The sequence below is a fragment of the Urocitellus parryii genome, chromosome 6 (genome assembly GCF_045843805.1).
Source record: "Urocitellus parryii isolate mUroPar1 chromosome 6, mUroPar1.hap1, whole genome shotgun sequence".
In the NCBI taxonomy this organism is placed as follows: Eukaryota; Metazoa; Chordata; class Mammalia; order Rodentia; family Sciuridae; genus Urocitellus; species Urocitellus parryii.
Window position 1 is genome coordinate 120,829,594 of NC_135536.1, and position 60,948 is coordinate 120,890,541.

General features: G+C 44.3%; 2 protein-coding genes across 3 annotated transcripts; one reads left to right on the plus strand and one right to left on the minus strand.

The window, feature by feature from the left end:
- The first annotated feature begins 23,351 nt into the window (after positions 1-23,351).
- Skic8 (SKI8 subunit of superkiller complex) lies at positions 23,352-43,138 on the plus strand. 2 transcript variants are annotated; one of them, XM_026400503.2, is made up of 11 exons: positions 23,352-23,395; positions 26,513-26,563; positions 27,231-27,258; positions 29,384-29,489; positions 29,987-30,159; positions 35,478-35,626; positions 35,858-35,951; positions 36,994-37,087; positions 39,666-39,758; positions 40,477-40,555; positions 42,456-43,138. In XM_026400503.2, the coding sequence occupies exons 2-11, from the start codon at positions 26,552-26,554 to the stop codon at positions 42,543-42,545; spliced, it is 918 nt and encodes a 305-aa protein (XP_026256288.1). In that variant the 5' UTR covers positions 23,352-23,395; positions 26,513-26,551; the 3' UTR covers positions 42,546-43,138. The 2 variants fall into 2 exon arrangements, with proteins under 2 accessions (XP_026256288.1, XP_026256287.1); XM_026400502.2 differs by having other exon boundaries at positions 23,379-23,465.
- A 1,260-nt stretch (positions 43,139-44,398) lies between these two features.
- On the minus strand, positions 44,399-60,625 carry Dnaja4 (DnaJ heat shock protein family (Hsp40) member A4). Its single transcript, XM_026400484.2, has 8 exons — positions 60,362-60,625; positions 59,869-60,007; positions 54,050-54,230; positions 52,014-52,118; positions 50,913-51,140; positions 49,637-49,867; positions 46,437-46,537; positions 44,399-46,340 (listed from the first exon to the last, which is right to left on the minus strand). The coding sequence occupies exons 1-8, from the start codon at positions 60,442-60,444 to the stop codon at positions 46,125-46,127; spliced, it is 1,284 nt and encodes a 427-aa protein (XP_026256269.1). The 5' UTR covers positions 60,445-60,625; the 3' UTR covers positions 44,399-46,124.
- Between the last annotated feature and the right edge of the window lie 323 nt (positions 60,626-60,948).

Genomic DNA, 60,948 nt, shown 5'->3' on the forward strand with positions numbered 1-60,948 from the left:
GCTGCTGGCCTGGCCCCACGCCCTTAGGCAGGCCCAATTCATGCTAGAAGAATGGAGGTCAGAGTTCAGTCCCTGAAAGCTGGGGCTCTGAAGAGGGTCCCAGTGGGGGTCTTCAGGGTAGCTTTCTGTAGTGGGGGCTGGGACCACTGTGCCCTGCCAGGGACACTCTGGGAATCAGCAAAACAAGACAAGGAAAAGCTAGATTCCTAGGCAAGAGTGGCGTGCAGGCTGCGCTTGCCCTGCTTGGTGGGTTTCTTCTAGGTTAATGGAGTGGAAGAAGCACTGGACTGGGAGTCAGAGGGCAGTCAGCATCAGGACTGAAGCAATCTTGGGGACTGTGAAGTCCCTTAGTAGAATAAATACAAGTAGATAACACTTTTTGAGCTTTTGCTATGGGCTATGCACTATAGCGAGTGCTTCCTAAATAGTCATTCATTTATTCTTTATCACTGACCTATGAGATGGACATCTATTTGCAGGTGAGGAAACTAAGGTACAAGAGATAAGTACATGACCAAGAGCATTCAATTAGTAAGATACAGAGCTGGGAGGTGAACCCAGCTGGTCGAGCCCCAGATTCATGCTCTGACCAACCCACTCTTCTGGTTTATTATACAAAAGGGGACCTGGAGGCCTGGTCCCAGATAACAGTAGAGCAAGGGCAAGTCCTTGTCCCTTACTGCCAGCCTCAGAGATCTTGAGTTCATGGGAGACTTTTGGAGCCTGGGATATCTGGCCACCTGAATGCTAATGAGGACAATTCTCTTAAACCAGAGCCAGGAGAAAGGGATGGGGCAGACCTGTTTTCTGACCAGCTGGGCTTTAGTCCTGGGTCACCACTGAGTGACCTTACATCTTGAAGCAAGTCATAATCACTGTGAACCTCAGTTTTCTCCTATAAAATGGGAGTGAAAATACCAACCACACCTCTTTGAAAAGGTAAAAGGAAGCCAGTCATGATGGCCCATAATCTCAACTACTGGGGAGACTGAGGCAGGAGGATCATAAGTTTGAGGCCAGCATAGGCAATTAAGCCATACCCTATCTCAAAACAAAATAATATTTGGCTGGGTATAGTGGCACATGCCTGTAATCCTAGTGACCAGGAAACTGAGGCAGGATGATCATAAGTTCAAAGTCAGCCTCAGCAATTTAGTGAGGCACTCTTCAACTTAGTGAGACACTGTCTCAAAATAAAAAATAAAATAAAAAAGGGCTTGGGATGTCGCTCAGTGGTAAAGTGCCCCCTGGATTCAATTGAAAAAAAGAAAAATAAATAAACAATAATTTTTTAAAAAGACTGGGGAGGTAGCTTAGTGGTAGAGTGCTTGCCTAGCATGTGCAAGGCCCTGGGTTTGATCCCCAGACTGGAAAATAAAAAGGCAAAATGAATAAGTGTGAAAACAAAGGATTGTATAGTTATGGCATTAGACTCTATGCTCAACTTATTCCTGGCTTGTCCACCAGCTCAAATGAGAGTTCTGTTTTCTTCTTTTATTTCACTTATTCACCAACCTTTTTTTTTTTATGTCTACCATGCTCCAGCCTTTACAATCCTCAAATACTGTATCCATTTTATAGATTTAGAAACTAAGGGTTGGAGGTAAAATGACCAGCTCAAGGTCACAGAGGAGTAATAGGCAGAGCCAAGATTCAAATCCGTGATTGTCTCAATCCAGGATCCAAGCTTCCTGAGAGTTGATAAGTAAGGCTGTTTTCCAATTCTGTGGGTGGAGGACCAGGGAGAAGGCAGAGCAGTAAGCAAGCCCTAATTATTGTCTTTTAGCAGGTACAGTGACTGAAGAGTGATCTAAGAGGTTTAGGAGCTGGAAGGAATGACTGTGCTGGGATAGACCAGGAAGAACTGGGAACTTGTCAACAGAATCCCTAGTTCCAGCCCAACCTGCTGAATCAAAATCTGCATTTTAGCAAGCCCCTCAGGTGACCTGTATCATATTTAAGTTTGAGAAGCACTGGTTCATAAACTTGGCTGCACAATGAAATCACTTGGGGATGCCAAGTGACTATCGATAGCTGCTGGGTGCCACCCCCATAGACCCTGATGCATTTACTCTAAAGTGTGGCTTGGACAATACAATTGAGAAAAGCCTCCCAAGTATTTGTAATACACAGCCTCTGCTGGTCTATTGTAGGTATTTATACTAACTCCCCTTCCCATCAGAAAACTTTATTAGCAAAGGGAAAACTAGAGCTGGTGGTTCCAGGTGGAACCCCTCCACCCACCACAACTCAGGCTGTCTATAGAGGGGACCTGTGCAAATGATCTCTGACAAATTAAAGGCAAGGTCAGAGCCCTGATTGGCTGAGTTAACAATGGTTCTAGTCCTTGGATTGTGGCATTGGAGTGCTGGAAGGGACTTGGAAATTGAACCCAATGCCCGAAGATATTGAATCATGGCCTGATTAACTTTCATGACTAACATGAAATAATGTGTGTGAAAATATACTATTAAGGGCAGTACCTATATTAGACAGATGTTCCTGCTCTGTATACTGTTAAGAGCAATACCTATATTGTATTAACAAATCCCACCATTATGTACAGGTATAATACACCAATAAATAAATGTGAGAAAAAAGAATGAAACTAGATAAAGAATAAATGGCTTCATGTTAGTTCTGGTGTGGTTTTGTCTCCTAATGGAAGGAAAGGTTTCATTTTCAGAATGGCATTTTGGAGTTACAGAAAAGGGACTCCAGACGTGTGTCACAGTAGCTCTACTGTATTGAGCATACTACTGTCCTATGTGCCCTGCGTGATGCCAAGGTGCCTCTCATGCTCTTGTTCATGAAGCTCCTCCACTGTCCAGTGAGGATGAAGGTGGTGCTGGCTTCATGGGAGCGGGGTGTGGAGGGGGTGCTCTGCAATGGACTTGGCTGTGGTCAGTTACATTAGTCAACGGAGGGGGGCTGGAGATGCTGCCCTTTCTAGGACATCCTGGCTATGGGACTCCAACCAGTGTGCCCTATGGCCCTGCCACTGTCTGCTCACTCCTATCTCTCCACTGCCCTGAAGTTTTTTCATATCAGGAATTGGACCCAGGGATGCTTAACCACTGAGCCACATCCCCAGCTCTTTTTAATATTTTATTTAGAGATAGGGTCTCGCTGAGCTGCTTAGGGCCTCGCTAAGTTGCTGAGGCTGGCTTGAACTCACTATCCTCTTGCCTCATCCTCCCAAGCCACTGGGATTACAGACATGGGCTACTGCGCCTGGCACCCCAAGTATTTTAAACATCTAAACCAAGACTGCAGCCATTAACCTGCTGATTCAATAGGCTGCTGCTGTTCATCCTCAGACCTTTGTTTGAATGGCTTGGCTTGAAGTTTGGTATTTTGCTCCATGGATATGTGTGTGTGTGTGTGTGTGCGCGCGCATGCGTGTATTTGTATCCCTAGGTGTGTGTGTTTGTGAGTTTGGTCTCCGGGGTGGGGTGCACAGGGTGTGCCTTGCTTCTGTCTGCTCCGTGTGTGGGACTTGGTGTGTCTCCCACATGTGTCTATGCCTCTGTGTGTGCAGAGGCCTGTGTGTTAGTGCTCTGTGGACTCTGATTTAGGGTGACCAAAGGTCACAGTTTGCCAGGGACTGAGGGGGAGTTCCCAGGACGTGGGGCTTACGGTGGTAAATGAGAAACCTAGTCCCAGTTTACCTAGTCCCTGGGTAAACTGGGACTAGCTGGTTGCCCTACTTCCAGTGTAGGGTGACTATCTGGGTATAATGCTCTGTGACTCTCTACATATACCCTTCCTCTGTGTTTTCTTGTGCATGTCTGCAAGTTGTGGGTGAGTGCTCTGCATGTGGTTACTCAGAGAATGTCTCTGTGTGTCAGACTTGTACATCTGTCCCGTGCTTCTCCTGTGTGTGTATTTGACAGCGCAAGGGTCCTCTGCGTGTCTACATACACAGGTGTGTCTCGGTCTCTGTGTGTTTGAGTCTGCGTGCTCTGGAATGATCTGTGTGGGCCTCTGCACAGCACGGCAACCTCTCTGTATTCTTCAGAGCAGACCCAGGGCTTCTCTGGGTGGCCCTGTCTGGCTCACTGTGTGTCCTTGCTGTGGTTAAGCTGGCGGTCCTGAGCCTCAGCCAGGTTCCCATTGATACCTCTTTCTGAATCCAGGCCCTCTCCACCTTCAAGCCCGATCCCCATCCAGAGTCATTACAATAGATTATTCACAGTCCAAATCCATCCTCTGTGTAGTTGGTACAACCTCCAAAACTCCTCTATGACCCTGTCTGTATTCATCTCAGACCTGGGGCTTCTCCTCACTTCCCAGCTCTTCCCTCCCAACACCCTCCATCCTTCAAGAGTTCTTTCTCAGTCTCTTTGTCTTTCCCCTCCACCCTCACTATTCCCCTAAACCCTATCCTTGAATTCTTCAATATCTGCTCTGTGAAAACGCACCCCTACCCCCATGCAGAATGGAGCATTTCCATCTCCCTGCCTCCATAGCCCTAGGTTGCTTATCACCACAGGTGACAGAAAGCCAGGGAGAAAGGGACCACTTCATTTATTGAACCCTTCAGGTGCTAGTCATTGGGCTGTGTTGCCATTAAATTTTTACAACCATCCAGTGAGGTAGGTGTCCTCATTGCAGCTTTTCAGTTGTGGGACTAAAGCCCAGAGAGGCTGAGGCACTGGCCAAAAACACACAGCTAGGAGGTGATGGAGCTGGTCCAGAGTCTGGACTCCTTCCACCAGGCCACCTCTTTGCTCCCTTTTGTGGGAGCATGCCTGGTGTGTATATCTGCCTACCTCACTCACCTGTGGGCCTTTTGCCGGCTGAGACTGCATATGATTTGTCTTTACATCCCCAGCGCTCAATGCAGGCTTGGATACCTAGTGGGCACTCCATAAAGGCTTCCTAAATGAATGCCTGCTCTCAAAAATGACAACTTCAGCTTTCATTAGTCTGATTTATATAAGTGCTGGGATCCTCCTGGCTGCAAACCTGGGGAATGGGTGGCTATAATTTATCAGAAAACTGTTCCAGCTTCCCTTTCAGTGCAAAAAGAGAAGGTAAATTGATGGCCAACAGCCCCGCACCAGCAAGGGCCTGCAATGTTGGATAACCCTGATCCTTGCTAACAGTGCAAAGCACGTGACAGGGAGGCCCTCCAAGTGTCTCCCACGTGGGCTTTGACCACAACTGCCCATCCACCTGCTGCCTGGAGGTGGCCACAGGGGGGTCAGCTGCCTCTCATCGATCGCCCTACTCAGGATGCCAAATGGTGCCTTTGAAAGTCCATAAAGAAAGAGACACTCATTCATCCCTGATCAATCACCTCTTACCGCCCCTTATGCGGCACGTGCGGCCGCAGCACAATGCCGGCTCGTCACGGGTGCTCAATCACCATTGCAGGATTAATGGCTTTTCAGATGAGCGTCATGCCCACCTCCTTTCCCCTCATCTCTCAGCCAAGCATCTCCCGGACAATGCTGCAGTAGCTGGAGGAGCCCCAAGCTCCCTGCAGCCCTCCTTAATCGAGATTGACGGATGTGGGACGAGTGGTCTATAGAAGCCCCTGGGCTCCTGCAGAACGCTGAGCCTGCTTCTCCTGGGGGTGGTGAGCTGGACAGCTGCCTCAGCCTTCCCAGATGTCCAGGGGAATCCATTCTCATCTGCCGATCAATGAGGCAGCTGACTGAGCCCTGAGAGCCCCACCTGAGGGGTCTCAAGCCTCAGGCCTCCACCAAGCCAGGTCATCAGAACAAATGGCCCCAGCTCAGGAAGGCCTTGGAGCATTGGAGGCTGGGGACACAGGGGCTTGCTACTCCTTGTCCCCCAGCATAAGCTCAGTGCCCCCCTTCTTCCTGAGGCTGCCCCCAGCCTGGGCTGTGAGTGATGAAGAGGGTTTTTCTGGTTTATGATGATGATTGTATTAGGGTTGATAACTCAAAAATTAATCATCATAATAAGACCTGCCGGGCTGCTGATCGAGACCAATGACTGCCCCACATTTCGGAGGCACCGCGCTTCCTGCTGGGCTGCGATCATGTCCTCATCTTCACAGCTCCCCAAGGCTCTGCAGGATGTGAATATTTAATTAATGTCCCTCTCCTGCTCGCTGGAGTGTTTGTAAATATGATTCATGGGCCATATTTTACCTCAGTTGAGGGCTCCCCGCCCCCTTCCGCCAGCCAGCAGCTCGTGGGCAAATAGCCTCCTCTCACGTCGCCCTTCCAGGATTCAGCATCATTCCAGGTGGCTTTGGACCTGGAGACAGCCCACCTTCCCTTCTACAGTACCCAGGCAGAAATCAGAGGCCACAGTTCCACCTTGTCTTTGGAGCACAGATCCAGCAGTTAGTTAATGGACCTTTGAGAGGGACCCCCCAGGACAGACACCTAACTCACGCCAGTTGTTCACAGGGAGTAAGGAATGTCCCCAAGGGAAGAAGCACCTCCCCCGACCACACACACACCTCTGAAACAAATATACATGAGAAAACTGGACAATTACAGTGAGGAGGCACATGCCAAGGCTCTGAAGGAACGGCTTTGGACTGGGGAGCAGGAGCCCCACGTTCTCATCCAGGCCCTGCCACCAGTGTGCTTGGGTCATCTGGCCTCACTTTAAGCATCTGCATTGTGAATACCATAACACCCATTCTGTAAGGTTCACATCCAGATGCTGGTGAACCATAAAGTTCTACACCCACTGGAGAAATGGAGCACAGAGCCGGGAGAGCAGAGTTCTCTCACCGTACAGTGGGGAAACAGGCCCTGAGAGGGAAAAGAACTTGCCTGGAAGCAGTCAGAGCTGGGACTGAGGGTGAGTCTGCTGCCTTCCACCTAGGGACTTTTTCTGCCGTAGAATTTGGAAATGCATTATTTTATTCTCTCATCTTGATTCTGCATTTGCTTTTTGTCACTGTAGGGAGAGCATTCCTCCCCAAGAGGCAGTAGGCTGGGAATATTAGTGGGTTCTCCTGGGGTGCTGCACCTACAGTTGTGACAAAAGGCTACTGGGCTGTCTGAGAACATCCTCAGTCTTGGAGACCTACCTGGAAGACTCTCAAGCTGCTTGGTACCTCCCTTACAACCCAGGCAGGGCTGATCTTACATACATGAATAGGACCTAGGGACGCTGCTGGGAATGGACCTCTCCTGGGGTCTCTCAGTCTCCAAGTTACGCAGCTCAGACACTTGACTGTGGCCTCCCCTGCCTAAAGTCCTGGCTGTAGTGCCCCCAGCTTCAGAATCGAGCCCTCTCCCGGGTGTCAAAGGCCTTTATGATCTGGGTTGCTGGGTTGCTGCTTTCCACCATGCCTCTTCCCTGCATGGACAACCCCTAAAAACCGCAAGCCTTTGTACATTCCTCTTGCTTTGTTCTGCTCTCCCCTCTGCCTGACAAAACTCCCTCCTCACAATTCAAAATTCAGCTCACATGACCCCAACTCTGGAAACTTCTCTGATCCTCCAGGACCACACCCCTGCCCTTCATCCCAGATCCCTGCCATACCACCTCCACAGTGCTCACTGTAGGTATTTATACACCTGTCTTCCCCCCAGTCTCAGAGCAGCACCTGGTCAGGTACCAAGTCTGGCTTATCTCCGTGTTCAGAGCCCAGCCAAGGGCATGGCCCAGAGTGGGCATGGGTGAAGTCGGTGGGAGTGACACAGAGCAGCTGGTGTAAGCTGTGTTCTTCCTTCTCTCCCCAGGCCTTTGTCTGCCTACTCCTCAGGGTTAGGAGATAAGGGGCTCTGGCAGATAGAGAGGATGGGGACTAGGGAGGGGAAGGGAGAGATGGAGGCAGAAAGCACGGTACATCTTGAGCCTGGTCCCAATCAATATGGCTAATCAGTCAGGGGTCCTGAGAGTTCCTGAGATTTGACCAGTTTAGCAGGCTCCCCTGGGGGGTAGAGCAGGGACTTTGTATGAGGTCTTTGATCATCCTGTGTGTCCTACTTTCCCATGATGGAGAGGAGCAAAAATAAGATGCAAGGAAGTTCGGTGGGGAAGCAGCTGGTATTCCCTCCTTTACCCAAATGGAAGGTTCTTCTGTGCCCAGGTGACCTCATACCCAGACTGAGGAGGCCTTTACCTGTCTCCTGCCCTCTGCCTGCTTTGAAATGCTACTCTTATTGCTCCTGCCTTTGGCTCCTTCCTGATGAAGCTCTGATGCCTCTGTGCCTACCTGGCATGGAGGCCTCAGAGATGGGAAGAGAGGGTTTTCTAATGGGAGTGGAGGTTTCCCGGCCAAAGTCATTTCGTAGGGCTGGTGGGGGGCACAAATGAAGGATAGCAGTGGTTTGGCTGCCTGTCTTCAGGGAGATCAGGCCCAGTGGTCATTAGAGCCACCCGCCCCCAGCCCATGAGGGGGGTCAGAGTCCCTAACTCATTAACCATTAGCCATCCATCTTGTCTCTCTGCACTGACACATCCATTGCCCCTGACAGCTGACACAGCTCTCCTGGAGGAGGCATTACCCTCCAGGAGAGGTAATGGGTGGGGGAAGGGGAATAGGGGGGGAAGGGGAATAGGGGGGGCAGGGGGGCGGGGGGGCAGGAAACATCTTTTGGGAAATTTCTTTATTGTTTCAACCACAGAATGCTGTGGGGTGGGTTTGATGTGGGCTGCTTCACTCCCCTGCTGAGGTCTTCAGGCTCAGGTAGGTGCAACTCAGGAGGCTGAGGCAGGAGGATCACAAGTTCAGGCCAGCTTCTGCAACTTAGAGAGACCCTAACTAAAAAAAAAAAAAAAAAAAAAAAAATTTAAATGATGGAGGATATAATTCAGTGGTAGAGCATCCCTGGGTTCAATTCCCATTACCACCACCACCACCACCAACAACAACAACAACAACAAAAACAAAACAAAACAGGCTGGGCTAGCCTGACCGGGCAGCTTAACGTCCTAGGCCATGAGTTCTTGTATGTCTTTGATGAAGAGTCCTTGGAAACCAAATTAAGGCATTGCCAACATTCTGGAGGGCAACCGAAGAGATCAGTAGTGCATGAGCTGTTTCCTACTACCCAGACATCTGGTTCTGCCATCTGGATGGGGCTTTGTCTTGTTTTCTGAGTTTACATGTGCTGGATCTCTTCTCCCCAGCCCACACCAGCCCTCAACAGTGCTCACTAGGTACCCCTAATGAGCAAGTTCCACTCCCTGGTCATATGTCATGTGGACACAGGGCAGTTTCTCAGGCCAGTGTCTGGAGTCTAAGAGCCACAGATTCCCAGGCTGGACTAGACTTGGGCACCTAGGGGAGACCCTCTGATCACATGTGCACTTTCACGCATATTCCGTGCAGCTGGAGCCACTGAAGGCCTGTGAGGGAGCCCTTCCTCAGCCATCTTGCCCTGCTCACTCTGCCTTTGGGGTCCTGTGGCCTGGGCCCACAGCTCCCATACAGAAATTGTCAGAGAGAAGTTGAGTGGCCTGTGTTGCCTCCACACTGAGTTTCCTGTTCCCCAACCTTTCTTGATGGAACATATTTGAGTTATTTCTTCATGCTGGTCTCCCTTTGAGAATATGTTCTGATTTTTTTTAATGTCCCTCTTCTTAAAAATGAGTGGTGTGTGTGTGTGTGTGTGTGTGTGTGTGTGTGGTGTGTGTGTGGTGCTGGGGGTTGAACCGAGGATCTTGTGCATGCAAGGCAAGCACTCTACCAACTGAGCTATATCCCCAGTCCAAAATGAGTATTTTTTTTAAGTAAAAGTAATTTGTAGAAAAATTAGGAAAATGGAACAAAGAGAAAAAATCCAGTGTTTGCATGTCTATATTTCCTTCTAGTTTCCTCCTCCACATCTGTTCAGGGGTAATCACATGGTAACACAATTATGAACCACATTTTTTCCTCTTAGTTTTATAGCATAAGCAGTTTCCATGTGGCTATATGATATTCACTCTACTTTTTTAAAATTAATTTTCAAAAATAATACATTGGGATGAGTCACTATTGTAAAACTTCATTCCCTCTCCCCAAATACTCTATAAATTCAATTCAAGCCCAATCAAAATGTAACAAGATTTTTTTCATATTTGGCAGATTGGCACTAAAATTTTTATTGGCAAATAAATATATGGGAATGACTAAGGCAATTATGAAAAGGATAAAGAGAGGAAATTATCTCATCAGATATAAAAAATTATCATAATGTTTTAGTATTTTAAAGCCATAGAAATTGTGGCTGGGGATGTAGCTTATTGGTAGAACACTCGCTTAGCAGACACAAGGCCCCTAGCACCACAAAAACAAACAACAACAACAACAACACACACACACACACACACACACAAAAAAAAAAAAAAAAAAAAAAAAAAAAAAACAACCCAGGAATTGGTTTAGGAGTAAACAAAGAGATCAATAGAACAGAAATGACAGTTCAGAAAAGTATCATCCATGTATACGTAGAAATGGCTCTTCAAACCTAATGCACTTATAAAATGGTCAAACATTCCAAAATTACATGTCTCCTCTTCCCCTTCCCTATTAGCTTCAGGGCCTTCATTGTGGACAATCCCATCATAGGGATGTATACACATTTGCTTAACACAGTCCCCTTTTTTAGACATTTAGGATTTCCCAGTTTCTTAACATGATTAGAAACACTACAATAAGCATCTATGTCTCTGAAGTTTTTTTCCCCTCCTGTTTTTGGATTATTTCCTTAAGGAACTGCCTTAGGAGTGTGATTGCTGGGGAGGGGCCATGGGAGGGCTCTTGGCAACTATGTCCAAAATGTTTTCCCAAAGAGTAGAGCCTGTAGGCCCTTCCTTCCTCCCTTCCTTCCTTCCTTCCTTCCTTCCTTCCTTCCTTCCTTCCTTCCTTCCTTCCTTCCTTCCTTCCTTCCTTCCTTCCCTGAGTTACTCGGCTGGGCTATGTGTCAGGACTGGGGCCCTAGGTAAGGCACATAACATACAATTCATCAGAGAAGAGACCTGGAAATGAGGATCTTTAAAATCAGGCAGAAGGCTTGGGTGGTAGTGCACTTGCCTGGCATGTGTGAGGCATGGGTTTGATTCTCAGCACCACATATAAATAAATTAAAAAATAAAGATCCATTTATGACTAAACATATATTTTTTAATAAAAGGGCCATCTTAAAAAAAAAAAAAAAAACACCAGGCAGAGTACAATTACCAGTATGGTAGCACTAGGAACAGCATACATCGAGAGTCCTGAGGAAAACTTCCCAGGGCCAGTGATGTTTAGACTGCACTTCCTTTTACAAATGGGGTGGGGTGGGAAGTGCACAGAGGCAGATCACAGAAGGCTCCAGATGCCAGGCCAAGGAATTAGGATTGTGTGCTGTGGCCATGGGGAGCCACAGAAGGTTGATGAGCTGGAGAGTAATGTGTTAACTGGTGTTGAGGAAGCTTACCACGGGGGTCACCTGGGAGCAGCTCCTCCAAATTTGGGTCCTCCACTTCACATCTGTAATGTGCCCCTGACTCTGCCTGATGCTCTGAAATAAGATAGCCTCTCACACATCCAGAATGGGTCAGAGCCCTCAGGAACCTGCACCTTGTCTTAGAGTCATCAGAGATATGTTTAACTGGATCTGTGCTAAATGGGGGTAGGGGTGTCTGTGGGAGTTTTCCATATCAGTTCTCATCCTGGCCCTGCTACTAAGTCTGGAAGGGATCTTGGGGATGTCCCTGGCTTTCTTGGGCCTTGGGTTCCTTACCAAAGAGTGAGGTGTTTGAATCTGCTAGTCTGGGAACCATCAGCCTGCATTTATGACGATGCAAATGGACCCCACAAGACCAAGCATCAGTTTTAATGTGGGTGGAGGGGCCACTGGCTTCGGTGAAGCAGAAACCCCACCTGACTCACATGGCTTTCTGGGATTCCTCCTCACTATTGCCTCCTCTCAGCTGTCTCTGGTTAGGCCTGTTTGCTCTGTCTGCAGAGGCAGGCACAGGCTGCTTTCTACCCCACAAACACCCAGCCCAAGGTCTGTTCCAGGCCCCTTATGTCCCCCAGGCAGCAGAGGCCTAGCGACAGGCCTCATTCATCTTTCCCACTGAGGCCAGAGACAAAAGGCCTAATGTATGTGCAGATGGGCCTGCCCCTCCATCATTGCTTACAACCAGTGGCTGATAATGTGCCTCCAATGAGTCCCCCGTGGCCACTCGCTGACCAGGGGGTGGCCGGGCAATGATGCATGCAAACACTGGGACCGGATGACAAAGCAGGCCTCAAGGGGAGGTGGAGTGGAGGGGAGAAGAATGATCACAGCCCCGTGGCGAATCCCATAACTCATTTCTGACGTGGATACATTATGCCTCTCAAAGACCACTTGCCCCTGGACACTGAGCTGCCAAATTAATTGACAAGGTGCCCCAGAGCAGGAACTCCCATCCCCAGGGACCTGGTCTAAGGGAAGACAGAATTGTGCCCTGCCAGGCCAGACTTCAGTGCCCTTCTGGGCTGAGACCCTGGCCACGCAGGGTGTCCCAAGTATGTGTGATCAAGGACACCGGATCCCAGGGGAGCTGTGATGTGATAATCACACAAAACAAATAGGTGGTGGGGCTGAGGCCAATTTAGAACCCAACTTTGTTCTGCACAATTCTGTCTTCCCAGAAAATGATAGCTCCTTGGGTCAGGCCTCTGGGGAGGGAGGTTCCTGCTCTGGGGTCCCCATCAACCAATCTGGCAGCTCTGGCTTAGGAATAAGGATAGAAGGGACCAGAGAGCAGGGAAGAAGAGAATTCCAGAATTTCAGGGAGGGTAGGTCAAGGTGGATTACAGAGTAGGATGCCATTATCCATCAGGCTGGAGAGGAACGATGAAGAAAAGGGTGTGGCTTCATCATTCTTAGCTGTCTAGCCCACCTCCTAGCAGATCTTGCTGAAGACCCTCTATCCCTTTCCCACAGCCAGGACTTCTTGACCCTTTACAGAGTAGTCCTCCCAAGCAGCCTCAGCCTGTTATCATGGGAATTTTAACCCCCTAGACTCAAAACAGCCTTCTTTGGCCCTGCTCCCCATGCCCCTGGATGCTTTTCTAGTTACATGTCCTGGAGCCATGTCACAGGGCTAGTTCACCTCCTTTAGGTACAGCTCTTCAGCACCCTGAGGCCCTGCTGGGTTATCAACTAAGTGCATCCACTCCTGATGCTGTCTCCTTCCTCCTTTCAAAAGGAGTCTCTGTGGAGGCTAAGACACTGAGGGCTGGGGCTTCAGAGAAGGATGCCTCGTATGGCACTGAATGACCATCTGGATTTGGAGACCCATAAGTGTGGGGGCATGGGAGGGCAGAGCTTGAGGAAACCAGATTATGAGGTGTGTAGGGAGGGCTTCACTCCAGATCACAGCCTTTGAATCCCACGAGGATCTTGCCTGATCTTTCTTGCTGTGCATAGCAGAATCCCCCAAGATCTGGTTGCTGAGAGGGAGAGGTGCTGGGGGAGAGCCTATTGTGGGCTGGGTGAACATTGGAAGTTGAAGGAGTTCAGTACTTAGAGCCTGCTGTGGTTCTAAGACTCCTGCCAACTTTTACGGCGCCCCTGAAAACAGCTTGGCAATGAGGAATGATCTTGAAATGATAGCAGGGTGGTGGTGAGAAGTGGCTGGAAGTCCACCCTGGGGCCTGGAGTCTCATCAGCCAGTCCTACATTTGGCCATTCAACTGCAGCTTATATAGCCACCCTGGACAGGAGGTTTACACCTCTAAGGCAGCCCCTGCCCTGAGGAGTAGAGTTCTGCCTATGAAAAAGTGCCTTCTCCCTGTGGGTCCAGGCACTTCTCTGTGGCCAGTCACTAGGTTATGGCCTGGCTTGAGATCAGAGCCCATATGTGTCCCCTCCAAACCAGCTTCGCCCTGCAGAGGTCTGCCAGTGAGCTTCCCACCCCCACCGCCCAGGTCTCTGTAGGCTGAGATGTTATTGGGTTTTGGCCATTCCCTGAGGCACAACTTCCTCACTTCATCCCAAATACTGCCTTTTTGAGAGACCTCAGTCAAGAATGAGTGTTCAGAGAAGATGTCTGCAGTGTAGGGGCCTCTTTTACTTGATTCCTTGCTCCTCTTGATTCTGCAGGGAGCTGGAATTGGAAGTCAGTGAGGACCTGGGTCAGTTTGCATCCAGCTTTGTTCAGGATAACTCAGCTCTGCAGGCTCAGGATGAAAGCAAGGGAAAACCTGAGTAAACCCTCTGGCCTCAACCTGCTTCTTCACCTGCTTTTAGTTACTTGCTTTTCTGGACTTAACCTCTTTTATTTGCTTTTGGTTTGAGTTTAAAAATCACCTGTTTTAGAGCTATAAAAATATGGTAACAGCTGATGAAATTTGATTATACATGCAGACCACAGATTACTTACTAACCTCTAATCACCTATCTCCACGCCTCAGCCCATATATATCCCCAAACCCTATCCTCAGAGAGGTGGATTTGAGACTTGCTCTTTTGTTTCCACACTTGGCCACCTTGTGAATAAATTTTGTTTTGAAAAACTCGTTTTTCAATGAGTAGCATGCTGCATGGTGGCAAAACTGACCTGGCTTAGTAACAAGAACACCTTCAATAGCAACCAACTTCCTACACCAAAGTGCCGAGTTTCCACAGACATCCCACCAGCAGAGGCTCCTCACTGATCTCCAGCCTCCATACAGATACCCTGGTTCCTGGCCTTCCAATACTCCTCCTTAGGGTAGAAAAAGGCCCTTCAGAGTGTTCCCATCCCACCAAGCCTTCCTACCACTCGAGAAATCATCTTCAAATACAAAAGAGCTGGAACTTAATTAGAATTAATCAGCCCACTTTATCAAGAGTAGATTATTTACAGTCATGGTCACTTGGAAACTCTCTTAGCCTGGACTTCCTCCAAAACAGAGCCCATGACAAATATCCAAGCAGGGAGCTTATTTAGGGACATGATCCCAGGGAGTAGGAGTGAGGGTTAGGGGAAAAGAAGAAGAGCAAGCCAAATCAAGGATGCATTGTTGAGGTGGCCACCAGTGCTGTACAGTCTTGTATCAGGCATCTCAAGGAGACAAAAGGTGAAACACTTGCCCATTGGGTAGATCCCCCATTGTTCAAGGCTGCCCCACTGGCAATAAATCCCCTATCCTTTGGGTGAATGTGGACTGGTTCCTAGGCTGGGAAGTTAGAGGTACAGATTGGTGGTGGTGGTGATAGTGGGGTGCCCTCAGTTTACATTTGGGCAGAGCTGGTGGAAAACTGTGTAGAATAGATCCCAGGGTAATGGCCTGACTAAAGCAGAGAGGACTCAAAGGCACAAAAAGCATCCTATACACTACTTGCCAGTGACACAGGCAGCTCACTGCCAAGGTAACAAGTCAGTGGAAAAACATTGCCAGTTGAGGACAGCTGAGGCACATCAGAGAAAAGCTGGAAGGGAATCCAGAGCCAATCCAGAGCCAATGGCCTCATGATCAGACAGCTGAGAAGCTGAGGCTCAGAGAGGGATCAGAAAGACTCCTTCTCAAAGCCAGGGATAGCTTAATGCGGCAGCGTAGGTAATATGCCCAGCTTCGTGCCTAGCACACAGTGCTCAGAAGTGGGAATGATAACAACAGGACCATCGTGATAATGGCTCCCAGTGTGAGGTTCTAAGTGTTGTGCTGCTATGCCACATAGCCTCCTAGGCACTTTGGGTATCACTGCACAGCAAGGTCTCCACAGGCTCCAATTCTTCTGCTCTCCACGTTAGCACAGCAGCAGTTAAGGAGTAAAGGACACAAGCTTGGTCGCCAGTTGGGGGTGGGGGAGCTTTGCAGTGAGGCTGTTCTAAAGCCACCTTTGGCTTCTTGAATTCCCTTTGTCCTTCAGAAATCCACTCAATACAGGGTCCCTGGAGCTTTCCCAGCCTTTCTGGCTTGGCCTTGGCACCTGTTCTTCCTGGCAGGAGTCTCTACATATGCTGCTACCGGAAGGGGCTTCCAGGTTCCACTGGGAGCCTCAAAGCAGAGAATTCTCCTCCCCGAGCTTGTTTTGCCCCAGCTTCTGGAGTGCAGGCCCTGTGCTGCCCTTAGCCCCCTGACTGCCCCTAACTTTGTAAGTTAAGAGTCTCTACATTTTCAGCTCTCTCAACTCCAACTCTGTTATCACTGCACCAAGCTCTCCATGAGGACACTACCTGCTGGCAGGCTCCATAGTGGACGCAGCAGAGTATGTGTGCCCATGAACTCTGGGTCAGTGTGACACCGTCAGCAATGTCAAGACTACTCAGGTGTGCTGGAGCTCGCGCAGGCAGCTTACAAAAGCTGGCTGCACACATCAGTCAGCACCATCAGGTATTAGTTGCTTGAATCACCCACCGGAGCTGTATTTATACCAAGGAAATTGGCAAATGCTATTGGCAAACCAGGTTTTGTACCCCCACCCCTCAAGAGCCTTTTATTAAACATTTACCAGCACACTATAGGAATCCCTGTGCCTCTTCCCTTTGCTTCTTTGAGACGCTCACCATGCATATAGAAGCTGAGGCTCAGAGAGGAATCAGGAAGAGGCAGGCTTCTTCATCAGACTGACCCACCAACCTCTCCTACTTCATCAATTGTAGGCTGTAGCACCTCAACCCACCCTCACCCACCACTGCCATTCCTGCCACCGTTTGGGGCTGGCAGGCCCATCACTCTGGCCTCCTTGGCCACTTTCCTACTCTCAATTTTTTTGGTAGCCTGTTTTTGCAGCCTGACTTTGCTGCTTCCTAAGGAAAAAGGTAAAGGCCAACAAGGTTCAGAATGTTCTGGTGTGGGCCCCAGTTACAGCAGAATATCGTACACTGCTAGGCTTGCCAAGTGCCCCCAAATCCCCAGCACGAGGCCTGGTTCCTCTAGCTGTACTTTGGTTCCTGGCTGCTGCCCATATTTGAAGGGTGTAGCCCCTGAAGGCTATGGAGAAGGGTCCAGCCCCTGATCACCCATGGTACCTCTTTGGGTCACGCTCACTGAATGCTCAGGAGCAGAAAGGCAAGCTGCGTGGCGACTCAAGAGGCCTGGGTTCTAGTTTCTATTCTGCCACAGTTTTATCAGGTGCTTGGGATTAACCATGTGCAGTCTTTGGGCCACCTTTTCTACAACAATGAGAATACATAATTCTTAGACCTCTGACAGGGGGAGAATCAGATGGATGAGGGCTTTTCTAACCAGAAAGTCCATTCTTGTTGAAGGTGGCTTCAGTCCTGGTGAGATAGAGTCACTGTGAACTCGTTGGGGGCAGGGATTCCATCTGATTCCATTGATATTCCCAGTTTATACTCGCATAGGCCTATTTGGTGAACAATAGCAAAGTAGCCATGCACAGAAAGTGACTGCCAACCTCTGGCCAGCAGCTGGTGAATCAAATAACTGAACCACACCCTGACCTGTTGCTGGGTACTAAGAACATCAGGCCCCTTGCCATGCCCATGAGTGGCAGCCCTTTAGTCAAGTGTGTGCTAGGCATGGGGGGCTTCAGCTGCCCCTCCAAGAGCTCTCTATCCTCTGTCCTTACCTTCTCCATAACTTCTTTGGGGGACCTCACTGCCAGGATCTGCAGGAATCACAGGTGGGAATCTCCACAACTCAGGGGATGTGGGGTTCACTATCTCCTCACTCCAGGCTTTATGGGCACCATCACCTGAGCTTAGCAACCTGAGCTCACCCTGGCGGTACCTGGCTTCCTCCTCCTCATTTAGTGGGACAGTGGTCATCCTCACACATCAGCCTGCACCATCGATTCAGAGGAATGTTAAACTCAGATTGTTGGGCCCATTCTTAGCTTTTCTTGTTGGGTAGTTTTGGGATAGAGTCTGAAAGTTTTGTATTTTGAATAAATTTTCAGGTGATGCTGATACTGCTGGACTGCGAACCACACTTAGAAAACAACCAGGGGTTAAAGCTATAGTGTTAGGACTATGAGACCCTTGCTTATGGTTCCATAATGACTCCACAGGAGACATTCACTGCTTCTGAGGATCTAGAAAGGCTAGGAGGGCAGGTACTCCCATTCCTCCAGCAGGCACAGGCCCTGCAGGGGGACATGCACAGGCAGTGACTGCCACCCTCTGGACAGTGGTGGCAAAGCCCCTGGCTGATGGCTCTGCGTCTGTAGCCCGTTTCCCTTCAGATACAAGCCTGCTGCTGCTGCCCAGAGACCCAGGCTACAAGGTAAAAGGCCAGTCCCAGGAGGTTCTCTGGTTCAGTCCGCCTGGACCGGCTACAGAAAGGAGCCATGTGTCCCTGTGGTTTTGAACTAAGATTGCTACCTCTGGCCCTATAACAACACTGCCCTCACCCTCAGTCACCTCTTCCCTTGCTGGAACCTCCTGTTCCCCACCATCCTCTCCCCTAACACTGTGGAATTAGAAATGAAAAGAGAAATAGCCACCTGCAAATGCAGCTTGGGTTTCCATTCTCACTCTGTCTTTCTGGTTCAGTAACCGTTGGCCTTCCTTAAGGTCAGTTTACTCTTTTGTATAAAATAACAGTTAATCTCCATCCCACAATATTAGCTCCAGTATTCTGTGTCATTTTTTATTCTGTGTACAAAGTTCAGTCCATTCATTCACCACTGCAGCTCTGCTAAGTTTTCCAACCAAAACAAAAATTTGGAGACATTAGGGTCTCTAAAGTATGTTTTCTGCATCCCAGGTGGTGAGCAAGATCACTCACTGGGGTGTGGGAAGACAATATCAGGCCTTTTGATTATATATATTTTAATCTCAAAAGTTCCATTTTTGTATTTGTTTTATAATGTACCTAAATATATTAGTAGAATAGTTCATATATATGATTTAAAAATAATATACACATATAAAAATGGATGATAATTTTTAAATCAGTATGTGAGTCACTGCTTTTGGAGGGACATAATTTTCTATAAAGGTCCTTGTGAAATACCCAGAGTGCATCATTGCTTGAGCTGTAAGTTTCAGAGAAGCACTTACACTAAACTGTCCAGCAAGCTGGTGAGGGAAAAAGAACTTGGGGCTTTCAGGGTTTTCCCTAAAGCTGGGCTGAATGTTTGTAGCTTCCTAGGCTAACAACTGTTAGGAGCAATAAGTTGGCATTTGAGTGTTTTCTTTGTGCCAGGTACTATTCTAAGCATCTTACATATGCTAACTCTTTTAATCCTCATATCAGCTCTGAAAAGGAAGTTACACTGTTATCCCCATTTTAGGGATGTTCCTGTGAGGTTACCTGTGGATGGGTTAAGTTACCCATCCAAGATTGAACCCAGGCATTGTGGTTAGAGCCTAAGCTGTATAGCCCTATGTGCTCAACCTAGAAACAATAAAAAGGGTCTGGGTTTGGTCTGTGTGGGCATGCATGAGAGAAGAAGGTGCTACTAGGTCAAAGAAAAGGGAGACACAGGGGACAGAGTGGCATCCACAGGAGAGAGACACTATGGGAGACACTGAAGTCTGCAGAAAGGGAGGGAGAAGACAGGAAGGAGAGTAGGGTGTCATCTGTGGGGGTCAGGGAGAGCACCTGGGATCAACTTCAGAAAGATGAAGGGGTCCCTAAAGAGGATCACAGAAAAGTTCGTGTTAGAAGACCTTGAGAGCACCATATAGGGCAGATGTCACCCAGGGAGCTCCCCTCCCTCCACCTGTGCTGAGCAGAAATCAGGACCAATGGGAGTTACCCATCTTGGATGGGTAAATTACATAACCTCACAGGGACATCTCCAAAATGTTAATAGTAACAGAACTTTTATTTTAGACTGATACCAGAATTAAAAGTACTTGTCAACTCTGACAGGAAAATAATTATGTCTTTATTTTCCTTAACTCCTAACTGGAATTCAATATTTTATCTAATTATAAATATATGCAATAAGCCCAGGAGTATTATCAATAACTGACTTTATCACTAATACAAATCACAGATATTTTCCTATAATATTACAGTTGTTATAGAAAATTCAAAATATTGTGGGCTGGGGCTGGGGCTCAGTAGTAGAGTGCTTGCCTAGCACGTGTGAGGCACTAGGTTCTATTCTCAGCATTGCATATAAATAAAGGAATAAAATAAAGGTTCATCAACATCTAAAAAATTTTTTTAAAAGAAAATTCAAAATATTGCTTATGCTTATTGCTACTTTGAAATTACAGGTTTAAATCTGCTACATTAACATAAAAGTACATATATTACAATTTCACAAATATTTTGATAACTTTTTTTGTGGGGGGTATCGGGGATTGAACTCAGGGCACTCGACCATTGAGCCACATCCCCAGTCCTATTTTGTATTTTATTTAGAGACAGGGTCTCACTGAGTTGCTTAGTGCCTTGCTTTTGCTGAGGCTGGCTTTGAACTCATGATCCTCCTGCCTCAGCCTCCTGAGCTGCCAGGATTACAGGTGTACACCACCATGCCCAGCTTTGATAATTTTTGATATAACTGTTTTCCTTTGAAATCCTATGAGTTTTGTTTTTATGCACTTAAAAACATTATTCTGAGACAGGATTTATACAAAAGACATCTATGGCTCAAAAAAGGCCAATTATCCCTGCTTCATGATCCCAGTGCTAAAAGCCTGCCAGTAAACCCCAGGTGCTTGGTGCTCTGGGGGCATATGTGTGAAAGTAGATGCTTACACAACTGTTTTAAAGGAAGATTTGGAGTTCTTATCAAAATTATAAAATTATACACTTGGAAAAATATTTTTAAATATTTTTTTAGTTGTTGATAGACATTTATTATTTTTCTACTTATTTTTATGTAGTGCTGAGAATCGAACCCAGTGCCTCACACATGCCAGGTACTACTTACTGCTGAGCCCCAGCCCCAGCCCCCATCTAGGAAATCTTTAGAAAGCTTTTTTTTTTTTTTTTTTTTGGTGTATTGGGGATAGAACCCAGGGCCTTGCACTTGCACATACTAGGCAAGTGCTCTACAACTGAGCTACATCCGTAGTTCTAAATAGCCTTTATGGCAATCATTTTTAAACCTTTTAGCCAGAAGCAGATTTTCCTTTGTGACCCAAGACCTGTATAAATGAAACAGTTTTTACAAAACATGACACAAATTTATTATACATGATGCACTCTTAACAACTTTACAACTTTTATTTTTCTCAATTTGGTTTAGTTTGTTTTTTAAGATGATTAACTTAATTTTTATCCAAAACAACTTGATTCATTTGGAAATTAACAGTAGCCAATTTGAAAGCAAGTACACCAAAGGGGAACATCATGGTATATGAATAATAGATAAAAGTCATGAGTCATAAAAATGATCAGAATGCATTTAGAATAATCTGGAAGTGGGGTATTTACAATTAATAGCAGAAAAGTAAAAACACACAAATCTAAATCATACATTAAAATTTAGTTGTACTATTAATAGGTAGCCAAAATTTCACCATTCTTGAAGTACAAATCTTTCAAAATTGCTTCTTAAATTCAAAATCTAAAACTTAAGAATAGCCCAATTATTTTGGCCTGGGAGAGGTCACATAATAATTGGTCTATTTACAAAACCCAGAGGAACCCAAACATTTCACCAACAAAAATAACAGGCAGATTAGACTGGCAAAATTAAGGCAACCAGTTACACAGGAAGGCAGTGGATTACTAACTGCTAAAAGCTATTACTTTGGAGGACTTAAATTCTTTCTGTACTGGGCCCAGCCATTGCAGGATGAGTGTGTGTATTTAGCTCCCTGGAACGTGTCTGAAAACACAAGAGTTCATTCAGCCTTTAGGTCAATGTTAAGGGGAATTACCTCTAGTTTGAAGGTGAACTCCCTGTCCTCACAATGTAATTCGTACATCCTTCCTTAAATTCAGGAGCAAATACCCTCTGGGTCAGATTCGTTCAAAATGGTTACAAGGATGTCTTTTAGGAGGCACCACATAAGAATTTAGACAATTCAGACTGCTCATCCTAACTCACTTTGTAAGTCATTGATATGCCAGTGATGTTCTGGGGCTGGATGAAGTTTCCATGGACAGTGTTGTCACCCAGAGAATTACTGAGGACCAGATAATGTGCCCTAGAAGATTTTAGAGTATATTTAGTAAATTCCTGAATATGAACAAATGAACAAGAAAAAAACAAAGAAAATCTCCTAAAAATAAGATAAATTTTATTTAGTTGTAAGTGGTCTAAACAGTTTTCTGAAATCATCATTGACCTCAAGATGGTCCTAATAAACTGGGTCCTGTAAAGAATTATCTAGAGAGAGATACTTAAGGGTATGCATTTACTGAGACCTTACTTTTTTTTTTTTTTAGTTGTTGATGGACACAATGACTATTTATTTTTTTAATGTGGTACTGAGAATCGAACCCAGTACCTCACACTGTGCTAGGCAAATGCTCTACCACTGAGCCACAACCCCAGCCTGAGACCTTATTTTTTTTTTTCTAAATCATTTTTAAACAAGAGAAGCTGTACTCTCTCCCCTGACTAGCTGAAACAGGGACCCTTCAGGGACTTCCCCAGACTTTCCACTCCCCAAAAACATCTTTTCCTTCCCGCTCAGGGCAGAGACCAGCAAGCAGGAGCCGCGGGGCAGCTTCTTCAGGATGGGGAACGGGTCTCCTCCCTTCCATGTCATTGTTTAAAAATACTGGCCACAGAGCTGAGGCTGTAGGTCAGAGGTAGTGTTAAGTTGGAATTCAGGACACCAAGATGGTTTAGGCAGGTATAAGAAGGATGCCTCTGAGAGGAATCATGTCTCTGTTTAGGACAACTCCTGACAACCCCCGCTACAGGTTCGGTAGTTTAAAGTAACCAATGGGGGAAAGTTGGACAGATATTCTCATCGGGTATCATAAGGAAACCAATGGGGGCAGATGGGGTAAGTCTTCACCTCACAGCTCGGCATATGAAACACTAATTTCCAGACATCAGGCCTTGAGCCTCTCTCTCTTGCTCGGCAAGCTCTGTTCTACCTCTGTTCTTCCACTTTCGCCTTCAATAAAATCTGTACTTTGCCTGTTACTTGTGTGTGTCTTGCTTAATTCTTTGCTCGGGACACCAAGGACCTGGATACCAACTGGACACCCCACCAATAACAGCGGAGCACTTGCCTAGCATGTGTGAGGCCCTGGGTTCTATCCCCGGTATGCAAAACAAAATTTAAAAATAAAAATGCTAGTCTCGACCTAGTAAATTGATACCTGACCCACTAATAAGTTGTGACTTGCAGTTCGAAAAACAGAACCCTAGAACAGATCAGGAAATTGCCAGAAACTAAGAACCTACGCTCCCAGGAGCAGCTTCCCAGCCTCCACGGCTCTGGGGAACTGCGGGTCTCGGCTACTCCTCTCCCCGCCCACCCTCTTCCGCGTTCCCCCAGAGGCGCCGCCCCGCGACTGCAGAGGGCGCTGCGGTGTGCACGCGAGCCCTGGGGCGGGGTGGGCAAGATGCCCGGCTCCTCCCCTTCATTAGCTCATCTCGGTGCGCCGCGGTCACGCCAAGCCTGACGTCAAACGTGCAGCCGGGCCGAGCTGCCGGTGAGTTGGTCCTCGAGGCTGTGGGGGCTGGTGGCTGTTGGGGCCGGAGACAGCTGGAACCGTAGGACCGGTGAGCGAGAGCGGGCAAGAGGCTGCCCTTAACCTGGTTTGTTCAGAGATGCTCCACGGAGTGGGACCCGTGGATAGCTCCCGTGACTCCATTTACCCCGGTAACCTGCGGTGTACGGGGATCAAGGAGAGAGAGAAGGCCCTCAAGTGGCCTCATCTTGCATCCTGAGAATGTTCTGTGCAGCCCGGACATTAGGACCAGCTTCGCTGAGGGGGAAGTAATTTTTCCTTAGATGGAAGAACTGTCTTATTTGAAGTTTTGTAGTATTGGGCCACGCTCTTAGGGATTGGACAGCTACAAGCAGAGGCTGGATTTATTCTTTACATATCGTATTGTATGGTGGATAATTGACGTGTCTGAATACCTTAATAGAGGCACGTGTAATGCTTTTGGAGCAATGAATATCCGCATGGGAAAATTAGGGGAAACTTTCCTGAAGAGATCGTGGCAAAAACCGCAATCTCCAACCCTGAAACGATCTGTCATGAGATAAGATACTGGAGTTAAAAAAAAAAAAAGTGTTGTATCTTGGTAGCTTCTTCTGTATAGCTTGATTCTGCCTTTTGGTGTAGGAAAACTTCCTTAACCTCTGTAAGCCTCACTTTTCTTATCAGGAAAATAGAGCTGATAATAAGAATGCCCACTAAATGGGTTTATGAGGGTTCAGTGAGATGATCCCTTGTGTAGAACTTAAAACAGGGATCTGATTCATAGTATATCCTCAAATGTACATTCATTGACAGAATCACACCTTATCTTGGCCAGGCTGGCATTTTGGAAGTTGGCTTTCTGCAAGACTTCCTACCTTTCTTGTTAATGTTTCTCTTTTGTTTCATGTGAGGCTTGGACAGCAGGGAAGACAACAAGCTTGTGTTTCACTGGGCCTAGGGCTGGTGCTCAAGCAGAGGTTGCATGCTTTTTGTTTTAGCAAGATTTATTTGGGTTCTTTCTTTCTACCCAACAAGAGCCTTTCCTTGGGTCACAATTGAATAAAAAGCTGCCCACCTGATTAAGATCTCTGTTGGCAGGGATTATTTTTAAATCACTTATTTGATTTTTTTTTTTTTGGTGGTTATTCTTGGAAAGCCTTTGGTAGCCTTTTTTGAGTTTTCAAATTTAAAGCAAGTAAACTGAACTTTATATTTTAGCTGTGTGGTCTCTTAAACTGTCTGTGGATAAAATTGAGGGGGCCATAAATTTGAATGAGAAGAAAAATTGCACACTTCATTCCTTAACCTCTGACTGAAATTTGGCATTTTCTTCCATTACAGATGTAGGCAACAAACCATAGTATTCTCAGTGTGACCTTTTTTGTGAATAGAAATTACATATACTTTCTTATCAAGCTATTGCTAAAGTTCATCACACTTTGAAATTATGGTAGTTATTAGACTTGCCGCTAGATCTCGTTATGTAATGTGTTAATAAAAAAGCATATATGTTATGCTATCTTATATTTAGTTTTTTATTTTTATTAAATTATATTTCAACATGCTGTCATGCCTGGGTTCTGTACTTGTGATTTGTCTGCTTGCTAAAATTTATTTGTAACCCTAAAGGAAATTCTTGCAAGGCTTTTGTAGTCTTTGGAGGACATTGTGCAAAGTGGTAAAAAATTTGAGTCATCTGATGGACAGGTCTCAACTGACACTTTGCCTTTTTGTTTCAGCTGTCATGCTGTAAACAAGTGTCCTTTTTGCAGTCTTTGTTGCCATACTTTTCACATTTTTGTGTTTTTTTGTTGTTGGTGGTGGTGGTGATCCCATATCTAAAGTAGCCTGGAGCATTGTACTGAAATGACCAAGTTCCTAAGTGCAAAAGGGTTATGATGTGTTTAATGTAAAAATAATGTTTGTTAAATAAGCTTTGTTTGGGCATGAGGTCAAGATTAAAGAATTCTAATATATATTCAATAAGGTGCCTTTAAACAGAACTACACATTAAAAACATAATTACATGTTGATCAGTTGACAAAGATGTGTCCAGAGGCTTCTAGAAAGGTAACCCTTGTGCTTTCTTAAGGAGCAGTAGTTTACTGTTAGCTAATTTAGTGTTTGCAATGACTTTATAGAACATAACTGCTGTGATTATTGAATATGCACCATATTTGTTTTCCTTTCATTTTTCATTTTCTGAAGTGCCATTTAGACTCAGGGCCTTAAGCATGTTATGCAAGTGCTCTACTGAGCTACAAGTATATTTGTTCTTGGCTGCCTCTGTCAATTCCTTTGTTTTTTCATGTATTTAAAAACATCCAGAGAAGCAGTATATAGGCTTTACAAGACTGCTAGGGGATCTTTAGTGCACAAAGATATTAAGAACCCTTAAAGTACCCTGTGAAATTAAATTTACTTAAAGTAAGTTAGGTCTGTGTTTAGCCAAGCTAAGTCCTTGAAGAGTTGGATGAGTTTGAGGAGACATAATATATTTCCCTTCAACTCTGTTCATAGTTATATGCCTATAGGCTTTTTTTTTTTTTTTTTGGCAGAGGGGATTGAACTCAGGGACACTTAATCATTGAGGCACATCCCCAGCTCCCCTTCCCCCTTTTTTTGTATTTTATTTAGAGACAAGGTCTCACTGAGGCTTAGGACCTTGTTAAGTTGCTGAGGCAGGCTTTGAACTTGTGATCCTCTTGCCTTAGCTTCCTGAGCTGCTAGTTGCCTATAGGCTCTTATAGGCATTTTTTTTATTGAGACCTGCCTGGACTGTAAGAACTTTACTATCTTTGGACTCCTTCATGTTTGCTTGCTGAGTTGGATAAAGTTTAAAATTTATTTTGGTTTTGTTTCTCAAAAGGGTAGCTAGGGACACAGACTGGTCACCCTCTACAGTCAGACTTAGGGAAAAGAATCTATAGGATGGGGGTAGGTGTTAGTTGAGTCCCTGGGAGAAGGAAGGGATCTCCAGGGATCCAAAGAAAGGTGTCAGGAACTCCATAGCAAAGGGTTACTTTATTGCCTTGGTGAAAAGGAACCTCCTGTAACCCTTTTTTTCCTGATGATTCCCTACTTCACCTTACTAAAACCCTGGTGTTGTTTCCACAGAGCTGTCTGGCCTTTGGCCCTTCATCCCTGGTTAAGGAAATGACCAACCAGGTAAGGCCTATGTTGAGGGAAAGAATATCAGTTAGTCTACTCAGCAAGTTCAAGCCCAATAGGTTGGTAGTCAGGAAACTAGCATCTAATTCTTGACCTGTTCCTAAAGACCTGGGTGACCCTGAGCACCTAGTCACCATAGAATTAGGCAGCACTAGTAAAATGCATACTAGTAAGAGCAGAATTGGTTTATTTAAGCATTTACTGTAGTTTAAAGAGGCATTGAAGAAACTTAAAAGATTTCATACATAGAAACATCAAAACAGAAGATGAAACAGAAGAAACTTTAAGATTATGGACAAAGGTAACAGGTTATGCAGGTTCTATGGTCTTATTCAACTGCAAAAATTAAGTTACAAATCAGACTGAGCTTCCTGGTGATCAGAGCAGAAAATGAAAACATAATTTATTGGTCACCTGTTATTGGGGGGTGGCAGTAAGGGAGGGAAGAATATCAGTTCCTTTGGGTTCATTTTTTTTCTCATATGACTATACAAATATTGCATGAGCAAGAATCAGGAAGATTGAAAGTGGTCAGGGCCACAGCAGAAGGAGTAGCTGGCACTAGTCACTGCATCTGCTTTCGGGAGGTAGGGGGGAATAGGGAGGGAATGCGGGATATCTGAAATCTGACCATCCATTTAATGTGGCCTCTGTTCTTTTTTAGTACAGTATTCTCTTCAAACAAGAACAAGGTAAGCAATTCAGTGAGAGCCTGCTTGTTTAAGCAAATTCATTTGTGAAAAATGTGTTCTCCCTGGTTTAAGATTCTGTCATGCCAACCAGCCATGCAGTTCCCAGGTGTATTCACATTGCAAAGGAATTGACAGAGGCAGCCAAGAACAAATATACTTAGAAACAAACAAAGCTGAATAATTACATTTTTTTTTTTAATATTTATTTTTTAGTTCTCGGCAGACACAACATCTTTGTTTGTATGTGGTGCTGAGGATCGAACCCAGGCCGCATGCATGCCAGGCGAGCGCACTACCGCTCGAGCCATATCCCCAGGCCCCCCCCCTTTTTTTTAATATTTATTTATAATAATTACATTTTTTAAAAAGCAGCAGGAGTCTAGTGATAGACTGGAGAATTCTAGGCTGAGGAAAGCGCTCCCACTTGAGGAGAATGGAACTCTGAACTTCCCAACTGCAAGGGTGGGAGAAAGAATTACCAGGAGCCTCAGAACTCTGTTAGTGCCCACTCAGCTTCAGAGGTGGATTTGAAACCTGACCCTGAACTCAGAATTTGCCTTGGGGTCTCTGTACAGGGTTCTCCACTTAGAAGTGCAGACTCAAGCAGTGAGATGAATTTCTGTCAAGGTCCCTGGAGTGTATGGGGAAGGTTGGGGCTATGCTGCTGTGGCAGGGATGGGAATGGGAGCGGGAGGCAGGTCATAAGTACATTCTGGGACCCTAGCTCCCATACAGGTCTTATTCCTGAAAAGGGAACAATGTTTATTCATGAACTAGTCACATGTCTCTTTTCTCATAGCTTAGATGAGTTAGGGAAAGGCTCAGGGATTTGTGGGATGCCAAATAAAAGCTCTTTTCTCTTAAAGTAGGTGATATTAATTATTTTGAAGTTTGAGCCAAAAGCTTTCTTCCTAGCTAGTTTAGGTAATTAGTTGTTTGTTGGGCATTTTCAAGTCAGCCACTTTGTATGGAGCTAATGCCATCCAGGTGGCAAGCTAACTGGTGAGGGTCAAGTGGGGGACTATAAAGTCCTGACTCTGTGTAACTCAAATACCTGTTTCAGTTTAATGCCCTTGTAGTCATGTTTTGGGAAGATGACCCTGGGGAATTGCTACCAGACATGGATAAAGCGTCCATCCGCACTTGTCACATTTATGTACCCATACCCTGTCTGCAAGCCCAACAATGTGGCCCATTAGATGTGCAGCTTACAGACTTAGATTTAAGGTGAACTTCAGTTAATAGATTGGGTTTGAGTCTTAGCTGTGCCCCTTTTTAGCTTTATGACTTTGGATGAGCTCCTAGGCTTCTCTAAGCCTCTAATTGCTTGTGTCTATAGAGAGGATGGTTTTAAAAGTACTTATTTCATAGGGCTGTTGTGAGTGAGACAACATTTATAAAAGGATTAATGTAATAACTGGGTTATTAAGCATGACAGAGACATTCATGGTAAAAGACAGCTCATCTGTTTTTAGACCTATAATGTTTACAGTTGAACTGCTCACTAGTTTCTGAGGATCATTAATATGTATCTCAGAAGCCAGGCACAGTGGCACACACCTGTGATCCCAGTAATTTGGTTGACTGAAGCAGGAGGATTGCAAGTTTCAGGCCAGCCTCAGGAACTTAGCAAGAGCCTTGTCTCAAAAAAATAAAAATGGCTGGGGATGTAGCTTAGTGGTAAGCACCCCCGAGTTAAATCCTCCAGTACTGAAAGTTGGGGGAGTACCTCATATCAAGTTTAGGCCTTTTTTTAAGGAGTGGGGATGCTCCTCACTGTCTTTACTTATTTAAATAACTGTAAGCCATTCCAGTTGCTGTATGCAGGACAGCATGCTAATGAAAAGGATGTTTAATTTGGAGTCTGAAGACCTGGATTGTTCTGGTTCTGCCTTCACACCTGGTAAACTTGTAGTTCAGGGCAAGTGATCCTTCAGAACCTTCAGCTTTCATATGTGTCCCTACAACTCCAAAAAAAGTTTTATGGGAAAGTGCCTTATGAAACAGTAAAGCAGATAGAAGTGGATATAATCTCAGAACTACAGTATTGTAGCTCCCTTTTATCACATTAAATTTAGAAGTTGCATGCATGGAAACTTTTTAAACAAAGCACTTTCTATTCTAGCCCATGATGATGCCATTTGGTCAGTTGCTTGGGGGACAAATAAAAAGGAAAACTCTGAAACAGTGGTCACAGGATCTCTGGATGACCTGGTAAAGGTCTGGAAATGGTAAGTACTCTTCCCCTAACATATAGCCTTAGAAAATTAGAGGCAAAACAAATTATATTGTTATATTGCTTGCATGTATGAATATGCAAATCCCACCATTATGTACAATTAAAATGCACTGATTAAATGTGAAAAAAAACATAGGGGTAAAGCTTTTGCTTCTAGGCTCCCAATTTGCAATCAGGGAAGTGTTAGCTTTTTTCTAGGCAAGAAAGCAATAGCAACATGGTAGCATAAAACAGCTACCATAAAACAGCATAAAACAGAAAAAATAAGCTTATTTTTTCCTACTTATTTTCCTATTTGGTACTAAAGCCCTATTAAACAAACAAACAAATAAACAAAAACCCCAAACTTAAAACCTGACTGCATTTGGTATTCTGTGGTTCTGTATTTCATTGACCATTGATAATGCATAGTCATAGGGATCCAGAATTTCAGATGCCAGGTACCATGTCTTGTGTGTGAAGAAATCCATTTCTCTGTCCCCACTGAAGGCGTGATGAGAGGCTGGACCTACAGTGGAGCCTGGAGGGACATCAGCTGGGGGTGGTGTCTGTGGACATCAGCCACACCCTGCCCATTGCTGCATCCAGCTCTCTTGATGCTCATATTCGTCTCTGGGACTTGGAAAATGGCAAACAGATAAAGTCCATAGATGCAGGACCTGGTAAGAATTTTACATTTAGGGGAAATAACAGAGGTCCACAGTCCCTTTTCATTATCCCTATCCTTTAGGGATAGATGTACTTAAAATTCAGAATTTTTCACATTTGAGAGGGCTATGGGTTATGAACTGTACATTATGTAATGCCCTCAGTGGGGTGGAAAGGGCTCTCAAACATGAATATCACTGCAACTAAATGTGAGTATTTATACTGAGAAAAACAGGCTTTACTGCCAAATAAATTTTGGTACTAAGGAAAGAAAGTCATAGTTTTCAGAATGTTTTGGGTTTCAGAATTGCTGGTTTATGATTCTAGACTCATATTTGGATGGTCCGGTGTTTCTCTATTTGCCATATTCTGCCTTGTAGAAGCCTAGAAACACAGAGCGCTGTGTCCTCATTAGTTTATATAATGGTGTACCTGGTTTCCAGTATGTGATAGAAATGAAACTTTTTAAGAAGCAGATTTGTCGATACATTTTTTTTTAAATACTGTGGGACAGCATAACAACCTTGATAAACATTATCAAAGTTGATGATAATAGATGGTTTCAGCAGGCTGGATCACTGTAGAATAAGCATTATGACATTTCAGGATTCCCTTTAGCTTCTGCCTCCTATTAACTCATAAATGTCTGCCTGGCATTCACCAGCATAGCCTGTTCTGCTTTCAGTGGCTGGTGACTGCTGGAGGTGCAGATAGCTTGCCATGTCACTGGCACTCCCCTTTATGGGTTGATTATAGAAGAACTGCTTAGGTTTCAATGGCATGATTCCCCAGTGGGTTTGCTAAGTAGCTACTGTAGGCTGCTTCTATATTGGAAAGAATGAAGATCCCAGAGTTTGTAAGGAGATGATTTGAAAATTGAGTGTGTTTTCCTTCAGAAGCAATATTTCTTGTCTCTGATTCTTACTGTTGGTGTTTTGCATGCCCAGTCCCTGTTTTGGGTCCACTGAATTAGTTTTCAGAGTGTGTGGACTGAAATATATATTTAGAAAAAGCAACCCAAAGTCTCTGACTTCCCAGATGGTTGTCTTGTCTTTGTGTGGGCCCTTACCCTACTTAATGTTACTTAGAGACCTTGGATTCCCAGATCATCCTGCAGAGTCTATTTGGACTGAATATAAGAAGCATCTTAAGAGAGGATGATGCCTTTTCATTGTGAGCACCTGTGCTTTCCACGAGACATGACACCGGTCACTGCATGGTGGTTGTGACCATGTTCATATTGCAGCTGAAGAAATGAGTGCTACCTTGCTTCCAAGTAAAAGGATGGCATATGTATCCAGCTTGCCCTCCCTGACAAACAGTACAAATGTTTTCCAAGGGCTGCAAGGTTCTAAATATTGCTGTTATAAGCCTGATTGCAGTGGCACACACCTGTAATCCCAGTGGCTTGGGAGGCTAAGACAGGCTTGTGAGTTCAAGGCCAGCTTCAGCAACTCAGTGAGGCCCTAAGCAACTTAATGAGACCCTATCTCAAAAAGCAAAAGGTCTGGGGATATAGCTCAGTGGTAAAGTGCCCCTGGGTTAAATCCCCAGTACCAAATAAATAATAATAATAAAAAATAAAGGTTACTGTTATGAAGATGCTGAAAAGAATAAAGGGTTTGGTTTGCTTTCTTTTTAAATAGGAATCTGAATAAAACTATACCAAGGCATTTAACAACAAATATTTATCTGGCCAAGTAACAAAAGCTGGTATTGCTGTTGACTAAAAAGCAGCTGAATTCATTTGAAGGACCAACTCCTTTGATAAGTCTTGGTCCAGTGAGTGTAGGGAAAAGGGACACTTAGGATATATCTGTTTTGAAAATATGCATGAACAATGTGAACCCCCACAAAAAGAACAAAAAAAGAGAAGAGATAAAATTCATTATCCTGAAGAACATAATGAGGAAGTAGAAAAAGCAAAGCTGAAGGGGAAGACCCTGCATTTGGTATTCCACCAAGCCATAGCTGTCTAGCCACTGACCTTGAGGAAGAACAGAGGCCCGTCAACATCAGACATTCACAATTCCCACTACTGGTGAAGAAAAGCAACTCTTTGAGTGAGGAGGTAGAAATAAACATTGATTGAAATAAACATTGATTCTAAACATATTAAAGTTCAATCTTTTATCAATTAAAAGTTCAATAAAATCAAATAAATCAATTAAAGTTCAATACAAGGTTTGATTGAGGAATAAAAATTGTTCCTTCTATTTTGAAGACATTTGGTAGTAAGATTTGTGTATTGCAAAATAGTGAATAGGGGAATGTAAAAATAGTTTAGAAGAATCATTTTATTAAGCTTTGAGAGACAAAAATTAGGTTTTCTATTAGCCTTCTTTCCTATAAGCAGCTAATTATAATAAGAATAAGAAAACACAGTCTGAAATGAGCTTGACTATTAATGTTATACAGGAGCTGGCAAAGACTTGATGACACAAAGGTCTCTCAAGCCTTTTTTTTTGCATCAGATTACCTCCACATGTGGAAAGAAAAAGAAAGCATAGTCTTTTTAGATTAAATGCCACTGTCACTTAGGAATAAAAATACGTAGTAAAAAGCAGCCTATTTAGGCTGGGGATGAGGCACAGTGGTAGAGCACTCACCTAGCAAGGCCCTGCGTCTGATTCCCAGCACCACACACACACACACACACACACACCAAACACCACACTACAAAAGGGTGGGGGTTGGGGGGGAGTTGGTGCAGGAAGGAAGCTCTTTGAGAGGTTGATTACAAAAGTTTTTTCAGGTCTTGGCTAATTGAGTACTTTTGAAGTAAATTTTGTTTTTGAATGAAACATAAGTAATCAAGTCAAATGAATGATTTTTTATTACTTTGGATGTATACATGGAAAATTTCAAGGAATTTTATTTAAAAAACACTCTAGAATGTGGCCACCCATCTGGTCTAAAAGCCTTTGTCTACCAAGAGACAAGCTCCCAGAGGCCTTTCCTCCTTTGCTGGCCTATGAGTTAAGTAAAGGGTAAGGGAGCTTACCTCACCCCACATGTGAGGAAGGTGGCTTGAGAAGGAACCATTTCCTTTATAAGTATTCTTCCTGGGAAGGGACCCAACTTCAGGGGTGGGTGTTCCCATGGGAAAAGTGACCCAGGCAGGCAGTGGAAACTAGACTGTTTCTTGGCCTGTAGGCCTTGACCCAGTTCCCAAAGCTCTTTAGGATGATTGCCTTTGAAGGGCAGAGATGCCCATGTAGTTGGAAAAATAAATGCTAAAATGCCAGCAGTGGTCCAGATGGAAACACACAGCACTTGTGCTTATCCAGGCTCCACATGAGTCTGGAGACCTCCCACATTGCTGTGGCTCAGTAATGCTTGAACCAAATTATTATTTTTTTAAATTAGAGCATTTAGTTCTACATAGTGGTTGGGTTCATTTTGACAAAATCATACATGTATGGAATTTGATTTTAATTTGATTTTAATCCTTGCCCCCTCCCATTCTCCTTCCTCTATCTACTGATCTTCCTTTTGCTCATTTATTTATTTTTATTTTTGTTTGGTTCATTCTACTTATACATAAAGATGAAATTACCTGTGGTACGTTTATATGTGCACATAATATGATTTTGTTAAATTCATTCATTTTTTTCCTCCCCTTTCTCAACTCTTTCCTCCCTTTCCATCTCTCTTTTTCTCTCCATCAGCCTTCCCTATATCTTTGTGATATCCAGTCTTCCCCTCCTCCTTTCCTTTTGTTGCTGTAACTTCCACATATCAGAGAAAATATTCGATTGATTTTTCTGAGACTGGCTTGTGATGTTCTCCATTCATTTATCAGCAAATGCTATAATTTCATTCTTCTTTATGGCTAAGTAAAATTCCATTGGGTAATATCCCACATTTTCTTAATCCATTCTTCTGTTGATGGGCATCTGGGCTGGTTTCATAATTTGGCAATTGTGAATTATGCTGCTATAAACATTCAGGTGGCTGTATAGCACACTGATTTTTTCTTGGATTAAATGGGATAACTGGGTCATATGACCGTGCCATTTCTAGTTTTTTGAGGAATCTCCTTACTGCTTTCCATGTGGTTGTACTAATCTGCAGTCCCACCAAATGTGTACAAGTGTATCTTTTCCCTACACCTCTCCAGCATTTATTATTTGGATTGAATTCTTAAGGTTTAACTGAGATGTGTAGTGTAACTTCAAAACTAATTGATTTCTTTAATGGTTCTTCAGTCTCTGTTAATTTGTGGTAACTATTTCATCATATTGCATTCTGGTATGTCTTCATTTTTTCACAGCTTAATTTAGGTAAAATTTCACCTGTGTAATTGCATCCACGAAATTCACCACTTTAAATGTGTAGTTCACAGAGTGGATTTCTGTAGTTGTGCAGTTTTAGAACCTTGGTGCCCAAAAAAGATCCTTTATGTCCACTTACAGTCAGTCCATGCTTCTACCCTCAGCTTTAGGTAACTACCAATTTGCTTTCTGTTTCCATGGTTTTAACTTTTTCAAAAATTTCATTTAAGTATAATGTTATTCTTATATATCTTCACTGTTTCTTTAGCATAAAGTTTTTGAAGTTCATCCATGGTGTAGCATGGATGTGTTCCTTTTTATTGCCAAGACATGTTCCATTATAAAGATGTACCACATTTTGTTTATCCATTCACCAGTTGATAGACATTTGGATTGTTTCCAGTTTGTGCTATTAAGAATAATGATGCTGTGAACATGAGTGTACAAGTCTTGGTGTGGACATGTGCTTTCATTTCTCTTGAGTAGCTGCCTACAAGTAGAAATGCTGAGTATTATGTTAAGTGTTTGTTTTCAGTTACGAAACTGTCAAACTGGATTTCAAAGTGGCTGTCATTTTACCTTCCCACCATTGTATAAGAATTCTGGTTTCTCCTCATCCGCTGATTTTGTCCTATTGATTTTTATTAAAAATTTAAGAAGCCTTTAAACTAAATTTAAACTTGGTAAAGAATTAGCATCTTTACAACATAGTTTTATGCTGGACACAGTAGCACATGCCTGTAATCCTAGCACTCAGGAGGCTAAGAAGGGAGGATCACAAGTTCAAGGCCAGCCTTAGCAACATAGCAAAAACCCTAGCATCTTAGACCCTATCTCAAAGTAAAAAATAAAAAGAGCTGGGCATGTAACTTGATGGTGAAGTCCCCCTGGGTTCAATCCCTTGTATCCCCCCCTCTAAAAAAAAAAAACAAACAAACATAGTTTTCTGAATCGGGACACTGTTTCTCTAATTTAATTTGATCACCCCTTAGTTTTTCAAGTTAAAGTCAAATCTTTTCTCATTTTTTTTTTTTTGTCTTCCTTTTTCTCTTCAGTGGATGCCTGGACTTTGGCCTTTTCTCCTGATTCCCAGTATCTGGCCACAGGAACTCATGTGGGAAAAGTGAACATTTTTGGTGTGGAAAGTGGGAAAAAAGAATATTCTTTGGACACGAGAGGAAAATTCATTCTTAGTATTGCATATGTAAGGAAACATTGCTCTTTTTTCTCTTTCTGGTTCTTTAAGTTTACACTCTTCCAGCTTGTCGTCCTTGGCACAGATTCTATACTGCTCTTGTCAGGCAGCTATATCTTGCTGGTGTGGTTTGCCAGCCAGTTAGACATGTAGCCAGCAAGAGATTTGCTTGTGTTCAGAAGGGTAGATTAACAACATGGAATCTTACAGTGCTCCTTTCTCTGTATGTACTCTGAACAGAGTCCTGATGGGAAATATCTGGCTAGTGGAGCTATTGACGGAATCATCAATATTTTTGATATTGCAACTGGAAAACTTCTGCATACGCTGGAAGGTATAGCTCATCATCTTATTTTGTGCAGACTGGATTATCAGATCACAAAGGAAATATTGTTCTTTCATTAAAATGCTGTTAAATGGGGCTGGGGTTATGGCTCAGCAGTGGAGTGCTCTCCTAGCACGTGCGAGGCCCTGGGTTCAATCCTCAGCACCACATAAAAATAAATAAATAAAGTAAAGGTATTGTGTCCATCTACAACTAATTAACTAACTAAATAAGTAAATAAATATTTTTTAAAGATGCTGTTAAATGGCAAATGGGCATTAGATTTATAAAATATTTAAAACTCAGTTGGAAAACTCAAAGTTTTAGACTTGTCATTATAGTTTTAACCTAGACATTTTAGTTCTTGTGACAGTGATAAGTGCTTGTTCTGATGAATTAGCTTACTTTTAATTTATGTGTTGATATACCCCAGCCATATGAATGTCTTGTTTCTGACATTTTGGGTTCTAAAGAACTTTGTGATTGGAAGATAACTTCTTTTTGTTGATAATTTGATAGTAGATAAAAGTATTATGCCCACTCTTCACATTGGTAGACTCTGGGGAATACGACTGGGTAGCCAAAGAATGGGGTGGGGTAGGAGGGAGATTTTATGAAATGTTCTTTTGTATTATTTTGAATTTTAAGCAAGTGGGTATATTATCTCCTCAATTTATCCTTTGCCCTACAACAAAAGATTTGGTAGGAAAATAACATGTTATTTGTTCAACCTTAAAAATCAGAAGCAATGCATATTTCCATGTTTGGCCATATTTTTAGGCTGAGGAGTTTTTTAAAGCAGTGTAATGTTGAGGCCCAATTGGTCAGAGAAAGAAACTAAGGAGAAATGTCTCCAGGGGAGAGGCTAGAGATGTGGATGTTTCAAGAACTTGGGGAGGAAGGGCCCAGTCAGTACCTTTCTTTCTCTAATCAAAGCACCAGGGCAATTCCAGTTCTGTTACTAGTGGTCACTGAAAGGGGCATAGCCAGTGGGAAGCTATATGAGGCGGCACTGCTTCACCAGATTGACAAGGGCCTTTGTGAATTTCAGGCCATGCTATGCCCATCCGCTCCTTGACCTTTTCCCCGGACTCTCAGCTCCTTGTCACTGCTTCAGATGATGGCTATATCAAGATATACGATGTGTAAGTTATCATGTCAAGACTAAAGGTGTCTCACTTAACACCAGTGTCTGCTTAGGGGGGAGCCCCCTGAGAGTGTGCTGCTCCCTCTCCTGGTCCTAGTAGGGACGTGCTCAGGTCATATTAGATTCCTGGTCTTCCCAGTCTTTGAGCTTAGCATACATATGTCCTCAAGGGCTACACGGAGGAAAATGTGCATAGGAAACCTGGTAAGATTAGATTGCTACTTTTTCTCATACAGCCAGGATTTTTTTTTTTTTTTTTTTTTTTTTTGTGGTGCTGGGGTTTGAACCCAGGGTCTTGTGCATGCTAGGCAAGCACTCTACCAACTGAGCTATATCCCCAGCCCAGATTTTTTTGTTTTTTGAGAAGGGTTTTTGTTTTTTGGCTCACAGGTGGTTTTTTTTTGTTTTGTTTGTTTTAGTATATTTTTTTAGTTGTGGATGGACACAATACCTTTGTTTTGTTTGTTTTAATGTGGTGCTGAGGATCAAACCCCGGTGCTTTATGCATGTTAGGCAAGTGCTCTACCAGTGAGCTACAACTTCAGCCCCTTGGCTCACAGATTTAAATTCTTTTGAGTAGATTAGTATGCATTTGAGACAAAGAAGCCCTGGGCTTTAGCTGGTCTAATGTGACAGTACAAAATTATAGCACATCAGTTCTCCAGCTGCAGACATTTTGGTGTCCTAGTTAAGGAGCTGGCGGTTTATAAACCATCACACTGATGGTCTAAGTGGGAGACTTTTCGTCTTGACTGCCAGTATAGAAGTGAGTTAAACTTTCTCTTCAGTTCATGGCTCTGACACTGTGAGACTGATGTTTTCTTCCATCATCCTCAGTCCCCACTGACATATATACTATACTGCAATATGTTCACTGTGTGTCCTTATTACTGTGACTAGGTATTATGATCAGCTCTCCCTCTGTGCTTCTGGTTCCCTGCTCCCCAAATGTGACTTTGCAATCCACTGCAAACATCTATTGCACCTGCAGGCACCATATCCCTGATCATCCGTGTGCATGTTCTGTATTGGGCCTGTGAGAGGTTTTCAAGTGTTTAACTTGAGGGTAGTGACACTGTTCCTTCTAGCCTACATCTGGCAAAAAAAAAAAAAAAAAAAAAAAAAAAAGAAGAAGAAGAAAATTGTTGAATGGGAATACAGCTTTTGGTATTAGAACTTACTGAGGGTGCTAGTGTCCAGAGAAGAGGTCTCTCTAAAGTTATGTTTGGTTCTTAGCAGAGCCAGCATAAATAGCAATTCCTTTAGCTTCTGACTTTATGACTTTTAGTGCTGCTGTTGTATTGATCCTCCCAACAACTGGTGTGGTAGTAGCTCAGCCTTGTGCCCCTATTTTGTTGAGGAATCCAGGCTGAGGTGGTGATTTGCCAAGACAGTGATACTGAATGAAGACCCAGAAGTTTTTTTTTGTTTTTGTTTTTTAAAGAAACCCAGATCATGTAGGATTTTTTTTTTAATATCTTTATTTTTATGTGGTGCTGAGGATCGAACCCAGTGCCTCACATTGCAAGGTAGGCGCTTTGCCACTGCCACTAAGCCACAACCACAGCCTGACCCAGAAGTTTTTACCCTCTATGGTCCCATTGCATGCCCTGAGGTTGCTTTTGCTGATAGCCAACTAAGGTCTCTTTCCAGGGGTGAAACTGCTGACCTCAGGCCTTAGAGTTGTTCTCCTGACATAGGTGATTTGGTTTCATGTTTTTCATCTTTTTGTTGATACTGGGGATTGAAACCTGGGCTTTACATGTACTAGGTTAAGTGGTCTACCACTGAGCTATATTCCCAGCCCACCCCTACTCGGCCTTTTTTTCAAAACAGGGTCTTGTGAATTTGGCTGGACTGTCTTCAAATTTGTGATCTTCCTGCCTTAGCCTCCCAAATTGGTGAAATTACAGGCATGTACTAGCATGCCTGGTACTTGGGTTTTTTTTGTTTTTTGTTTTTTTTTCCTGTCCTGGGATTGAACCCAGGGCCTTGCACATGGCGGGCAAGCATTCTACCAGAGTTACACCCCCAATTCTTGGTTTCATTTTTAAAAGTAAAAATGGCTGTAGTATTAGATCTGTCTTGTTAGGTTAAAAATGGTCTGCTCAGCCACATTTGTTATAAAGAGTACATCTTGATACCTGGGTGGCCTCTTGTGGAAAGGGTCTTGGTATAGGCAGGAAGGGGCCAGCCCTGCCACTGTCCTACGGTAGCTTACTCACCTCTTTCCTCAGCTTGGAGTTGGCTTGCAGAGCCTCTGTAGGGTGGTTTTTAACTCAGTGGTGCATGATGCCACTTCATTGAAAAGGGATTTTGAGTGTGTGTGTGGTTTTGGGGACTGAACCTGAGGGTACTTTACCATCCCAGACCTTGCACTTGCCTTCCTCCTGCTTTACCCTCCTTAGTCACTGAGATTATAGGCACGCACCATCTCATTCAGCTTAAAAAAGGAAATTTTGATGTAGTAATATGGTCATTCCAATTCAATGAGCAGAATTAATATATTTTCCACTTCAGTGATTATATCCTAAAAATTAACATCTGCACTTTTTTAAAAATTTTTCCCATTTCAGACAACATGCCAACTTGGCTGGCACACTGAGTGGCCATGCTTCCTGGGTGTTGAACGTCGCATTTTGTCCTGATGACACTCACTTTGTTTCCAGGTACTTATGATTCTTAGCAATTTCTAAAATGCTAGGAAGGTGAAGACCATCTTTCTTCACAGGTTGCCATAAAATTTGAAGACTGTATGATCCTCTTGTTTTTCAAGTTGCCTTTATTTTCTGCAGTTTTTAAAGTTTTTTTTTAAGTAATGAAGGTAGTTGTCCTTAGCCGGAACAAATAATTGAATAATTAAACTTAGATTTTTCTTGTAAATCTAGGGTCTCACCTACTCTGAGGTGTATCTGTGTTCAAACGGTAACTTAAAATATATAAATTTGTTTGTAAAATATTGTGCTTATAGACTCCAGTGGTGTTCACACTCAGGGTGACCAGGATGGTTGAAAAGTGTGAGGTGGGCAGCTTAAAGGGATTGCACAGCTTTAAGGCATTTGCAGAGGTATCCAGGACACCCTCCTTTGGAAGCTTTAACAGGCCTCCCTCACATCCAGAAATAGGTGGATATGCCTGAGATTCCTGATGACAGCACTTGATAGGAAGGCCAGGCAGATCAGAATTTTGAGAGAATGGATTGCCCTGTGAGGAGAGCCACCCCACCCAGTGATGCTGAGACCCTGTCCATGTCCTGCATTGAGGGGGGTGGCTTCTGAAAATAGAAGAGTATGAGTCAGTGAAGGAATGTGGGATTTTGGGTCAAGTTCCTTTCAACTTCAAACATGTCTGAAACTGCTAATACTGATGTTCATTTTTTAAAAATAGTTCATCTGACAAAAGCGTAAAAGTTTGGGATGTTGGAACGAGGACTTGTGTTCATACCTTCTTCGATCACCAGGATCAAGTATGTATAATTAGCATCTCAATTCCTTTGTCTTTAGATGACTGGTATTATTTGACCCCTGGGCCAAAGTTTTCTTTTTCTAACCCTACTGAGTTGAGAATGTTAGGTTCTAGCACCCATCTAGCCATGTCCCTGTCATGTCAGTTGGGGGCGGAGGCATCCTCTGCATAACCAGAATACAGGAGTCTGGCTACATGACCTTCTTTGAAATTGCAGTGGCAAGTGCCTGTGGCGAGCATGGAGTTTTCTTTTGGGTATCTCCTGGCCATGACCGACTAGCTCACGAAAGACCTTCTTCAGGAGCTTCCATTACTTAAACATAGTCATCATCTGTTGTTTCTGCAACTGTTCTAGATGTGATTTTATTTATTTTTATGTAGTAGAAACTGGAAATTCTTAGTTGTTTTCCTTTAGTCAGAGTGCTTTTGTTTCAATCTTTAAAAATAGAGTGTCCATCTTTATTTTTGCCAAGGTGAATATAAAATGCCAAAGGTAGGGGCTGGAAATGTGGCTCAAGTGGTAGCGTGCTCTCATCTGGCATGTGTGGGGCACTGGGTTCAATCCTCAGCACCACATAAAAATAAAAGATATTGTGTCCACCTAAAACTAAATAAAAAAAAAATATATATATATATATATTTTAAAGGTATTCTAGTGCAATACTTTTTTTTTTTTTTGAGACAGGGTCTCACTGTGTTGCCTAGCCTGGTCTTAAACTTTGGATCCTCCTGCCTTAATCACCCAAGTAACTAGGATTATAAGCATGCACCACTGGGCCCAGCCACTGCTCTATCTTAATTGTGCACATGAATACCCTAGGCATCTGCTTAAAATACAGATTTAATTCAGCAGGTCTGGCATGGGCCTGAGACTCTGCATTTCTAACAAGATCCTAGGTGAGGCCAAAGCTGCTGTCCCAACCACTTAGTAGAATGGTCTAGGGGAACCAGTTAGCATAAAAAAATGTGTTCGTAGGAATATAAAGATGGTTTTTAATATATTTATTTAATATACTTTGAATGTTTTTGAATGTTTTAGATGATCCTTCTAGATTTCTCCTTTTAGAATACAACTTAACATAATTGTACATGTAATTTTATACTTAAAATTGTTTCCAAAGTTGAGTAGATTGAATCTTGATAATCCAGTCCTGGATTTGAACATTTTACTTAAAGAGTAAATCTACCTTGTGTTCCCTTGTGTGTGTGTGGGTTGGTGTGGTACTATTGCAGAGGAAAGTGTTTGGAGTGGGAGTGAGGCAATCATGTGGCCAGTCTCCACACTAAAATCAGGGCTAGACACCCAACACAAGGCTAGGGTGACAGCCTGACCATCCAGAATTGCCATTAGAAAGTTATTCCTGATGAGAGAAACTCTAGCCACATCAATTCTGTCTGGGGAGGAGGTGTGAAGCCGTTAATTCAACACATAGTAAATAAAATCAATGGTGTACAATGTCATGTTGTCCAGTTCCTGGGTCTCTAATAACAAGTGAGAATTAGTGTCCCAGGGGGGTTTGGAGCACAGGAGGTAGGGGAGAAGCAGTTTACAGTTTTCCCTGTAGGCAGTAATTTTGGGGAGGTTGTGGGGCCTTTTACTTCTAGAACATAAATGTCTGTTGCTATGGGTTCCATTTTTGTGGCATTAGATTACCCCTGGATTCTGAATCATTGAAAGGACTGTAGGTTATTTTGGTTAGTATTTATAAATAAAATTTTCTGATATAGGAGAGGGGAGAGGAATGATAATTAAATTGCAGCCAGATGATGGTGCCTAAAGAAAAGGCTCCATTCTCTGGACTCAGAATAGTGGAAAGTAAGTAAAGATATGCACTCCTTAACATTCTTCAGAAAGAATAAAAGCATTAGAACTTTCTTTTTTCTTTTTTTGTAACTTACAGGTCTGGGGAGTGAAATACAATGGAAATGGCTCAAAAATTGTGTCTGTTGGAGATGACCAGGAAATTCACATCTATGATTGTCCAATTTAAACCCCAACGTCTACAGGACTAATGCTGCAAAGAGAATGTACAGATTGATCATGACATTCCTTTTTAGGCACATTTGAAAGAAATATAGCATATATTATAGCAAAGACTTAAATTTTATAGATACAGTATAAAATTTTCCTGTTTTATTGGAAATATTGTTCATACTTTAACATAAATAAAGCATTCTTAATGCAAAACACCCATGTTTGTGAACATCTTTTTTCATTTACCTTGTCACCAGAGAACAGTGAGCAGAACTAGCATTGTTAAATGCAAGTGAATACCTGTGTCTGGAGAGGTACGGGCACTTACTGCATTAACAGCCTAGAAGTGCAGGCCTCTCTTCCAGGGGGATCCACTGATGTGGAGAGGTACATAGCAGTGCGCTCCCGCGTGATGTCCTAAAGAAGCTGCTCTATTTTAAGTGGGGTCTGAAAGACACAGGTTGTCTGACTGGATGGGAATAGTCTATGGTTTTACCTACTTGGGGATCCTTCTGTTTGGTATATTCAAAATGCCAAAGGGAGTGAGAAGGGAAATTGCATGGAAATGGAAGGCGATCCTCAGGGTTATACAAAATGTCATATAAGAGGAAAGGAGGGTTGGGGATGTGGCTCAAGCGGTAGCGCGCTCGCCTGGCATGCGTGCGACCCGGGTTCGATCCTCAGCACCACATACCAACAAAGATGTTGTGTCCGCCGAGAACTAAAAAAAATAAATATTAAAAAAAAAAAATTCTCTCTCTCTCTCTCCTCTCTCACTCTCTCTTTAAAAAAAAAAAAAAAAAAAAAAAAAAAAAAAAAAAAAAAAAAGAGGAAAGGAGGGGTAAGACAAGTTAATACAAATGGAAGAAATGATTTACAGTAGAAGGGGTAGAGAGAGAAAAGGGGAGGGGAGGGGAGGGGAGGGGGGATAGTAGACAATAGGACGGACAGCAGAATACATCAGACACTAGAAAGGCAATATGTCAATCAATGGAAGGGAAACTGATGTGATACAGCAATCTGTATACGGGGTGAAAGCGGGAGCTCATAATCCACTTGAATCAAACCGTGTAATATGATGTATTAAGAACTATGTAATGTTATGAACGACCAATAAAAAATAAAAAAAAATAAAAAAAAATGCCCCTTGCCTCCCCCCCCCCCCCGCTGCCTTCTTATTAATTTCAGAGAAGTCTATAGCTTGCCAGTAGGTGTAAGACAAGCTGTGTTCTTGTAGTGTTTGCAGTGCCTAGGCTCCAGACTGTACCCATATACCTGAACTCTCTTGCTGCCTCAGGGCTCGCCTCCGAGTACCAGGCTTTTCTCTTCAGCAGTCTGCTTGAGACTTGCTCTGCATGTTAATGGGGAAAGTTTAAGTAGCTAACATGCTGATGCCTGTTACTTTTTATTGATCATATCTTCATGTGCCTGTGAAGCCATGCACTTTTCCTCCACTCCTCCCTACTCCCTATTTTCGAAATGAAACTGTGCTCTTTATTCATGGGCCCCTGCTCGCTCTCCTGCCTCTACCATGCTCACCCTCCCATAATCACATTGTCTTTGCCATTTCTTCTGCCTACATGTCCTCCCCAGGGCCTTCAGAGGTCTGCTCCCTCACTGGTTGGGGGCTGCTCAGATGTCGGCTCCCCAGAAAGGTCTCTTCCCTTTTTCTCATTACTCTAGCTCTTCACCAAAGCTATCACTACTCTACATCTGTACTCACCCTTACCCCCGAAACATAAGCCCCATGAAGTAGAAAACCTTGTTCCTTAAATCAGCAACACAACGTAAGCTGGCACTTAATCCACCATTCATTTGGGTGCTCAAGAAAAAAGAAAAAGCAAAACCACTTGTCTCATACCAGCTCAATTTTAATTTTAAAGTGACAAATGTACAGGTGGAATAAAATTTTAAGCAACACCCTCCAGATTCCACTTATATAACAAGGAGGAGCTGATTGTAATTTTGCTCCATCACCAACTAAACAGTAGTTTTCTAGCAATAATTTATTAGGAAGTCACAGCGCAGAAACAACACCCTGAAGTCATGGTCCATTTATAAACTGATTTTCACACAGGCTTAGTTGAAAGAATGATTTTAAGTCTGTCCTGGCCAATGGTCAAAGTGGGCATAGGGGGGGCTCTTTTTGTACTTTGAGCAAATTATGCCTCATTAGCCAGCAATGTTCTTTGGGAGCCTGGTCCATCCAAGCTGGCTTGCCCTGCCTGCCTTGGGTCTGATCAGGCCTTTGACCCTCATAGGGGAGGTCCCTGCTCTGAGACAAACTCTCAAGTACCATATAACCATATAAGGGTGGATCTGAGCCCAGCAGCTTAGAAGGTAGCAATTTTTATTCATGACTTGTAGAAAAGAAATGAATAGTAATGGCTAAAAGTTGAGGTAACTCCAATTCAAAGTGTAGTTTACCTGCCAGGAATAAAGTAATGACTACTGTTCCTCTAAACAGGCTATCATTTACAGTGGTAGTCCATTCAGACTAGTTCTTAATAGAACTTAGTGCAGTTCTCAGCAAATGTCACTTGAGCAGGAAGCCCTTTGTAGTATGGCTGTGCAATGAAAGGAATGATCCTTTGGAAAGGAGCTGAATCTGGGAAATGAGGTGGAAAATACTGAGACATTCTATGCCTTTCCAGACCCTCAGGTCATCTAGGGTCACCAGACAGGAGAATGTGTTGTGCCACAGGGCCAAATGACCAGCATTCTCCCTTGGCTTCTGCTGCACTGAGGCTGCTGGGCACATGGAAGGGTTAGTTTACAAGTAAGCACTTTGGTGGGAGAACATTGCAAAAGTTGTCAACAGAAAATCATTAAAACCACAAAGAACAAGGTGCAGGGGTCACAGGCAAACAGCTACATCGGCACATCACTTAAAACACTGGTTCGTCCTCACTAGGGCCTGGAAAGCTCAGAAAATTTCCTAGATGATCAGACACTTAAGAGCACACAGCAGTAGGAACTAGGTGGGCCCTGCAACTTTGGAGTGCAGCCCACTCCATATGAACCAAGAATGGGAGCCAAGTCCAATCCACACGTGTGCTTTTATTCTTTAAGAGGTTCACCTGGAATCTAGATTCAGAAATGTCATATTAGCAGCCCTGAGATCATGCCCTCTAACTTTGCCAAGGGAGGGAAAAGAGAAAAATCAGAATAGAGATAGGCCAGGACACCCACTTCGTGCCTTGGGAGTTTGCTAGGGGCTGAGTGCTGCTCTCTGGGCTGTGCTTTACTGTGGAACCACACTATATCAAAGCCACTAGAAGCACAAAGTGTCATTGTGGTCACTGGCATCTCCAATGTCCTGGAAGTGTAAATAAACAGATTCCATATGCAGACTAGAGGTGATTTACACTTAAAACATTTAAATATAAATCAAGCTATAACTTAAATTACAACCAAAAAGAAAAACAGAAGAAAAAACCAAAAAGACACTCAGCAATGGAGAATGCTGAACACATACACAGGACACCCCAAACACGAGGCCATTAAAGCGATGCCATTTTTCATTGTGCCAACTTTACATTCATCACGTGCTACTCTGGCCAGGCCGCGCTGCATAGTGCCAAGTCATGCCACATCATGCCGTCTGGCACTGTACTCCGGCCCGGGGCCCATCGTCATCCTCCTCATAGGCCTCCCTGTGTTGGCGCCAGTTCTGCTCACTGGGATTGAACTCCTTCAGCTCCACCTGATCCATGTCCTCTGTGATCCTCACCTTCTGCCTGGGAGGGAGCAGAGCTTCCAGTTGAGGAAGCTTCTCCTGAGACAGCCACTGTTTTTCAGGGAAGACTACCTGTAAAGGGTAAGGGGCGACACAGGTGGTGCTTTCTTACCCTTTCAGGTAAGGCATTTAATATTATGTACTGTGAGGTAAAATAAGTGCACTTACTAAAAACTGTATGATCAAAGTTCCCTTTTCCAGGGGAGCTTTGTAGATCGGCATTCCCTCGTTGCGCACACATTTCAGGTCCCCATGCTTTATCACCTCACCTGCCACAGAGAAGGTTTAATTATCAAACAGGGAGACAGAGGAGGCCTAGATTGATTGGCCTCTTTTTGGGAAAGCTGAGCAGGCCCTAGAGGCCCTGCAGCTGTAGTGAAAGAAGAGGCCTCATTCAAGTCAGGCACTGGGTAAGGGTTTGGGGGTGGGACTGGCCCACTCTCACCAGTTCTGGGCTCCAGCAGTATGTCAAGGTAGCAACATCCTGACGCCTCCATTTTAAGGTAGAGGTTAAAAAAGGGAACTAGAAGTCAAAACACCCCAGTGCGCCTCAGGTGGGGCTGATACCTTCCCCTTTCAGGTGGTCTGGACATCCCTACCACGAGCAGATGAGTGCTCCCAAGACTTAAACAAAGCTTGCAGCAGAAAGTCCAACCAGCCCCCACCACCTGCAGGTGACAACCAGGTTCCTGGGGAGGGAACTCCCAAGGTGGCTTTAGTCACTGCTGTCCCCCCCCTGGTTCCAAAACACTTGCTCTTCATTGGTGAGCTGGAAAGGTCTCAAATGCACCTCTGGTTCTTCCAGACAAGATTTCAAGAGGCATCCTGAAAGCTCAGCATCCCACACCCAGCACCAAGCCTCTCCCACAGGTCTAAAAATGCTATTTCTCCCCAAGCAAGGAAAAGGAGAGGGACAAAAGGGCCTCTTGATCTCAGCAGTGAAAACAAAGAAATGTTAGAAAAAAGCAGGGACGAGGTAGAGAGGAAGCCAAACTCTAATTTATTCAAGCAGCCTCCTCCCTTGGAAAACAGTAGGTCACAGAAGGGGACTACTCAAAAAGCAAAATCTCTTCCAGAGGAAATCTTTACAGTACATCATACAAGTTTTTAAAAATACACTGTGCCCATGACTCCATCCCGAGGTCACTCATGGTAGGGCTCTGACTCAGACATGTCCCCCACAGTCACTGCCTGTGCAGCACAGTGACCTCTTAAGCTTTGAAAGGCTGCTGGGTGTTTTGCATTCTTGGTGATTGTGTTTTTGAAACACTTGCTTTGTCTCCTAGTTCCTATCAGGTCCCACTCCTTACTTGTCTCAAGCCCCAATTCCCACACTTTCTGGAAAGCAGGGAAACCAGTTAGAGAAGGAAGACACCACAGTCAGGCCCTTCCAATACTAACACCCTTGTGTAGCTCCTAAGTTTTTCCATCACTACAGATTTTTGGTGGTGCTGGGGACAGAACACAGGCCAGCAACCCCCACCAGCCACACACCCCCACCCAATCTCCTGATTCTCAGCAAAGCTCAAGCCAACTCGAGCACCTCTGCAGTTCAATCCCAGAGGAAAGGAGGAAGATTAAGAGGAGGATATGAAGGAACAAGAAATAAGCCAAAGTAAGAAAAGGAAAGAAGGACACACACAAAGGATGAGAACAAAGAAAAACCAAAACCCCCCAATATCTCCAGCAGAAAGTTTTCTGGATATCCTGCCCCTCCTTATGCCTAAGCAGGGGAACTGCTTTCTTGGGATTTATCACTCCCCTCCCTTTAGGGTTCTGTACTCAGTAGCTTCACTTCTGTGCTTGGCTCCAAACTCCCTGGGCTGGGGTCAGCTGAGAGGCAGCAGGACCCAGTGCCAGGGAGCTCTGGTGGGCTGACACAACCTCACATCGTCCAGTGTTGGCCAATGATGGGCTCTTCCAAAGTTGCACTGGGATGCTGCCTGCCAGCCTGGGCTCTCAGGAGGCCTGGAATCAGGGCCTCAATTTTTCTCCTCAAGTTGGGGGGTCACCTTGGGAGGGCTATGGAATAGAGCTATTATAAAGGAAAGTATTTAATTTTTAAACTCCACGCAAACTTTGTATTATGCTACAGGACTTTCTGCCATTTTCAGATGAAGTAAGTGTATGCATGTATATATACTCACAGAGAGCAAATGAAAAATCAAATCAAACTTACCTGTTAACAGGCAAGTTATATACGGGTGGGCCTTGTACTATTTTTATACAGATTTTTCTAAGTTTGAAATTTTTTTAAAAAAATGTATTTCAAAAACAAACACAAACTCTGATAAGGCTTAGAAATATAATTTCTAATTAATAAGAAATATAATTTCTATATAATTCAATTTCATATTGTCCCCAGAAAAGGAGGAACTAGAAAAATGAACGAGGGGAAAGGGATAGAAAAAGAGCACAGGGCCATAAAGAGGAGAGCATTCGGAGAGGAGAAATGAAAAATGGGGAGAGGCACAAAAGGTGCAGAAAGTTGGCCAGGAAGGTGCACTGTGCCCCCTCCACTGGACTGCAGAGTCTTATCACCAGCCACCACTGCCATGGACAGGCTTATCAACTGGGAACCTCCCATCCAGTCCTGAACCCACCCCACTACCCTTTAGATGGACACTGGCAGAGCTATGATGGCCAGGAGCAGACTAGAGCAGCACTGGCTTCTCCCTAGCTCTCAGCCCCTGTAGGCAGGTGCTATGGAGCACACGTGAACATCCTGATCTGCAGTGAACATCAACCCTCCCAGGAGCAGAGCACGCTGCTATCTATTTAGGTGCCAGAAGGCCAAGCCCAGCACCCTGCTATCTATTTAGATGCCAGAAGACCAAGCCCAGGCCCTCAGGACCACTTCCCACCCACAGGTGCCTTTTTCAAGCAGCTTCCTTTAGCTCCCCATGGGTGTGTGTGGACAGGCAGATCCTATGGAAGCCTCTGGGGATAAGCTGATTAGCAGGGTTTTTTTTCTTTTTTCTTTTCCAGGAAAGTTCTACTTTAAAATGTCTCTCATATGTAATTGACAATATAAAACCTAGAGGAACATGTGGGTCAATCAGCACAATCCCACTAGATAGAAAAAGAGCTCCTATCATCAGTTTTGTTTTTTATTACACAAAAAATGTTCGAAATGTAGCAAATTCCAACTAAGATTTTAGACCCTCCCAAGATTCCTATTTGAGATTTCTTCCAGCTCTGAGGGCTTCCCCTCATCATAAAATTTTAGTAATTAGTGATGACTTTCAAGTTAGAGAAAACAAAGTCAACAACTTTCATAACAAAAGTCAGCCTTAGGTGTGAAACTCGGCTCATGTGCTGGGTTATTACACCACCCATGCACAATGGAAACACATTGGCAACATTACCTGATTTGGATGTAATAACAAGGGTTCGCTCATCCAGTGTTTTTATCGTCTTCTTGAAGCCACAAAGAGCTTCAGAAAGCTGAATTTTCATTTTCATGATCAAGTCATGGCCTCGTCTCTGAAAGACACTATGATCCTTCTGATCAAGCACAATTATGACATCACCAGGCTCCAGCTCAGGCTCCTGATCTCCTTCTCCATGAAATAGTATCTTTTGCCCATCTTTCATACCTATGAAACATCACCCCTTTCTGATTAGCCATTTCTCATAAAAACCATGCTTTCTCAAAGCTTTTGAAGAAGGGGTGCAGAGTCCTCTGGGGGTTCTTTATTCATCAAATCTCCCAATCTTGAATGGGCATGGGGCAAGTTGGGATACTGGGATTACCCAGAAAAGAGAGCCCTGGGCCAAACATGCAGTAGGGAGAGGGCAAAATGAGGCTCTCTGTCTGGTTCACTCCCTACTCCCCAGCCCCAGGCCCTGTGATGCCAAACTGAGACTGCACTTGGAGCATAAGTTAATCACCCAACTTTCTGATGCTACACATAGTATATGGCTCTGGGGACTTACCGGGACAAGGGAGCTAGCCTGCCCCTTTCTAATGCTTAGGTTTAGGTACACAGGCACAGAGTTCAGGCATGTTTAAATGAAAAGGCTTTAACAACACCTTTGACAGTCTGGGGTTGGATTCTTTGGCTTTGGGTCTCATCTCTGATATGTTTGTTGGATTGGAAAGCCACAGAACAACCAGAGAATACTTGGAAAACAGTTGGGACTGTAACTGGCCTTCAAATGATGGCAGGAGGTAAAATGAATAGCAAGGGAAAGCATAGTACTAGGTGGATCTGATACATCAGAAGGAAAGTGTGGGGAGAAGGAACACACAGCTACAAAGACTTCACAAGCTCTGGTGGCTAATGGGCAATAGAAATCATTAGGAGAAACATTCCAAAAAATTGCAAAGGAATGTTTGAGAAAGGCAGCAGAGACAACTAAACACATCTGGGGTTAAGAAAGACTTTCACAACATCAGAAAACCTTAAAAAGAGGTTGTCTTCAGCAAGAAAACTTTAGCGAGTTTCATGGGATGAAATAATGACAAGCAGGGTCAAGAGAAGATGACCTGGAAATAGGAGGAATTCTGACACACCCTAATATCTCTTAAATGTGTGACATGGCGTATCCCACATCCCTGACACCTAACCCATGTGCCCCATAATTGGCATTAGGTAGCACTTCCAGCCAGTATGGAGTGCTAGTTCTGTACAGTCTCACCTTTCTCCACGTGTACCTCAATAATCTTCTTCTCGCGGACCACCTTGGCACCACTGCAGCTTTCACAGCGATCCTTGGGGTTGATGCGCTCACCCTGGCCCTTGCACTCGATGCACACAGTCTGGATCTGCTGCACCATGCCTGGCCCAATCTGCTGGATGTGGATTTGCATCCCACGCCCCTTGCACAGTGGACATTTCTCCACTGATCCCTTCTTCCCACCAATACCTAGGGGTGGAGGAATGACTAGAGTGAGAGCTGTGTTCTTCCCTTATAGCAGTCCTTCCCAGCAACGCAGCAGAAGGGCAGTGACCCATAAACACTGGGTTGGGATTTTGACTCTTCACAACCATGAAAAGCAATGTGGAAGAGTCTGTAAGAGTCTAGCAAGCATCAAGTAATAATATCTAGATGATGGTATCTAATCTCAAACAATTGTCATTTTGGCTGTGTCGATCCACATTTATTACCTTAGCTTCATCATGTGTGTTTTCTTAGGTACAAAAACACTCATGCCCACCAGTGGATGAGGAGGTTGGGGCTACAGAGGACAGAAGGATGCAAGCTCTGCCAATGGGAGCGACTACCCAGCTCAGCCAATATTTTGTGTGACAACATGGGTCTGGGGACACCAGATTTGACTTGACTTGGAAATTCTGATTTTTAAAATTATGTAAATTTCATTTACATTTAACTAAGGTGCCCAATTTAATTTACATTTAACTAAGATGCTCAGACTATTGGATTTTATAAAATAAATTTTACTGGAACCCAGACATGTCCATTCAATTGAGTGGAGTATTTACAACAGACTGTGTGACCCACAAAGCCTAAAATATTTGATATCTCACTCATTACAGAAACTTTGCCAACCCCCAGTTTAGGTGAACTGTCTTCATTTCAAAATGTTTGAAATAATTGTCAACATATTAAAAAAATGTGCAGCTCCAATAAAACATTCAGGTAACCTGTTTATAAACTCTGCTTGACCCTCACATTTTAGAAGATAAATTAGTTTTTCTCTTAACTATGATACAAGCTGACTTATTTCTAGATGCAAGGGATAAGAACTAGGAGAATCATTCAAAAATTAATTTTTACCTTCACATTTCTCACAAATTACATTTTTCTGGAGGGCCAATTTCTTTGTGACACCATTATATAAATCTTCAAGAGTTACAGACAATTGATGTACCACATTCTTGCCTTACCAAGGGAAAAAAAAAAACAGTTAGTAATATTATATGAAGTATACCACCGTATTAATGTCTACCCACATGACCCCTGATTATAAGAAGTCTCCAGCACTAACAGCTGAGTCTGGGCCATTCAAGGCTTCCATCATGGCATCCATTGGCCCTCTGCCAATTATAAGAAATAACGCCCTGTCTGGTTATGAGCTAATTACTCAAACATTTATAGAGATCAACAAAAAGACTTTCTAATATGAGGATAGGGAGAGATCACTAATTGAGAAACAGAAGGCAATGTTAACCCATGAAACTGGTTGACTGAGTCCTCCCCACAAAAGAAGCCTTATCCTCATAGATGAATGTGTGACAACCAGAGGCTCTGGACCTTTTGCTCTCTTGGGCACCAAGCTCTTTACTTTCCAAGCCCTTCTGTCAACTGGGGCCAAGTTGGAATTCTTTCCTCTGCCTAAATCCTGTTTCTTCGTTCAGGACCGTGGGCATCTGGTCCTCAGGTGGGAGTCTGTCTGCTCTCATGCTCTTCTAGTTCATGAGGCCAGACAGTAGACAGACCCTCCCTGCTGCCAAAGTTCTTGCAGTCACTGGCACAAGGTGTCCGGGTTTATTGGCTGTCAACTTTGAGAGATGACTTAATTAAGGGCGTGAAGTTTTTCATCTCAAGACAGTGAGAGAGCTGGACAAGAAAAACCCAAGGTTTTAATCACGTATACACTGTCGATTATATGAGCAGGCAACATACCCAGAGGACAGGGGAGGGATTTTTTCCTAATAAACACTTTGTGATTTTCAGTACACTGTGTTCACAGAATTTACGCCCAAGCTTTTTAAAGCTCAAAGTCAATTATAACGTGAGAACAAATAAAGCTTCATTTTTCCAGGAGCCTCTCATTGACCAGAACCACACTTGTTGGAGCCAATGCAGAGCTCATTTCTTCTGATTTTATTCATTATTGCAAAAGCTTAGTTATCTGGTTCCAAGATCCAAACAGACTGTAGCAGTGAACTAGACAAGGGGAGGGGGCTAGCTGTCATAGACTATAGATATTGGGGTGACAGCCCACACAGGCGGCAAGAAGTAAGATGTAGAGAAACAAGAGCAAACCCTGGAACTCCAAAACTGTGGCCTGCGTCCACTCAGTTTAAAGTTCCTCATTCACTGCCTGGGGATCTGATTATTATATTGCTTTTTTTTTTTTCCTGAAAAGAAAGGCTGACAGTCTGTTTAATAAGGATTTTAAAACATAAAATGTGAAAACCCAGAAAACCCCCTGAGCAGACTGGGAAAATGAGTCCACACTAAGCACCATTGAGCCCAACAACCAGAATGAGAGGGCCCACAGGTCTGGATCAGGTGGCGGGACCAAGAGACAGGGGATGGTGGGTGGGCGGGAATTGACAAAGACACTCTTGGTAGAGGCTTCACCAGCAACCTCAGGAGGGGTCATTTATGTCTCTCAGGCACTTTGGTGTCTGACCCCACAAGAGAGGCAGAGACAGCAAAATGAATTTGACACTCCCTACCACCTCATAGTGGAGACTGAGCTCAGGGGCACTCTATACCTTTGTTAAGTTATATCCCAAGTTCTTTAATTTTGAGTCAGGATCTTGCTGAGGCTGACCTCAACCTCAAGTTTGTAATCCTCCTGCCTCAGTCTCCCAGTAGCTGATATTATAGACCTACTTGATCTCTTCCTTTCTATCCACAACCCCATTCGCTCTTTCATATGTTGTTTGAAGAGTGTCAGATAAGTACTAAATATAATAAGGGATCCAAGTAGCCTACATATTAGACAAGTGATAAACTAAAGTTAACGATCCCCAAACACAACAATTGCACCATTTTAAAGCATAAGCCATACAGATTATAGCAACATGTACAAGTTTGGAAACTAAAAATTTTGCTTACATTTCTTTAAAAGCATTTACCTCTTCTCTCTCTAGCCATCCGTCCTCCACCACCAAAGAACATGTCAAAGATGTCCATGGGTGAAGAGAAACTGGGGCTACCAGAGCCTCCTTCTTTAATTGCCTGTTCTCCGCCCTGGTCATAAATATCCCTTTTCTTTGGATCTGAAAGCACTTCATAGGCCTGGGATATGAGTTTAAACTTTAAAAGAAAAAAAGAAGAGAGAGATATTTTAAAAGAGAGGCAGAGAGAGCAGAGGTTTGAGTTGTTTTATTAAGCAAATGCACCACAGAAAATGTAAAACAACCCCAGGGGCCCCTTAGCTCAGTTCAAGTCCGAACATTCTCTGTTGGGACTCTGGTTTCATTCACTGCCTTTGTAAAGTGGGACACACAGGACAAACATTATGAAGGGACTGGTGGCAGGGACACTGTAGGAATATGGACAGAACGCAGGAGGGAGGAAAAGTCTGGTTGCACCTGACAGGAGGAAATGGAACCTGGCTGGGTGACCCAAGACTGGCTAGGGCTTCATTTGTAACTAGGCACAGCCCAGGACTCCAAGTGCTATGATGGCCTTCAACTCATGGTAATCACTTAACTAGTTTACAAACATGATATTCAACCACAGACATCTGTGAGCACTTAACCACAGGCCAGATTCTTGCTCTTCCCCACAAGTCCCATTGACACTACTTCACATTTGTCTCTCTAGTACCCCATGGCAGACACGACACCCTATGTGTAGCATTCTTGCCCAAAATTTGTCACTGGAATTCAATTGTAAGGTAAGAACCAGGGAATTCTCCAAAACTAAGACAGGAAAATTAAAAGTGGGTGCTCCTGGAGTGGATTTTACACAAGGGAAAAAATGACTAAATAGGACATTATTGGAACAAGTGGGGGTAATTCTTGCATTTGATAATTGTAAACTATAGATACTGAAAAGGACCCTAGGAAAAACATGTTGAAGTATTTAGTGCTGAATGGTTATGACATATGCAAAAGTTTTAGCCAATAGTAATAACAATAAAAGAGAGATTAAACAAACATGGCAGCTAATTTATAACTGGTTGAGCCAGGTGAAGAATATGTACATCTTTAAAATAAAATCAGAATACTTAAACATGCATGTTCTATCCCTTCTCCCCAACACCGGCATCCACCATGGCTGAGCCTGTCATGCCTGGACAGCAACCTCTTCATCCCAGCTTTCAGCCTGTTTTCTTTCCTTTTTTTTTTTTTTTTTTCTTTTGAGATATGGTCTCCTTAAGTTGTTTAGGGCCTCCCTAATTTGCTGAAGCTAACTCTGAACTCACAGTCCTCTGCCTTCATTTCCTGAGCCACTGGGATTACAGGTGTGTGCTACTGCACCCAGTTTTCAGTCTGTTTTCTATCCAAGCTAGTGAACTATGTCAATCACAGGTAGGGTACCAAGAGCCAGGAAAAAACAGATCACCTCTGGAAGATCAGAGATCTGGCTCCCAAACCTCCCCAAGGTGGTCCAGGTCACTGGGATTAAAGCCAGTCCTTACTATCACCTAGAAACCCAAACACTTTACCTTTCTCTCCTCCTGCCCACCCCCCAACCCCCAACTCTGCTTCAGCTTTGCCAGCCTCCTTGTTCTTTGTCACTACTCACAGCATGTGCCCCCATGGTCCCTTGGCTGAGCACAACCTCCCCCATTCACCTTGTTCAAGTCTTCACCCAAAGTCTACTTTCCCAGGGAGACCTCCCCAACAACCCAGCTTTAAAACTGCAAGTCCACCCTAGGTCCTCCTGACCCCTTCCCTGCTTCATTTTTCTACATGATATTACATTTCTACCATGTTTTGTTTATGCTGTACCCCCCACTGCAATGCAAGCTATGAGGACCAGGATTTTTGTTAGCTTTGCCCACAGCTGCATCCCTGAGCCTGCAACTTGCAACTATGTCTGCTATGTGAACAACAGTTGATAAATATTCATTAAATGAATGGCTCAACTCTGGAAATTCAGAAATTAATAAATGAGGTTAAGACTTGACCTCTGGAAACTACAGTTTAGTCTGAGAGCACATATCTCCTACAAAACATACAGGGGGAAGAATGTGCCATGAAGAAAAGAGTACAGAAATTGACAGAAATACTAGGTCATCCCTTATTATACAGATTCCTGGCCAAGATCTAATAAATAACTAATACATAATAGCCAATAAGTAATAGCTAACAAAAAAAACTGGACAATTAAGTCTGATGGATAATTAAGTTTCAGGCTGGGGTTGTGGCTCAGTGGCAAGGCACTTGCACTTGTGGGGCACTGGGTTCAATCCTCAGCACTCCATAAAAATAAGCAAAGTAAAGATACTGTGTCCATGTATAACTAAAAAAAAAAAATTAAAAAGACATCAGCATCATACACTTGGCATTTAGATATGTTAATTCTCATAATATTTCTGCAAAGGAATAGGTGTCATACACAATCATCCCTTTCTTTAGTTTAAAAAAAAAGAAAGAAAGAAAAGAAAAGAAACAACTGAGGCATTGGGATAAGGTGCCTGGTTCAGAAGATCAGAAAGCAAGTAGGCCAGGCTAACCCTAATGAGTTTCTGGGCCTGTATGTATAGGTCAGGGACTATGGAAGTATGCTCCACGGGAACTAGAAACACTCATCAAATACCTGGATACTCCCAAGACACTTGGATTTAATAGATGAATCTAAGAATGGGAAAGGAATGCCCTGTCACTTAGGACACTGAATCAAAGGCCAGATGTCACATGGGAAGGGGCCTCCAGCTGACAGCAGTGAGCCCTCCTACCTACCCTTAGGGCACTAGCACTCCAGGGTCTAGTTTGGCTCCTGTCTGGACCTCTCCTCCCAGTGGGAGATTAGGGGTTTTGACCAGCTCACTTTTCAGACTATGGTCTTTGGCCACCGAATCTTAAAGGAATGACTATACAAACTTGGGAAAAATGGCCTTGAAGATGACACAGCAACTTGGAAAAGTACTTATAAAATTTTAAGTGAGAAAAGAGAGTGAAAAAAGTTCATGTACCAGGATGACCATGTATGATTACTCTGTGAAAATCTTCTTGGAAACCCTCAAAGGGTAATCAGGATGTGTTTTCTCAGTGGCTTTTCCTCTGTATTGTGAAACTTTCTGCACTGTTACGAGTTTTTACCTTGAAAATCTATTACTCAGTGTTACAATGAAATTGATTAAAAGACCAAACTCATCTCAACAGGGTAACAGCCAAGAATACACCTCCTCTAAAAGGGACTATTTTGCTGACTTGCCATTCTCGACCCTGTCTTGCAGAAAATCAGCCACAGAGAAGCAAATACAGACTCCATGCAGAGCAAAGCATCTGACAACAAACACAGGCTGCCCAATGCTTAGCAACACAGGACAACAGGGCAAAAAACAAAGACCAACACCCCAAATGGCCTTCTCAGTTGGCCCACAGCAAGGTGGAAAAGGACTGGCTTAATCTATTTTTGAAGAGACATTAATAATACAGTGAGAACAGGTGAAAAAAATAAAAAGGTTTCACCTGTGGTTGATAAAGTGGACAAGGGCTACATATAGACTGCACCAAAAAACAGAAGGTCTGCACAGTGTACCCAGCACACAATAGTACCAAAACAAGAGGTAGTTGGTGAATGAATGAATGAATGAGCCCTTTCTGGGGAACCTGACAGCAGAATTTCTATCAACTGTGTCCACAGTCTCCCCATCCCTTTTGAGTTCTAATCAAAAGTCCACTGGCCTCCCAATCTCCCTTCACTGCAATTTCCTTTCCAACCTGTGCCTTTGTAGGTATCTCTCTCCTCCAACTTAGAATATTTTAAAATACATTTCTTCTCATGACATTGTTTATTCATTCAGCCAGGTGACGAACACTATAGCACCTCCATGGCACATCTAGAGGTAGTGGGTAGTTATCAAACAAGTAATCATCATTATATGAGGAGGAGGATTGGGCCACTGCATCAATCTGTGAGTCAGAGACAGCCCTCTGGAAGATGTTTTAGCTCAGAACTAAAAGAAAAGGTTTTGTTCCCTTCATGAAAGGTAGGGAAGGGGCAGTATTCTTGGCAGTGGGCACATCAAAAACACTCCCCCTACCCAAAAAAAAAAAAAAAAAAAAAAAAAAAAAACCCAGAGGGACCTTGCTAGACCTCACTGCTAAGAGCCTCATTTATGTGACACTAATTCAGGGCATGGCTATAAATAAATATTAGTTTCAAACAAAGCAAATAATCATCTTGGGCAGGTATATTCAGGGTGAAAGCTATACACAGGTAAAGGGCAAGTCTAATTTTAGTTTTTAAAAAGAAGCTTCAGAACACCAAAACCACACTCATATCAAACAGCATACACACCACCATAAACCTACTCTTGGGAGCACTGTGAGATTTGACCTGAAACCAGGGTCAGAAGGCTTTCGCTCACATTGCTATTAGTGAGATAGCTGAAACATGAAATTAGAAGCCGAGAAGCCCTCCTTAAAGGAGACTGTCAACAACAGACTACAGTGAAATTAGAGAGCAAGTCTGTGAATCACCGACAGCATGTAGAAACTCAGTGACTTTAAAAGCTACAGTAAGCCACCTAAATATAGACAAGAACGCAAGTGGGTAAAAGACAAATGGTCTTACAGGGAAGCATTTTCAACTTGTGACAGCCACATTCGGCACATGTGGCTAAATATAAATATTCTATCACTGTTGCCACCCAGCCAACCTTCTTTAAGAAGCTTGCTCCAGCTTGGAATTAGGAATGCAGACAGGTATTTTGGTCTGAGCGTCATTTCCACAGGTCTAAATGCTAGTTGGGTGACTGGTGGTTTCAAAAGTGGCCCAGCTGTCACTGCTATCAGCTACTACAACGCATCCACTCCCAAGACCCACCAGGGGCATACAAAGTTTTTTAAGAAAATGACAAGAAGTGAAGGGAGAGATGGGAAGACCAACAAGCTTTACTTGCAATGCCTGATCCTTCAAGTTATCTACACAGGTGGATCATATCCTCCTTTAGGAAAACAAGCAGAATGTCCGTTTCTGCAAACAGGATGAAAAAGTTTAATTTATATCTCTAATATGCACACCATTTTCAGCATATTGTTGGTATTTATGGTCAACTGTGGGTCATGTGCCACAGGAAACCTGAGATATGCATTTAGGTGAATGTGACAAACTACAGATCTCTCATCCTTAATACAGAAAAGGTGATTGACAGCTAACAGGCAGGAGGTAGGCTCATTGGCCAAACCCAGTCATTATCAAGAAACTCATTCTTGGGGTTTGTGTATCCATGGGGAATATAAGCACAGCAATACTTCAAAGCCCGTGGTGCCCAGCAAGCACACAACTTCTGGGGATGCGTGCCTGTTTTCTGGGTTTGCGTTTGCCTCTCCTACAGAAATGTCCGCAAATCCCATGTGAGCAGGGCCCCCACGGGTCAATCCCAGCGCCTCCCCCAGGTCCAGCAAACATGGTGGACAGGGGCTCCACAAACACTTGTGGAGTGAATGGAGGAATGAATGAGCTGTGCAGTGGTTCAAGAGTGATACTAATCCCTCTGGCCCCTGGACCTCCCGCATCCTCAACCTAGCAAGCAGGGGCTCCGCCAAGTGCCCTCCACTGACTGCACCGCGTTGCACGCCTCGGCCTCGGGCCACCTCCCGCCTGGCCCTGGCCTGGCCCCGCTGCGGGTGGAGCGGCGCCTGGCAACAGCCTCCCCAACGCGGCTCGGGTTCCCCGCCGCCGTCAATAATTCACAGCCCAGAGTCTTGCAGGGTTGAATAATTCCAGAAGACCCCAGCGCCCCGCGCCGCCCCCTCGCGCCGCCCCGCACCTTCTCGCCCTCATCCGGGTTCTTGTCCGGGTGGTACTTGAGCGCCAGCTTCCGATAGGCCTTTTTGATCTCCTCTGGGGAGGCGCTGGGCTTCACCCCCAGGATGTCATAATACTGGGTCTCCTTCACCATCTTGTCTCTGCGGGGCGGGGCGGGCGAGGCCGGTTAGCGCGTCCCGGACGCCCCCGGGGCCCCTGGCCCGCGCCCCCGCCGCCCGCCTGCGCGTCACGGTCACGGTCACGGCCGTCGCCCGGGGGCTCCCTCCCGCGCGCCCGCGCCGGGCCGACTTCCCCGCCGGGTACCGCCGCACTCGAGCCGCCGGCTCCTCCGCGGCGGGTTTTATTCGGCGCCGGCGGAAGGTTCCGCAAAGAGACAGTGACGCCACAAAGGCCCAGAACCTTCGCGGAGGTTCCGGCGGCGCCTGGGGCTCCCCAGCTGCGCGACACGGCGGGTTCCCGGCCCGGCCCTCCGACGCCCGGCCCCGCGCGCTCACTCGCTCTCCTCCGGCGCCTGCTCCTCAGGCGGTCCACCGTCCGACTCCCCGGAACTCCAGTTTTGACTGCCGCCGCGGGCCATGTTGGGGGACTTTGAAAGTGGCTTCGGCGTGGAGGCGGCCCTCCGACGACCTTCCCGCCGCCCCGAGGCCGCCCCCTTGCTCTTTCGTGGGTCCGTGGGGCTGGCGGACTGTAGGATTGCGTGGTCTGGAGGGCCGCGGCTGCGGAAACCTTGGGCCGAGCTGTTGGACTGGGAGAGCTGCGCCCTGAGGTCCCCACCCGACTTCTCCCCAGGGGTGTGGCCGCCCTCTGTTCGGTCATGACTGGGATGTGCCCTGAGTACTGCCTCAGATTGTTGCATTTTACGGGGGGCTGGAGCGGGAAGGGGTCCTCTGCCATGGTAGCGCCCCCTTTGCCAAGGGCCTGAAGCTGCTGGGTCCCCCTGTGGCATCTTCAAGGGTAGAATAAATAGCCTTTCCAAATATATGCAGTGGTCCTTAGGTGGTCCCAGGTGTGAAAGGTGGCCTCTCTACTGTCCACAACTGGGAATCAGTCCCGTAAGTACCAACGTTGGGCAGTGACGTCC

Bases quoted from the DNA above. Each gene is read 5' to 3' on its own strand.
- Skic8 (XM_026400503.2), top strand. The intron at 35,627-35,857 runs GTAAGGAAACAT...TACTCTGAACAG, and splicing joins TCATTCTTAGTATTGCATAT to AGTCCTGATGGGAAATATCT. The intron at 39,759-40,476 runs GTACTTATGATT...TTTTAAAAATAG, and splicing joins GACACTCACTTTGTTTCCAG to TTCATCTGACAAAAGCGTAA.
- Dnaja4 (XM_026400484.2), bottom strand. From the start codon at position 60,444: ATGGCCCGCGGCGGCAGTCAAAACTGGAGTTCCGGGGAGTCGGACGGT. The intron at 52,119-54,049 runs GTAAATGCTTTT...TCCCTTGGTAAG, and splicing joins GATGGCTAGAGAGAGAAGAG to GCAAGAATGTGGTACATCAA. The intron at 46,341-46,436 runs GTAAGTGCACTT...TACCCTTTACAG, and splicing joins CTTTGATCATACAGTTTTTA to GTAGTCTTCCCTGAAAAACA.